Source organism: Pelodiscus sinensis, chromosome 8, assembly GCF_049634645.1.
Source record: "Pelodiscus sinensis isolate JC-2024 chromosome 8, ASM4963464v1, whole genome shotgun sequence".
Taxonomy (NCBI): domain Eukaryota; kingdom Metazoa; phylum Chordata; order Testudines; family Trionychidae; genus Pelodiscus; species Pelodiscus sinensis.
The window spans coordinates 50515898-50587986 of record NC_134718.1 but is presented as its reverse complement, the minus strand read 5'-3'; positions in this window follow the sequence as shown (position 1 = coordinate 50587986).

Below are 72089 nucleotides of genomic sequence, written 5' to 3'. Positions count from 1 at the left end.
CTAGGTTCCTATTCCAAACTACCGTTACTCCTCGTGAAACGAGGTGTACCGGTAGTTCGGAATAGGCACCCTAGTCCGAATTACCTAGTTCGAGCCCCATGTAGCCGCGCTGCACGGGGTTCGAAGCAGCGGGGATTTAAAAATGGCGGCTCCCCGCTTATGCTAATGAAGCCCGGGAAATTCAAATCCCGGGCTTCATTAGCAAGTGTGGTATGCATACATTACCCTCCTAGTTCGAACTAGGAGGGTAGTGTAGACATACCCTAAGAGAGGCCTCCTAGCAACAAGAGGGGAGGCACTCAGTGGCCATGATATGTCCATTTTGAATGGATCCACACTGACCTTTTTTATTATTCACCATAATTATCTGTAGTCACCATTGCCACCTCAAGTCAAGATTATTCTAGTGCACTTTACCTGGCTTGCCATCCAATGAGCCTCCAGAAGCTCTAGGTAACAGAGAACAAGCCATCCTACCCTCCAAGCATGTGAGCCCACATCTAGGGACCTGACAGAATATAGGGAAGAAATTGGTATTTTCTATAACTGGTCTCTTCTCTAACTTTGAAATCAGCCACTAGCTCCTGATCAGGCCCCTGACTGCCAGATTTTGGGACTGGATCACATGAGATGGATCCCTTGATAATATCACTGTTCTGTTCATTTCCCTTGAAACATCTGGCACTGATCACTGTTTAAAGACAGGATATTGGGCTGGATAGATCATTGGTCTGACCCAATATGCTCTTTGAATTCTTATGTTCTTTGAATTTTCACCTTGAAGAAAAAAGGTAGAGAGAAGATGGAATATGGCTATTGTGCACATGAGGGCTCACATGCTTGGAGGGTAGCTTGCTCTCTGTTACCTGGTGCTTCTGAAGGCTCACCAGATTGCAAGCCAGGTAAAGTGCACTAGAGTAATCTTGACTTGAGTTGGCAATGGTGACCACAGATAACTATGGTGACTAATAAAAATATCAGTGTAGATTAATTCAAAACTTATAAGAGGTATTAAGGGCAGGGTGGTAGAGAGAGGCAGCATATTAACATACACAAGAAAGTTGAATAAAGGGGAACTGGGATTTATGGGAAATATGGGTTCCTTGGTGCAATCCTTCCTGCACATAGAAAGAAAGCAGGCTTGTACCTTATTCTTATTACCATTCCTATAATTCTACCACCAGCAGCCACAGTGAGAGTAGGGTGTCTCACTATGCTAGGAACTGTACAAAAGCCCAGGAAGACTCAGTACCCGCCCTGAAGAGCTTAATGTTTAATAATGAAAGTAACAAAAAAAGCTGACTTAAGAAAAGATAGAGGAACTTTGTTGAGATAAATTGTTCTGCTGTTGAGGTGGTTACATTTTCAAACAAGCATCTTTATGTTTTTTCCTGCACTGCACCTCACTCTTGGGAGGAGGTCTCCATCAACAGCTTCAGTCTCCTCCTCCCTCAAATACCTTCTTAAGATTTCCCTTTTCTGTGTTTCCTACAAAAACTTGACAATCTTATTCTAAATCTAATTTTATACACTAAATTTATGAAGTTGAATGGAAACAAAGTTTCTGGAGTATAGTAGATTCATTTCAGCATAAGTCCAGTATTAAAAAACTCCAGGGTAATAGGGTTTATATGCTGGGGAATCTTTAACAAGATTACTGGTTCAATAATGGAGATTTTAAATTGGCTTCTTTGAGGGAGTGAAGACTCTTAGGTACTGAAGAGAAACAAATACAACCCCAGCCTGTAAAACAGGGAGTAGGAAAGAGAGCCAGGAAACAGTACACCAGTACGTCTGGACTTGGTGGTAGGCAACATTCTGAAAACATTAATAAAGGATGAGGTCACAAAACATCTGGAGAAATAAACTAGTCAGTATGATTTCATAAAGGGTAAATCCTGTTTGACAAATCGGGTGGAATTTTTTTTAGGGAGATAATGCAGAAAACAGACATGGGTAATGCGCTGGACTAAATTAATTCTATTTGGATTTTAGATACTTTTTTAATGAAGAAAGGGCAGTTCAGGTAACTGAGGAGAGGGTTAAATAGAAATGGTGTAAAGTTATGAAGTAGGAAAGAGAAAGGCAATGATAGAAGTGGCATAGAGACTCAGGATTAATACTGAGGGCCAAACTAAATTTTGCTCTACATGAATGATTTGGAGAAGGTTATCACAAGCCTGGCCTAGCTGATATAGGAACCTGTCTCGTTTTCAAAAGTGATTTAGACACCTAGAAGCCTGAATATCATTGTCAATGGGATTTTGGCTCAGGGCATTACAACCCTTTTGAAAATGCACTTTAGGCTCTTAAGTCTTAATATGTTGCAATTTTGGGAGCAGGAACTCCTAAATACCTTTCAAGATCTGGATCTAAAGAAAGAAAGACCTTCCAAACAAGACTGGAGAATGAATGGGACAAATGGGTCATGATTTTCTGCTGAAGCAAGTGGTAGATTTTAAAGTTTTCAACTCAAAATTGAATATATGTTAAACAGACACATTTTGCAACTAAGAACAGGTGAGAAATAGTACTGATAGTAAACAGAAGCAGAAACATTTTCTCACAATGCACCATTATGCACTTCCAAAATAGTATAGATATAAAACTGATGTTGAAAATAATAAGAAATTAATCCAGCATCTTGTAAAGTACTTATCAGACCACATTTAGACAACTTACCCAAGTCAGGACACCTTATCACTGAATTGACATCCAGGAGATTAAAAAGGTTCAGAGGACAGCGGAAATAATGATAAAAGTGCTTGTGAACTTTCTGTGTGCAAAAGGCTGGGAAACCTGAAATTGTATTCACGCGAGATAAACGGTCTGTTTAAAAGATGATATGATTTGAAGTTTTCAAGATGCTGAAATGGAATAGAGAGAGTAGATGTACTGTAGATAAACTCTTTACATTAACACTGACTCCCAGAATGTGTGAACATAAACTAAATATAAAGAAAACAGAAGAAGAAACAAGAAACGAGACACATTTTATTCAAGCAAAGAGGGAGGAATTGTTGAATTGCTGATGCAGAGAAAAGAGACAACTTGCATCACCATTCAATCACACTGAAAAGTATTTAGAGGTAAATTGAACAGTACATTGGACTTTTGTGAATTAATCTATATCACATACTACATGTTGAACCTCTCTAGTCCAGAACCCTCGGGACCTGCCTGGCTCCAAATGAGAGAATTTTCTGGACCATGGGAGGTCAATATTGTCTAGCAGCATTACCAATACTTCCACTGCTTACTGTGCTGTTAGAGGACATATTGGGGTAAATTAGAGCTAAATAACAACACAGAACACTCAGAGCTAGAACTGGTGGCTGTAAACAAACTTTATGGGACCACAGGAAAGTTGGCTACACCCATGAAAAGTGGACATCCAGCTAACTAAAATCATTCTGGACAATGGATGTTTCTGGATCAGAGAGTTCTGGATTAGAGAGGTTCAACCTGTATTAAATAGGAGGTATTAGGACACGTTTGTTGGCCAGGAAATGTTCTTACCTGCTGATTCTCTAGCCAGTGCTTGTAGGTGAAGTAGTTGGTAGTGTAATTTGAACGAAGTATATCAAGAGTTGAAGGAAAGGGCAAGAGTTCTATGTGAAGAAATTATCTTTGTTTAAAAGCCATATCCTTTGTTGCCTGATATATCCACACCATTCTTAGAGGCCATTTTTACTTTGTCTGCCAAGCTGGAAAAAGGACAACATCACATTTGTTGTATCAGCTGGAAAAAATGAGAAAAAAACCTCTTTAACATTTTACTTAATATTTATTTTCTTTAATTTCTATAATCACAATTTTCCTGCATTATATCACAAATAAATGCACCAGGAGTTTGGATTGCAATACATTAGCAGTGTATATGAATGAGCTCTTAAAAGACCAGATGCAAATAGACAAGGGAGGTGGAGGAGGAAATCCATTCTAAAATGTGATTCACTGAGCAAGGGGAATGTGTGTGTATTACTATCAATAATAATTGTCTTCCTGAGATCTTATTAATTTTAGGTTGATCCACTAAATGTTCTTGCTGTGTATATGACCCACAAATTAGTTTGTTTAGAAGACTGTTACTAGTGCAATAATTTATGCAAAAAAATTAGAAAAAGTAGAGAAAATACTTTTTTTCCCAACAAGAGCTGCATGCATGTTCTCTCACTCAGTGTGTACAGAAATGAATGCACAAAAATAGAAAAAAAAAACCTCACTGTTCCCTCATGCTCAGTAACATTGTTGATGTGATGTGAGCCAGAACAAGCAGGCAGAACATTTTCCTATCTGCATTAAAGATCACTGTTTCCATTCAATCCTATGAGCACCACATCAAATTCCCATCACATTTTTCTTAGCATGATTCACTCCCTCTTGTTTATCCAGCTTTTATTTGGATTTGTGCAAAAGATGGGCAAACTAGTGTGGTTAAAATAGGAATCTCCTTGAATCTTCAGGTTTTAGTTAGCACTGGTGATTCCAAAATATTGTAAGTATGTTCTTCTATCAGTAATTTGACCACAAGCTGGAAGAATTAAACATCTTGCTAGAAAATCTGTTCCCTGGAGATCTCTTGCCCAATTTGCAAACTCATGAAGTATGGATAGTTCAAGTGAGTTTCAAATATTCATCTTCATATTCAGGTTCATGTCTTACACTAATCTCTGAATGTATGGATGGCTCTCCTGTCATGTTTAACTTAAAAAATAAAAATAGGAATGTTGCTTACATATGGTTCTCAGAGCTCCAGGAGTGGCATGATTTCAAGAATTACTTCCATGTGGTTACCATATACCATTTGTGACTAATCCTTTCTGCAAACAGCTCACCATGTCTCATGTAGTGTTATAACCCTGCCTTACCTTGGAAGTGTCTAGCTTCCTATGCCATTTTAGAATGACTCTTTCCTATGATCATTACATTCACACAGCCTTACACAAAAATTCACAAATCTCAGGCATTTCATGACTTCAGTAGGTTCTCAGAGCACAATGCCACAATTCAGAAAATGGTGATACCATTTTCCTTGTTTAAACCAATTCTCCTGTATTTTTCTGCAACCCTTCTTTTCCCGTGCTGCAATCAGCCAATATTACCTCCACTAGCCCAACAGTTCATTTTCTTTCCATGGGTATGTAAGTATCTACAAACTGCAGCTTACCTCTTTGTCATAGGTTTGTGAGAAAATCTACAAATCCTGTGCCTAATCAGATAGGAAAAAATTATATGGCATTAATACACAATCAGTGTTCCCTATAAAGAACATTTACTTTGGTTAGCTCTTTCTGCAAAGATTATGGATGAAATCTTAGCCTCATGGAAGTCAATAGGATTTCACCCTATAGATTGGTACTGGACATCTTACTTACTTACTATACCTGCTTCCTCATTTTTCAGTTACGTGTGCATCTAACTGAGCCTCTATGCAAGTGACTCATCATGTCACATGGAGTATAATGCCCTGCAATTCTAGCTTATGCAATGTGATGGAAATTGTTATGCTCAGTGGGGCCAACAGCTTCACTGGGCCCCTGGGGAAGCCAGGAGGGCCTGGAAAGTATGGGCCTCAGTGGAAGGGGCAAGGTTACTCTAGCCTCCTCCAGGCAACCTTTGCACTACCAGGAGTGTACCGTGCTTGTCCCAAGCAGCCCTTAATGATGCTTGAAGTGTGCATCATGCTGCACTCCAGCAGAGATTTAAAGGACCCCAAAATCTGGCTGCTGATGCTGCCACTATAGCATTGGTGAAAGTTAAGAGCCCTGGGCCCTTTGAAGTGCCAGGCCCCTTTGCTCCCTCCCTCTCCCATCAGCAGGCCTGGTCATACTTCCTCTTGTTACAGATAAAAATATTTGCTGATTTGCCAAGACTCACTGTGAAATGTTCCCAACTGCCTGACCTATTCCCAAACACAACAACACTTGCTCTTTTTGTAAAAGTGCTTCCTATTAATCTGAGCAGACTTGTGCAGAAAAGCATTCTGAATTCAATATAAACAGGCACCATGTACTTACTATGAGCACTGTGCAATGCAAAAGGAAGTTTTTTTTGTGCATATGTGCAATGTGTGTAGCTTAAGACATGTCTCAGCACACTGAGCTTTGAGATGATCTTGCATTCAAATTAGTGAAGAGCAGTTGTTTAAGACTTTGAAGAGAAATGTGAATTAACTAGAGTTAAAAACTAGTTCAAATTAGCGTTTTGCTAATTCGAACTAGTGCGTCCACACTGATTGGACACTGGGGCACACTTAAGGGCAGCTGAAACCAGTTCCGGCAGGGCATCTGGTCAGTAGTTGCTTAGTGTGGCTGCTGTCTGAGGTTATCTGAGGCTCGTGCTTAAAGGGACCCCCCTGGATATCCGGTTCTCAGCTTTTCCGCTTGCTTGCCTACCACGCCGAGGGACAGCAAAGCGTTTTTCTCTGCGCCTGTCTGTGTCGGTGGTTCCCTTTGGGGACGCCGCCGCAGTTGGCAACATGGAGCCAGAGCTAACCCTGGGCTTTCTGGTGCAGTTTTTGGACTTGGTGCTGCAAGCCTGCCAGCAATGGCTGGAGGTTGCCTGGCACCACCTGGGGCACGTCAGCCCCCTACTTCTCCGCCTGGCCTCCCTGGGGGCCGTGGAGGATCCGCAGCAGCACCCGGACGCCAGTGTGCTACACCGCATCTGGCGTCTGGACACCAGCAGCGACTGGTGGGACCGCATCGTCCTGGAGCGCTGGGGAGACAGACTGTGGACCCAGAACTTCAGGATGAAGAGGGACACCTTCCTGGAGCTCTGCGAGTGGCTCGCCCCTGCTCTGCAGCGACGGGATGCTCGCATGATGCCTGCCATCCCCCTCCAGAAGCATGTGGCCATCGCCCTCTGGAAGCTCTCCACGCCAGACAGCTACTGATCCGTCGGGAACCAGTTCAGCATGGGGAGATCCACCGTTGGAGCAGTGCTCATGCAGGCATGGCACTTACCGGCCACTGGGCCGGGGGGGAGAGGGGACTGCAAGGAGGGGATGGGCCGCCCCAGGGAAAATGGGGGGGGAGGAGGCAAAAGTGCCCCGCACCAGAGGGTTCGGTCTGTCCCAGCCGAACTACACGCCGCCCAGGGGGGTTACTTCTGGGAGTGGGGCGCGGGGCAGTGCCAGGGCACGAACACTCCCAGCCACCCGGGCGCCCTAGTGATTCGCGGTTTGCTGTGTCTCTCTGCAGGTGGTCAAGGCCATCAATCGGGTGCTGCTCCACAGGGTGATCCGCCTCGCCGACCTGGACGCCGTCATCCCCCCGGATGTGTATGGGAGGGTGGGGGGAGAGGGAGCCCAGGGACCATGCGCCTGGGCCTTGCCCACCATGGAGCAGCAGCTGGGTGTCATGCAGGGTCCCTGGCCTTGCAGAGGGGGGCTGGGTTTCACCCACCTTGTCCCCAGGGAGAACTGACCACTGCTCTTGTTTCACCACAGCCGCAGCACCTGGGACTGCAGGGCACACCACCCCGCCTGCAATAGCCACCCGCACCCAGGCGAGCAGGCTCACCAGGAACCAGGAGGAGTACCAGCGGTGGCACCTGCGGTTCCTGGAGCACCTGGCTTCCCCAACTGCGGGGATGTGGACATGCCTGTGTGCCTGGTGGGGGATGTGGCCTACCCCCTACAGCGCTGGCTCATGAAGCCGTACACGGGGCCACTCGACCCCTTCCGCCAGGGAGGAGTAAGGGTGGGAGAGGGGAGGGGAAACCTGGGAGGAGGGAGCTGGAAAGGGGAGGAAGGGGAGAAAGGGAAGGGAAAGTTCAGAATTGGGGGTCCTGCTGGCTCTCCCGTCTCGCAGCACTGCGGGTGTGGGGGCGTCGGGAGGAAGCGGGTGTGGAGGGTGGGGCAGGAGGGACGGGGGGGTGCAGAGGAAGCAGGAGGGGGAGGAGGAGTGGGAGGAGGAGCGAGAGCTGGGACGGCCGCAGGGGTTGGTGCAGGAGGAGGCAGGAACCTGTCCACCAGGGTCTGGAGGTGGCCTCTGAGGGCACGGCCCTGCTCCTCCAGCACCTCCAAACTCCGCTGCTGCAGTCGCAGGTCCTCCCGGACCCAGTGGTCCTGGGTGCGGAGCTGGTGCTCCAGAAACCGCAGGTGCCACCGCTGGTACTCCTCCTGGTTTCTGGTGCGCCTGCTCGCCTGGGTGCGGGTGGCTGTTGCAGGCAAGGTGGTGTGCCCTGCAGTCCCAGGTGCTGCGGCTGTGGTGAAACAAGAGCAGCAGTCAGTTCTCCCTGGGGACAAGGTGGGTGAAACCCAGCCCCCCTCTGCAAGGCCAGGGACCCTGCATGACACCCAGCTGCTGCTCCATGGTGGACAAGGCCCAGGCGCATGGTCCCTGGGCTCCCTCTCCCCCCACCCTCCCATACACATAAGGGGAGCATGATGGTACTCACATGTGGAGGCCTCCCCAACCTCTGATGACTCAGCCGATGTGCTCTGTGGGGTGCCTCGGGGGTCCTGGGCAGGCTCCTTGCAGGCTCCTGGCTCTCAGCATCCTCCTCCTCCTCTTCAGTGTCAGGGACAGAGCCCTCTGCCCCGGGGTCGATCACCACCCGGGGGGCATGGATGGCGTGAGCCCCCAGGATGTGGTCCAGGGCCTCAAAGTGGGGGCATGCCACCAGGTCGGCCTGTGGCTGGCAGGCCCGGGAGTAGGCCTGCTGCAGGTCCTTAATTTTGCAGCGGACTTGCTCCCGGGTCCGCATGTGGCCTCTGGCGGCCGGGCTGTCAGCCATGCGGTTGTAGACGGCCGCGTTCCTGTGGCTAGTGTGGAGATCGTGAATATTGGAGGCTTCCCCCCAAACCTCGATGAGGTCCACAAGCTCCGCACCTGACCAGGCAGGCGCCCACCTCTTGCAGCCCCGGGCAGGCTCCTGGGAGCTGCCACCCTGGTCCCAGGAAGAGGGGGAGGGCTGGGCGGCAGCAGGTGGCTGGCTCATCCCGTGCCAGGTGCAGGGTCTGCTGGCTGGGTGTTGGCAGGCTTTCAACTGGCACAGGCACCGTAGCCAGACCATGGCCCTTTAAGCACTCTTCCTCAACTTCCCTTACTCCTCATAAAATGGGGGTTACAGAAGTTGGAGTAAGAAGTCCTCCGGCTTGACGTTATTTTAACATTAAGACGAAATAACTGCTTGCTTGTGTTCATGCAGACTATTTTTTTGTTCAATATCTTTATTAATTACCTGGATGAGGGGATGGATTGCACCCTCAGCAAGTTTGCAGATGACACTAAGCTAGAGGGAGAGGTAGATATGCTTGAGGGCAGAGATGATTTAGGCAAATTGGAGGATTGGCCACAAGAAATCTGATGAAGTTCAACTAGGACAAGTGCAGAGTCCTGCACTTGGGATGGAAGAATCCCAAGCATTGTTACAGGCTGGGGACCAACCAGCTAAGCAGTAGTTCTGCAGAAAAGGACCTGGGGGTTACAGTAGATGAGAAGCTGGATATGAGTCAACAGTGTGCCCCTGTAGCCAGGAAGGCTAATGGCATATTAAGTTGCTTTAAGAGGAGCATTGTCAGCAGATCTAAAGATGTGATTATTCCCCTTTAATTGGCTCTGGTGAGGCCACATCTGGAGTATTGTGTTCAGTTCTGGGCCCCCCACTACAAAAAGGATGTGGACGCATTGGAGAGGGTCTAGCGGACAGCAACGAAAATGATTAGGGGGATGGAGCATATGACCTACGAGGAGAGGCTGAGGGAGTTAGGTCTGTTTAGTATGCAGAAGTGAAGAGTGAGGGGGGATTTCATAGCAGCTTTCAACTTCCTGAAGGGAGGTTCCAAAGAGGATGGAGGGAGGCTGTTCTCAGTAGTGACAGATGGTAGAACAAGGAGCAATGGTCTCAAGTTGTGGTGGGAGAGGTCCAGGTTGGATATCAGGAAAAACTATTTCACTAGGAGAGTGGTGAAGCACTGGAATGGGTTACCTAGGGAAGTAGTAGAGTCTCTATCTCTAGAGATGTTTAAGTCTTGGCTTGACAAAACCCTGCCTGGGTAGATTTAGTTGGGATTTGTCCTGCCTAGAGCAGGGGGCTGGACTTGATGACCTTCTGAAGTCTCTTCCAGCTCTATGGTTCTATGATTCTATGATAACTTATTTTCCTGATAAGAGGTGCTGAGCACTTCTGAAAATTGGGTATCTGTAAAATGTCTGAAGTTGGCACCCAAAAATCAGTCCCCCAAAATCAGTAGTCATGGCCACTGGGATGTTTTTAGGAGACACCTGTGCTGATTTGAAAACAAGAGCTAAAGAAAACCTGGGGAAGTTACCGTTAAGGTTTTAAATAATTAATATTCTGAATGTCTTCAATATCTTCTATCGGGACAAGTACAGATGGTGTCTGAAACTTTTTCACAAACATTAATGGATTAAATTTGGCTAAGAGTGCTGTGAGACAAATATATTCCCATTACCCATAAGACAAACTGAATAAAGAGAGGTTAAGTGACGTGCTCAAGACAAACAAGGAAGTCCAGAACAGAATCAGGAAGAAATTCAGATCTCAGCCCACACCATCCTTTCCCCTGGTAAAGCACAACAGAAAGAAAGTCATGGTCAAAGTAAAAAATGTAGCTTAACTGAAGCTGAATTACAATAGTACCTCTAAAGAAGTACATGTGACATCCACATGAATACCAAATGAATTCATTATCATCACTACTATTTCCATGAATATCAAATGAACTTTATAATGAATGGACTCTTAAAGAGTTACTATTTTACTGAAAAAATAATGCCAGAAATAATGGAAAATTAGCCTCACTACATTCTGAATAGGTCATATATAGACAAAGTATCTGAAAAAAGATTGCAGTTATTTATGATGGTTTGTTTCCTCTGGCTTTTTGATACCATCTCATATTTTTCATAGTTTTGTAGAATTTGTTTAAAATAGAAAATGGTGATTAACATGGAAAGTGTTTTAATGCTCAATTGATGCATCTGGCTAAGGGTACGTCTAAACTACATCCCTCTTTCGAAAGAGAGATGTAAATTAGACGTATTGAAATTGTAAATGAAGCTGGGATTTGAATTTCCCACGCTTCATTCGCATAATCGCATCACAGTGTTTTCTTCAAAAAATGCTATTTCGAAAATGAAACTGTAGTCTAGATGCGGTTCTTTCAAAAAGAAAAGCCTTTTTTGAAAGATCCTTTTAAAAAATGCTTTTCTTGTCGAAAGAACTGTGTCTAGACCGCAGTTTCACTTTCAAAATAGCATTTTTTCGAAAAAATACTGTGACGTGATTATGCAAATGAAGAATGGGAAATTCAAATCACAGCTTCATTTGCAATTTCGATATGTCTAATTTATATCCCTCTTTCGAAAGGGGGATGTAGTCTAGACATAGCCTAAGTGTATATTTGACCTGAAAACAGGCAAGTGTCTTTAAATTTTGGTCAAGTTGCCATTCTGAGAGCATAAATTCACGATCACCTGTATTCAACCTTCACACCTTATATCTATGATACAAAATCACACAAGTGCAGAGGAACACTATTTTCAGATCATATATGGCTGCTTCCATCACAAACTGAACTTGCGAGGCATTTTAGCTAATCATGCACCGCAGCTACTTTCAGCTGCTTCCTAGAGATGGAGCCGAACCCTCGAGTTTGAACAACTACAAACATTGGGAGAGTTCAGTGTCAAATTTGGACTCTGAAGTTCAGCTCACTTTTTGCTTTTGCAGTGTAATGTCTGGATTGACATTATTGTTCATTCTAAGGAGATCTAATTTTACCTTTGGTGTTGAAACAGATCTGAAGTGTTGGCTACCGATAATGGGATCTTTATGAACGTGTGCGATTTGGAATCAGAAAGGATAAAATTCACCTTTGCTCATTGACCTTTAGTGTGAGAGGAAGAAAGATGAACTGCATCAAGGCTTTTCTTTCATTCTGGGGAAATACTAAAATACCAATTAAAAACCTGCAATGATGTTTTGGGATGGAGTCCCTAAAATGAAAACCTTCTAAGTTGAGGAGTGTGATAGCAAGAATAATAGTAATACTAAATACATATTCTTATTTAACTTTGTTTTTTATTGTGGACAGCCTGCAGCTGAACTTTTTTGTGTGTGATTTTTTTTTCTTTTGGCCATATAACACAGTCCCTGAGACTCATGAAGCTCTTAAGAGGCTTTTGACAAGATTCAGCTAGCCACAAAAGTCATTATCTCATTTTCATTTATTAACCTGATATTTCCAAAGGATTAACAAGGGTTTCCATTTTGTTGCTCATGCTATGGCACCAGTCCTGGAGGAACTCTTGTTTCTTTCCATCTCAAGTGACTTTTTACTCACATTAGATTACACTAATGTACATATCATAGTCATGACATTTATTATACTTCCTGAATTAAAATTCCCTATTTGAAATTAGTTTTAATTGCAGTCAATAATAGGATGAAGGGACATAAATGCTGATTTTAGTGAAAGGCTAAAATCAAAATAACTTCTGCTAGAACTGGGTATGTAAAACCTGATACCCTAGTCACATAGTATCTAGGTATATGAGATGTCTGCAATGTTTCTTCTTGATACTCCGGTCATATATATAGTAGCCCAGTGTCTGTGAGTCTGTAACGCCGAAATGCTGGCTGTTCCCTCTGGGGGGCGCTGTTGCTGAAATGCTGGCTGTTCCCTCTGGGCGGCAGTGTTACCTGAGATGCTGGCTGTTCCCTCTGGGCAGCCCATGTTGCATGGGGAGTGTGGGGCCCAAACGGCCGCTTGTTCCCCCGTGGCGGACTGGCTGAGTGGCGCAGAAGTCAGCCGGGCGCCATGGCAGGAAGGGAAGGAGGGCAGGGAGGGTGACGTGCGGTGTGACAGCGGCTCCAGGCCCTGCCCTCCTTCACCTTCCGCCATGGCACTTGGCTGACTTCTGCACCACTCATCCAGGCTGCCACGTGGGAGCAAGTGATGCAAGCGACCATTTGGGCTCCACGCTCTCCATGCAGCACGAGGAGCGCAGTGCCCAAAAGGCCACTTGGGCTCCGTGGTCCCCCGAGTGAGAGGCAGGAGGGGAGGAGAGCTGAGATAGAGAGAGGGGGGAAGCAGTAGGAGGAGGAGGAGAGAGAGACTGGAGGCTCAGGAGAGAAGACTGACGTGGAGGAGAGATCTGAAAATCCGAAGTCATCATATATATAGTAGCCCAGTGTCTGAGAGTCCGTAATGCCAAAATGCTGGTTGTTCCCTCTAGGTGGCGCTGTTGCCCAAAATACTGGCTGTTCCCTCTGGGCATCCCATGCTGCATGGGGAGTACGGGGCCCAAACAGCCACTTGCACCACTTGCTCCCCCTCAGCGGTGCGGCTGTGCGGCTCAGAAGTCAGCCGAGCGCCACGGCGGGAGGAGAAGAGGGGCGGGGAGGTGACATACATGGCCAGGGGGCAGGGTCTGGCCCTGTAGGTCACCGCCCCACCCTCCTTTGCCTCCCGCTGTGGCTCTCGGCTGACTTCTGTCCCACTCAGCCGGGCCACCACGGGGGAGCCCAAATGGATGCTTGCTCCCCCGTGGCGGCCCGGCTGAGCAGCGCAGAAGTCAGCCGAGCGCCATGGCGGGAGGTGAAGGTGAGAGGGGTGGTGACGTGCGGTGTGACAGTGGCTCCAGGCCCCGCCCCCTGGCCGTGAACGTCACCTCCCCTTCACCTCCCACGGTGGTGCTCGGATGACTTCTGTGCTGCTCAGCCAGGCCGCCGCGTGGGAGCAAGTGTCGCAAGCGACCATTTGGGCTCCGCGCCCCCATGTAGCATGCGGAGTGTGTGGGCTCCGCGGTCCCCCAAGTGAGAGGCAGGAGGGGGAGGAGAAGAGAAAGAGAGAGACAGAGATAGAGGCAGGAGGTGGAGGAGGGGTGAGAGAGAGAAAGAGAGAGGGGGAGGCAGGAGGAGGAGGAGGAGAGAGAGAGAGATGGAGCGAGAGACCGGAGGCTCAGGAGAGAAGACCGACGTGGAGGAGAGACCTGAAAATCCCGTCTTATGATGGGCTAATTGCCTAGTTGTAAGATAAAAATGCTGGGAAGTTGGTTTTCTATCAGTAAATGATTTTCAGGAAACTGCAACTCTTTTTCCCTGAAATACAGATTTCATTGTGTGGGGAAAAATATGTTACTCGCCCTCACTATTTTTAGGACATGGATATTGAAATATTTGTGCAAACTTTTGTAGTAAATAAGATGACAATAACTAGATTGTGACTATCAGCTAGCACTGAACAGCTTGGAAAAGAGATGACTAAGACATGATAGAGATATGACAGAAATCTACAAAATCATGAATGGAACAAAGTGACTAGAAAATAGTTATTCACCCTTTCCCACAATTCAAAAATGAGGCTCACTTGATTAAATTAATAGGCAGCAGACTTAATACAAACAAAAAGAGTACTTTTTCACACAACACACAATGCAGCCAAAAGTATAACTGCATTCAAAACACAACTGAATGAACACTACATTACACTCCACTGTATAGAAAACACACTACACTCCGGTCATCTGAAGAAGTGGGTTGTGCCCACGAAAGCCCATGATGCCATCTACATGTTTTGTTAGTGTTTAAGGTGCTACTAGACTATTTCTTGTTTTTTAAGTTTTACAAATGAATATGTTCATGGAAGCAAGGTCCATGCATGGTTATTAGCCAAGATAGTCTGGAATGCCACTCCATGCTAAGAATGACCCCAAATCTCTGATTATTGAAGGGAGGGAGCAGAAGACAGAGATAAATTACTCCAATAGCCCTTTTTGATACAGGCCCCTTGAGCCTTTGATACAGACTACTGTCAGGGAAAAGGTTTTGGGCTAGATGGACACAGTATAGTATGTCATGTTCTTATGTTCTTATCTCATTACAGAAGAGGGCTTTGTGTTTGTGGGGTGACAGATTGCAAACAATAAAACCATACGAACCCCAATCGAGTATTATTATTTTCTGAACCTCTTTCTCCAAGTCCTGATTGCTGCTCACCAGTAACATTCCCCCCTTATCCCAAACATTCCCAAATCCACGTTACAACAAACTTCTGCAATGAAACACCTTCAGACAGTATCTGCCATTACCTGACACAATGTTTAAATCCATGCTTCCTGTCTTGTTTTTAAATTTTCCTCATAAGGGCCTAAAAAGCTCAGCAAGAGCCAAAATTCAACTTTCACATCAGCTTTATAAAAGATAAATTGAGCAATTAAGATCAATGTAATCCATTTGCATGCTATCTTAATCAGTGCAATCCAGACATGATTTAGAAGCAGGGATGTTGGATGAACAAACAGCACCTACTCCCCCAGAGTTTTTTAAAAAGTTGATGACATAAAACAAAGATTTTTTTTATTTTGTATGTGTATGTTTGTGTAGAAGTATAGACTCTATGTACAGATTACTCTGTTGCTTATGAGCAACCCAGCAGCAATCCATGGGATATAAAGTCTGAGATAGAGTGATTTCAACTGCTATTTGCAGCAAAAAGGTACAATTATCTATTGACTAGATAAGAGTATAGCAGACTCCTGTAATTATGCATCACCAGTCTTTGTTGTCACTGGTCTCATAAGCTAAACAGAAATCTGGCCAGCATTTGGACAGAAAAACTCCTAGAAGGTTGAGTGTTCTGCAGGTGGCTCTCTTGAATCAATACTTAATGCCCCTGAATGCCGCAAGGGTGCTTTGTGCTATTAGAAGTGCTGCCTGGAAGACAAGATGAAAAACAAGGTTCTGAAAATCCCGTGCCCTTTTGTGTGATAGTGCACATGTTAACCCTGACATGCCAGCCAGATTCCATTCATAACCCCTTTCACATAAGAAATGTGCTTGTACATGTCTCAGTTCCTGTGAGACACACTCATTGGGATTGAATGGACTCCTTTCCTCATACACTGATCAGATCCAAAAGCTCTGTGATAGTGTAAGTGGGAGAGAGTTTGGTATGCTGGGCAGGAGTGGGCACTTAGGAAGATGCTTTGAGACCATTGCTCATTGAGCTAAGCCTATAGGCTGCATAGGCCACCATAATTTCTAAGGATGGCTGTGACGGACCGGGCCGGGTCTGGGCACTGCTGAGGGCTCAGAGTGAATTGCTCAAAACAAGGGCTCCTTACAGCCCAAGACTGGAGACCTTCCCAAACAGGTCACAAACCAGTCATACTGAGCATTCCAGCTGCCAATCCAGCCAGCAAGAGGCCTCACGAGCAAAACCTCTAAGACACCCCAGCTCTCTCTGTGTCACAGTCAGCCCCAGGCCTACCACACGGGGCAGGGGTTATAGAACCCAATCTCACCTACCCCAAAGAACCAGCCACAAATCCCTGGTCAATTTACACTATGGATCTTACCCACAAGATCACGCTGAGCCAATCCTTTAAAATCTAAAATCTAAAGGTTTATTAATAAAAGAAAGAAAAGCATGAGAGTAAGGTTGTTAAGTAGAATACATTACATGCATCGAATTACCAAGTTCTCGATTCAGGCTCTTAGCAGAAATGTTATAAACTGCTATCTTAAAAGTCTCTGGTATACACCCTACGTCAGGATGGGCCAACGATTCTTCCCGGCTTGCTGTTCCTCACAAGACTGAATCTGCAGAATTGAAGGCAAGATGGAGTCTGCCCCTTGGCATTTTATATCCATCCCTAGTATCTTCCAAGCTGGAGCAGGTCACATGGCCCAGAGACCTATCTCTGTGTCCCATGTCAGCAGTCATGATATTGGCTGTTTTGCAGGTCCCAGACACATTCCTCAAGTGTGTATTGGCCTCTCTGAGAGCCTTGTCCCTGGAGTCTTGCTAATTAGCATAGTCACTGATTGAACATTCCTGGCCCATTGCTTTGTCTCAGACAGAGAATCTTCCAGCATCAACACAGAGTACATACTTATAACTCCACATACAGATATCACACAAGTACATGAATAACATACATAAAATCAGCGGAACATAAGCTTTCATTTGACATCTCACATGGCCCCCTTTGTACAGACTTTGGGGCAAACACCTCCCAACCCCCGCCCCGAGGGTGCAGTAGTGATCTGGCTGCTCCCTTTAATATCCAGTAATGTGATAGTGGCCCTGGTGACCTGGCTGCAGGGCAGTGGAGTTCAAACTCCTGAGCAGAGAGGCTGGTTGGGAATTGTGGGCCCCTTTCCGAAGGCCTGAATCAGTAACAAAACACTTCAAGATGTTTACTCTGCACGTATCAGAGGGGTAGCCGTGTTAGTCTGAATCTGCAAAAGCAACGAGGAGTCCTGTGGCCCCTTATAGACTAACTGAAGTGTAGGAGCATAAGCTTTCGTGGGCAAAGACCCACTTCATCAGATGCATGCATCTGACGAAGTGGGTCTTTGCCCATGAAAGCTTATGCTCCTACACTTCAGTTAGTCTATAAGGGGCCACAGGACTCCTCGTCACTCTGCACGTGTATCAACAACAAAGGGAGTGGAAAAATCAAGAAGTCCCTCATGTAGCCAGAGCCGGATTAAGGCATGGGCTAGCCAGGTAGCTGCCCGAGGCACCAACCTATGGGGGGCACCTGATGGCAGCTGTTAGGGGCGCGCAGTTCCCCTAATAGCTGCCATCAGGCGCCGCACGCCTGGCTCCGGATTGTGGGCTGCAGCAGCTCCCAGTGGCCACCCTGCAGTGGCCACCCAGGGCGGGGGACACATTAACCCCCCACAGCGCTGACCAGCAGCGCCCTTCCCCCCGTGGCTGCAGGGCCCTGCCTGGCCAGGCTAGGCCTGCCCTGGGCGGCCCTGGGCTGCATGCCAGCGGCGGTAGCCGGGCCGGGCTGGGCCGGGCACGTGCGTCCTGCCGCTGCCAGCTCCATGCACCCTCCCCCACACGCTGGGTGGGGACAGGGCTGCGCATGCACCCTACCCCAACCTGGGGTGCAATTAAACTGTCTGTCTGGGGTGCTGGAATAGCTTGGTTCAGCCCTGCATGTAGCTAGAAGTTTTTGTCAACAATAATGGTCATTTTCCCAACAAAAGTTGTATTGCTGTGTGAGTACTCATGCAGGATTTTTTTTTTTAACCAAAGGTACTTTTCCTTGACAAAACTTGCCAGTGTAGACAAAGTGCAAGCTTCAGTTGCATGGATTACTCTTCCTCACCGCTTGTCCTATTTAATAAACCTGGCACACCCCAGCCCAAAGACAAGTCCATTCAAATATTCATATAGGAGTGATCAGCTGCCACATAGGGAATAGTGATTATCAACTATCATCTAAAAAACTCAAAAGACATGAAAGTCTTCTAATCTTAGAAGAAAAAGAATGACATCTTCCTCATCCTACTTTGCCTGTTTGAAAAAAATAGTAGTACAGTAAAACTCCAATTGTCCGTCATCCAGTTGTCCAGCACTCCTGATAGTCCGGCACCAACTGGAACCCAGAAGTGCTCCAGCTAGCCGGACAACTGGAGCGGCCCAGAGGTGGCAGCAGAGAGGGGACAAGAGGCAGGCAGCTGTTTAAGGCAGGGAAGCAGGCAGGCAGGTGGGCGGGGGGTGGTGTCAGCAGGGAACGACGCGGCGAGGGGCGAACTCTCCACCGTGTTGCGGGGAGGCGGTGGAATCCCTGCGCAGCTGGCTTGCAAGTGGGGAAACTTGTAAGTGGTGGCGGCAGAGAGGGGGTGAGAGGTAGGCAGCGTTCCCCGCTGACCCGCGCACACCTCTGCCCGCCCGCCTTAAACAATTGCCTGCCTCTTGCCCTCTATCCACCGCCCCCGCTTACAAGTTTCCCCGCTTACAAGTTTCCCCAGCTGTGTGGGGCTTCCACTGCCTCCCCGCAACACTGCGGAGGGTTCACCCCTCCCCGTGCCGTTCCCTGCCGACCCCCCATGCAGTGCATGTCCTGGCAGATCTGTCACAGCACCCCGCTGGAGTACCTCCTGATATTCCAGCATATCCGATAATCCGGCACCCCCTGGGTCCCAAGGGTGCCAGAATATCGGAAGACTACTGTAATACTTAGCCTAAAGAGCCCCATTCTATAATGTAAGCTTAATTATTATGGGCATATTTAACAGATTTTGTACAGATTGGCAAAACAAAGCAGCCTTGGATGTTACATTGTGGAATTTCTTATGACTTCTCTGTTCCTGAGTTCTTCTATGGGTTGTTTATGGTTTGGGTTTCAAGGGTTTGGGAATGGGGATTATGCCAATATGTTGTCCTGGAAAATAGGGTTGCCCTAGTCAGTCTTGAATAGATGACAGTAATAGCAAAAGTAGAAAAGTTGGTCAAATAGTTGAATATACTCTCTCAGGTAATTTGGTGCCTTCAGTAATTTATCTTCAGTAATTTCTAAAAAAAACCCAAACCCATTTACAGATGAGCCTTTAAACGGGGAAAACATAAAATACTCTGTGCAATATTTAAAGATCAATTGTACCATGAAATGTGCACTCTGCTTTTCATTTTACCTGTTTTTTTAATACAAATGTAATGTTTAAGATTGAAAATTATGAACTTCATTACAGTGATCTGCAGTATCATTTCTGACTAGTCTGGAGAAAGAAATATCCTGAAAATAAAAGTAGTAGGGGAATGGGTGAAGAAACAGGATCAGCCAAAGAAAAACAAGCAGCACTGCTACATTAATACAATGCTATTGGATTCCAGTTCCCAGCACTAAAAAGGAAGTATCCAATAAAATTGAAAACTGAAATTTTTGCCTACTTTCAAGTAAAAATCATGCAAAACTGACTAGTTTTATTTTCGGAGTAGGGAAATTTAAATAAATTAAAGATCACGAGGCACTCAACTGCTACCATAAGTACAGAAGATATAAGTACAGGATTTTAGACTTATAGAAGAGAATTTCTTAAATATTATCCATCAGACATCAAAAGTCTCAGTTATTTTTTAGAGTGCCTGGACTGAGACTTGAGTCTGTAATAAAACCCCAATATTAGTTTTGACTTGGAACAAGCAAATGTTTGGAAAAGGCCCTGAAACTGAAACAGAAGGTTAACCAAGGGTGTGTCTAGACTACATGCCTCCTTCGACGGAGGCATGTAGATTAGCCAGATCGGAAGAGGGAAATGAAGCCGCAATTAAAATAATCGCGGCTTCATTTAAATTTAAATGGCTGCCCCGATCTGCCGATCAGCTGTTTGTCGGCAGATCGGGGGAGTCTGGACGCGATGCCCCGACAAAGAAGCCTTTCTTCATCGACACAGGTAAGCCTGGTTTCACGAGGCTTACCTGTGTCGATGAAGAAAGGCTTCTTTGTCGGGGCATCGCGTCCAGACTCCCCCGATCTGCCGACAAACAGCTGATCGGCAGATCGGGGCAGCCATTTAAATTTAAATGAAGCCGCGATTATTTTAATCGCGGCTTCATTTCCCTCTTCCGATCTGGCTAATCTACATGCCTCCGTCGAAGGAGGCATGTAGTCTAGACACACCCCAATTTCCTTTTTTCTGGGAACAATCCCGGTTAGCTAAGGAGACAGCTAAATATCCTCAGTTCTGTCTTGGCTGGCTTTCATATTTATATTTAAATATTTAAGCAAGGAGCTTGGAAAAAGGTATGTCTAGGGACAAGGTTGTATTAAGATATGCAACTTCAGCTATGTTAATTGTGTAGCTGAAGTAGAAGTACCTTAACTCAACTTTTGGTGCTGTCCACACTGCAGGAAATCAAAGGGAGAACACTCTCCTTCAACTTCCTTTGCTTCTTGTGGAAGGAGGACTTCCAACATCAACCAGAGTGCACCTGTCAGTTTGAATTGGCATATCTTCACTAGACCTGCTAATTTGAACTCTGGAACATCGACAGCAGCAGCTTCCATCTTCTCTGTAGTGTAGACATACCCAAGAAGACCTGCATTCAGTGGAGTGGAAGAGTTGGGTGAATAGAGCCTAATCTTACTTGGTTTTATTAAATCAATTTGAACAATTAGAATAAAACCTGAGTTTTGGAGACATTCCAATACTTTGTTGTCCATTGCATGAGATGAAATGCTTGTTGACACTTAATACCTGGATTCACCCCCTTTAAGTTTTTTCTTTGAAACAGTTCCCTTTTTTCTTTAAGGAATATTTATGTTGCATGCAGGAGTTTCTGCATATCAGGCTTCCATCTCCATACTGTAATTATTAATAGAAGGAAGAGAGGTCACCTATTTTTTTGGCAACACTTGCATTCCCATGTATAAATCATGATAAAGTACTATTACTCTGTAGGGTATACTGTTTTTAATTTGCCTTATGCAGAATTTTTTTCTTCTACTCTCTACTTAAACCAAAATGGATCTTTTGTACCAAAAACATGGATAAACTCATAGGATTTTACAACCAATAAAATATTAATAAAAAGGGGCATTGTCACAAAGTAGATCCTAACTATGCAGCCTAATGTTTCAGTAAGTCTGTGTTGTACATCCTTTTATAGCCAATTAAGAGGATGTTTTATTTCCCCCATTAAAAGTGCAGCTCCCAGTCACCATGTTGAATCAATAAGTATGAGCTTGCACATCCTGTGCACAACCTTTCCTTGAGGCATAGTAGCATTTGTCATCCTTATAATAAAGCTTTTCAATTTTTCTGATTAATATTTAAAAGAAATAACATGACCTACTCTCTATAGTATATATATAGACAGACATGACCTACTCTCTATAGAATATATATATATATATATATATATATATATAGACAGACCCAGACCAGCTGGCTGCTGTACACTAATGGAAGGAAGACATGCTGGGGCATGGGTGAACAGCTTTCTCTTCCCTGAGTAAAAAAGGCCAACCTAATTACAACATAATCAGGTAGTTGCCTGGGGTCTATTAGAGCTTGCTAGAAGCTACAACTAATTAGACACCTGCAGCCAATTAAGGCCTGTGGGGCAGCTTTAAAAGGTCTTCCCACAAGTCAAGGAAGGGAGAAGGAAAATTATGATGGACTGGAAGGAGAAAGTGCAGTACAGAAGAGCTGCATGGGTATGAGCTGAGGACTAACTAGCAGGTACCAGATGAAAGGTGCGAGGGGCAAAGCTGCCAGATTGAGAGTGGCAGTAACCCTGCCTATTGCTGCTGCCTTAAGGTCACTGGGCCAGAACCAGGAGTAGTGAGTGGGCCCGGGTTTCCCCAAAACCTCCCCATGACATCTCAAAATCTGCTCCTGAGAAGGGAAATCAGGACTCCAGAGGGAATTTTACCCCAAATTTATGCACTAGCCTGTGGTGAGTATGTCTCAGTAGACTGTGTCTCCTGCATCTAGTAAAGAGAAAGAGGCCGTGTGGAGGGCCACAGCAAGCCTCTGAGGCTAACACTATCTGCCAGTAGCATGAGAACCACAGAGAACAGCCAGAATATCTATCCATATAGACCAACCAGAGCTTTATCTAGCTAGCTAGCTATAAAATTATCTTTGTTCAAAGGGATTTTGTACTAAGCAACTCTTTGTAATTTAAGGCTAAATGTACCATTGTATACCTGTAATCTATATCCAGCTAAGAACACATTTTCTTGTGCAAAAGCAGACATCAGAGTGATAGCTCTGGCTCACTTCTTATGTTGGCTGCTACCATCATGTTTCCTTTTTTCCCTCATATTCTGTTCTCCTGACTGGGTGGAATTAGATGCTACAGCAGTGCCCTTAAAGTTGTCATGGTAGCAACTACCAGGTCCTCTGTGATCCATGAAAAGAAGTTTCTGAATCAATTTTGTGACAGAATGAAGTACCAGGTCTTTAGCTATATCTAACCATAACTGTTAGAATCTACGTATTTTTCCCATCTATAAAGTCTGGGATGTTCAATTTGGGGGGTTTGGTTCAGATGCATCTTCTCCAGTTTGGAAAATAATGTGACAGAATTATCTCTGTAATTGTCTTCTCTAGAAACTTATAAAGGTTTGACATTTTGGTTTTGCCTGAATAAACAACTAGACCTTTAAAACTATTCACACTGCTGGAGCCTACAACATTGGTTGAGTTACTAATAAGACTTCTGCTTGCTGTTAGAATGAAAATATGGGGGAAAACAATCTTCTTAATGGAATTCAAGGGTAGGTTAAAGCACCTTTTGTAAAGTCTGAGGCCCATGGTCAAAGGACCTTTTGTCACAAAAGTGACTCCAAGGGTCTGTCTATATCAGGGAAATATGCACTAGAAATTTATCACAATGATGTAGACATGCTATTGTAGCCTCCTGATGGGGCTTGGGGCTGTGCAACTTACACCAGTAATTTTGAGGTTTCTACTAGTGCAACTATACCAATAAGCATCTCCTTAATGTAGACAAGCTTCCAGGCAAGAACAGTATAGTACACACTTGAATACTGCCTGCTGAGATGGACTTTGGCAGCACCCTGAAGAGAAAATCAAGAGCTCATTAAGCTCATGATGGACTGGGTCCATATAGCTGGGTGAGGAGTTGACAAGGCCTTGTGAAATCTGTAGTTCTGGTGGCTGTAGATTCTGGATTAGACAGACTCTATTTACCCCCAGCAGAATATTAGTTTAAAAAAAAACTAAATAAAATTAATAGCTCCTCAAACACTCTTGGCAAAGGGTTAAGTCTGTTGCTTTGTTTGAATTGGTTCAAGTGTAGACTACAAATTGTGTGCCCATGTAACTTTTTAAAATATGTTGAGGTAAACTAACAGTTGTTTTAGGGGTGGTTTTAATATAAATATCTAAATAAAGTGTTTATCTTATTGAAAGAGATACTTCAAATAGTATCTGTCTCTGCATATATCAGATATCTACACAGTATAGAGTGTGGATTCAAACCAGAACCTCGTATACAACCTGTCTACCTAGCCCTTACAAGATAGTGGTAAGATGTGAGCTTGCATCTATGGCTTTGTTACTGGGAAATCCAAGTCGGCAGAAATCTTATGAGTTTCTGATTCTGCACAATTTCCAACAATGTGAACCACAATTCTCATGAGAACAGCTTGTAAGATTTTAGTATCATTCGGTATGTCTACACTACAAAGTTAATTTGAACTAAGGGTATGTCTACACTACCACCCTAGTTCGAACTAGGGTGGTAATGTAGGCAACCGGAGTTGCAAATGAAGCCCGGGATTTGAATTTCCCGGGCTTCATTTGCATAAAGCCAGGTGCCGCCATTTTTAAATGTCCGCTAGTGCGGACCCCGTGCCGCGCGGCTACACGTGGCACGGACTAGGTAGTTCGGACTAAACTTCCTAGTCTGAACTACCGTTACTCCTCATTTCACGTGAAACGAGGAGTAATGGTAGTTCAGACTAGGAAGCCTAGTCTGAACTACCTAGTCCGTGCCGCGTGTAGCTGCACGGCACGGAGTCCGCACAAGTGGACATTTAAAAATGGCGGCGCCCGGCTTTATGCAAATGTAGCCCGGGAAATTCAAATCCCGGGCTTCATTTGCAACTCCAGTTGCCTACATTACCACCCTACTTCGAACTAGGGTGGTAGTGTAGACATACCCTAACAGACGTTAGTTCGAATTAATTTTGATAGGCGCTACACAGGCAAACCGCTAGTTCGAACTTAATTCTAACTAGCGGAGCACTTAATTCGAACTAGGTAAACCTCATTCTACAAGGACTAATGCCTAGTTCGAATTAAGTAGTTCGAACTAAGGGGTGTGCTGCCACTTAATTCGAACTAGTGGGAGGCTAGCCCTCCCCAGCTTTCCCAGGTGGCCACTCTGGGCACCACCAGGGAAACTCGTCTGCCCCCCTCCTGGCCCTGGACCCCTTAAAGGGGCACGGTCTGGCTACGGTGCCCGTGCAAGACTGCCAGCACCCAGCCAGCAGACCCTGCACCTGGCACGGCACGAACCAGCCACCCGCTGCCACCCAGCCCTCCGCCTCTTCCCGGGACCAGACTGGTGGCTCCTGGGAGCCTGCCCAGGTCCGCAAGAGGCGGGTGCCCACCTGGTCTAGTACGGAGATCATGGACCTCATCCATGACCTCTGCACTAGGCACAGGAAAGTGGACGGCTAGGGCAGGATAGCTGCCAGCCTGGCCACCCAGGAGCAGGTGTGCATGAAAATCAGGGTGGTCCAGTGAGACCCCCGACCCTGAGCCCTGAGCTTACAATGGCCGTACTGGGTCAGACCAAAGGTCCATCTAGCCCAGTAGCCTGTCTTCCGACAGCGGCCAACACTAGGAACCCTGGAGGGGATGGACCGAAGACAATGACCAAGCCATTTGTCTCGTGCCATCCATCTCCAGCCTTCCACAAACAGGCCAGGGACACCATTTCAACCCCCTGGCTAATACCACTCCATGGACCCAACCTCCATGAATTTATCTAACTTCTCTTTAAACTATGTTATAGTTCTAGCCTTCACAGCCTCCTGAAGCAAGGAGTTCCACAGGTGGACTATTTGCTTTGTGAAGAAGAACTTTCTTTTATTAGTTTGAAGCCTGCTACCCATTCATTTCCTTTGGTGTCCTCTAGTCCTTCTATTATGGGAACTAATGAACAACTTTTCTTTATGCACCCTCTCCACACCACTCATGCTTTTATAGACCTCTATCATATCCCCCCTCAGTCTCCTCTTTTCTAAGCTGAAAACTCCCAGTCTCTTTAGCCTCTCTTCATATGGGACCTGTTCCAAACCCCTGATCATTTTAGTTGCCCTCCCCTCTCTCACCCTCTCTCTTCTCCTCTCCCACCTCCTTTTCCCAGTCTCCCCCAGTTTTGTTCAATAAAGAGAGTTTCTATTTTTGAACACACGTGTCCTTTATTTTGTACATCAGGAAGGGAGGCTAGGGAGGGGTAAGTGGAAGGAGGTAAGGGAGAAATGGGGTACGAGCCTCCGATGGGGAGGACTGGGGTGGCTCTGCGGGCTCCTCGGGGTGGAAGGTCTCCTGCAGCCCCCCGATTGATATCCCCCCCCCCCCCCCGGATGGCAGCCAGCGGCAAGTGTAGCCAGGCTGATGGCCGAGTACTGTGATATGCCAAGTGTGGGCATTCAGGGCACTCCAAGCCAGGACTGCTTTGCAAGCGGGGACCCCTTGAGAAGTGTCTGTCCGGGGTGGGGGTCGGGTCCCTTTAAGCACAGCCCTCGGCTAGCCTGAGGCAGCAGCTCCACGCTCTAAGTCCTAACATGATGCCCTGCTGGCACTGCTTCCGGCCAGCCTTAACCTCGGTTCAGGGTCCACTCAATGTGGACATGCTAGTTCGAATTAGCAAAATACTAATTAGAACTAGTTTTTAGGTTTAGATGCACTAGTTCGAATTAGCTTAGTTCGAATTAACTAATTCAAATTAAGTTAGTTCGAATTAGTGCTGTAGAGTAGACATACCCATTCTGTCCTTATTCTCACCTGAGTTTGTTCAATTCTAAATCAGTCCACCACATCTTTGGCCCATTCTTAATATGTGCAATATTTTGTGGGGGGAGGAGAAGTGGATAAGAAAGAGAAACATTCATACTGTATATAAAACATACAGTAGATATCAATTAGCATTAGGATTTGTGGAATACTTCATTCTTTGGCAGAATTAAATCTTTTCTGAGAAATTTTATTATTATTAGTTGTATGGAGCCAGGGGTGTTCAGAGCAGGTGATAAAAAGCTGAGGTCTGTGCCCAAGGAGTTTTGATAACCTAAATTAGACATAAAAGCAAAGGAAAATAATAAACAATGGTTAGCAGAAGGTATACAGGATAGTGAAGATAAGTAACATATCTTACTTTATGCAAACTTTATGTTCCTTTCCCTCTCTGCTGCTCTGTCTTCCCCTTCTCTCCCTTTTCTTGGATTAGTTTATATATTAATATTTGGATGCAGACCCAGAAAATTGAATAGGGACTTAGGTTAGCAATGGTGTTGTATACTAGCACGCATCACCAAAGCTCTTTGGATGCCTGGAAACAATCATTCCTACAATAGCAAAATGTAAGCTTTTAAACTTTAAGGCTCAATTATTCAAGGCTTTCTGTAAATTACAGACAGAGCTAACAAATTTCATACATTAGTCATGGCAAAAAATATTCAATTTCATGGCTTGTCACAGATTAATAGGAAAAAAAGATTAAACCAGCAAGTTGTATAAGTAATGTAAACAAACGGTTGTCAGAGATTCTGCATGTTTGGCAAAGAATAAAATAAGTGATTATCAGCAGCTGAAATGTTCACAGAGAAGCCAAACTGGTGTGGAAATGTTCAGGTATTCTGGAACATCAAGACCACATTTTAGTCAATCCTATAATATTAGCTCAAAAATAGTTGTTATGCAGAGAACAATAATAATGGTAATTTACCATGCAGTACTCAATGCATCCTAAGCAATCCACTACCCAATATTGAGTGATAAAGGGAAATTTTCATTTGAACTGACACTTGGATGGTATGGACAAGAATGAATTGAATGGCAATGTTTCAATTGTTTCTCGTAGATGAGGAGAAATGTTTTGCGTCATTGGATTACCTCATTAAGGCCTGGTCCACACTAGACCAGGACGTTCAGCTTAAGTTATGCTGTCCAAGTACGCAAAACACATAGCTGGGATTCAATTTACCTTAAGCCAAGCTGTCACAGTGTCTACACTGCAGGAGGCTGACGGGAGCACATGAACCGATCAGTTTCCCTTACTCCTCACAAAATGAGGAGTACGGGATGCCAAGAGAGTTGGAGGGGGACCTGCCCTCAGTGTTTGATTTGGGAGTCTATACTAGCCCCGCTAAATTGAATGGTAGAAGATCGACTTCCTGTGGGTTGATCTTCTCCGTAGTGTGGACATGCCCCTAAAAATTATTCCACTCAGTGTTCTGGTTGATAGGCTAAAAAGTTTGTACAATGTTTCCTACAATGAGCTATACACACATAGAACCCTACTGATTTTAAATAGGTTGTGTGTGGGTGAAGGGGACTTGTCCACAAAGAATTCATTGGAGGATGGGGTAGAAAGAATCTGCATACCCAGTATGATGTGATCTATCTGCTGTACACATGACGCTTTCTTTCATTAGAGTGCATTGGGAGACTGCAGTTTCTGATAATGTCTGCTAACTTTGTGAGGCAGTTGTGCTGCATACTGCTAGAAATACCATCAGATAGAACTGATTCTTGTTTCTACCTATACACCAGGTGCTAAGAGCATCAATCTAGATAGCTTTTTTATTTTTTGTATTTCACACTGGAACCATCAGCTCAATTAAAATAAAAGAAAAATTAAAGCTGATGAGATTTACTGCTATGTACATGCCCAAAATAACCCTTTTAAATTTGTATCTGAATCCAGCTTTGCTGCTCAGATCAATCTCTATTTAATGATAAATTAAATCTAAGTAGGTGTCTTTCACTGCTGTTTGGGGTGGACACAGGGCTACAGGTATCTATAGATACCCAATCTCAGCATCAGCAGAATTATGGGAAAGCTTTCCTTGGAATGAATGCAGGCGGCAAATGCTTACTCAGGGTTGTTTGTTCCAGCAACAGTTTTTAGTGTTTTCAGTAAATCTCCATTTCACTCAATGCAATTTTCATAAAATTCATAGTGAGTGAAATGATAGTCACAGGAAGGAAAAACATCTAATCTTCATGGTTTACCTCTTTTAATGTATAGATTCATAGTTTTCATCCTAACTTTTATGGGACCTTATCTTGGTGATTTTTATCCTAAGTAAACATATACACAATGTGCCACAAGTACTTTTCATGTGGTTTGTGCTCATTAGAGGGAGCATTTCCTCTAAAGGGCAGATAGGAGGCAGTCTGGAGGCTGTAGCTGCCAGAGTTAATTAAATCAGCATTTTTTTTATTCTGTTCTCACAGTATTTCCAGCTCAAACTGAGCCAGGAAATACAAGAAATCTCACATGGGAATCTGTTCTCGTGAAATTCCCAGCACAGTTTCTCAATCAAAGAAGTCAGAATGTGTTCTGATAAGCTTTGGAGAGACTCTACTTATGATACTCATCCAAAAACTGGAGTCATGAGGTTTGCTCAACACTATAATGCTCGTTCATTTCATCAGCTAATCCAGTAGCAACATGTATGTTAAAACTGGTAACTATCAGGTTCCAGAGAAAACCTGTGGGTGCAATTACAATTGAGGCTAGGATACAGTGTTCCAGTTGAAAGCTAGGATTCAAGTTTGATGTTACCAAACTGGCAAACAGATATGGTCCTTAAGGGGCACAATATTAGATGATTTTGCTAGTTTTCCACTAATGTGAGTCTCATCTGAACCAGCAGAAAAATATACATCTGCCCAATTTTGCATAAAACTTAACGTGAAATGATAGACAGGTTCAGAAGGTTTGAATTTCAATCCTCTTTTCTTGCCATTCTGATGTTAGTCTAGGTGTAGAAAACATTGTAGAAATGGTCTAAGAGCACCAATAAAAGGATATTTTCACTTATTTCATTACTGAAAATCATGGAATAATGGGACTCCCTCAGAGAGGCAACCTTATCCAGGACACACTAGCTTCATATGATACTGCAAATATGGCTTTTCTAAGTTTGCAGATGATACCAAGCTGGGAGGGGTTCCGACTGCTCTGGAGGATAGGGTCATAATTCAAAATGATCTGGACAAATTGGAGAAATGGTCTGAGGTAAACAGGATGAAGTTTAATAAAGACAAATATAAAGTGCTCCACTTAGGAAGGAACAATCAGTTTCACACATACAGAATGGGAAGCGACTGTCTAGGAAGGAGTACGGCAGAAAGGGATCTAGGGGTCAGAGTGGACCACAAGCTGAATATGAGTCAGCAGTGTTATGCTATGGCAAAAAAATCAAACATGATTCTGGGATGTATTAACAGGTATAGTGTGAGCAAAACACAAGAAGTCATTCTTCTGCTCTACTCTGCACTGGTTAGGCCTCAGTTGGAGTATTGTATCCAGTTCTGGGCACCACATTTCAAGAAAGATGTGGAGAAATTGGAGAGGGTGCAGAGAAGAGCAACAAGAATGATTAAAGGTCTAGAGAACATGACTTAAGAAGGAAGGCTGAAAGAATTGGGTTTGTTTAGTTTAGAAAGGAGAAGACAGAGGAGGGACATGATAGCCGTTTTCAGGTATCTAAAAGGGTATCATAAAGAGGAGGGAGAAAACTTGTTCATCTTGGCCTCTGAGGATAGAACAAGAAGCAATGGGCTTAAACTGCAGCAAGGGAGGTTTAGGTTGGACAGTAGGAAAAAGTTCCTAATTATCAGGGTAGTCAAACACTGGAATAAATTGCCCAGGGAGGTTGTGGAATCCCCATCTCTGGAGATATTTAAGAGTAGGTTAGATAAATGTCTATCAGGGATGGTCTAGACAGTATTTGGACCTGCCATGGGGGCAGGGGACTGGACTTGATGACCTCTCGAGGTCCCTTCCAGTCCTAGTATTCTATGATTCTTCAGGGACTGACACTCCCAGCTGCTCCTTATGTTCCAGGCCTCTATCTTCCTACCCAGCAGTAGTCAATTCTTCTCCTCTTCTGGCTCCATGCAACTGGCACTGCTCCTGTGGAGGGAACAGTTCACAGAAATTACACCAGGCAAGATTTCACAGCCACTTCTGCTGTTCAGTGGCTCATAAGGAGCTCCTGCAGAGCTGGGTTCTGTGGTGTTCAGAGAGCTTGCAGCCCCTAAACAGAAGTCCTCAAATCCCACCCCATCTATTACACAGCAGTACTACATTAATTCTAAATCAGAGTTCTGCACACAGAGAGAAGCATAGTTTACATTTAAGAGTGATGTGAACTGTCTCTGTTCATTTCAATGGATTATCAGTTCTGAACCTCTCTTTCTGGCTTAGTTTCACCCCACAAAACTGTTATACACTAAACCCTTCTGGGTGGCTTCAAGCATCCTCCTTGTACCCACCTTGCATGTTAAGCCTTGGCAGGAAGAAGATGAATTCCTTTGGCTATTCACCTATTGGACTATTTTGTCAAGTCTGATTGTGAATGCTTTGCTCTTTGTGAAAATCAAAATCAAATGAGAATAGTTACACAGAAAAGGGTTAAAATGAGTTCCACATATTTTGAAGCCTTTTTATGACTTAAATTATACTTTCCCTTGTTCTAGTCTTAAAAGCTAGAACAGAAAATTTAATTTTAACACTGAAAAATGAAGGCTCTTCAATTATTTATAACATTAAAATGTACAAATGTTTGATCAATGAACTTGAAAAAAACATGTAACTACAAAAACATTTCACAGTATTCTAAAGTTCATGTGGCAGAAATAGAGAACTGAAATGACTATTAACAGACAAAGAGCAGCATTTTAATAACATTCTGACTGTAATAATGAATCTGACAAAACAAAGAAATTCAAGGCTAAGTGTGAGTTTATGTTTCTTCCTTTACACATTGAGTGTGCCTCGTTTAGCAGAATGTTGTTTAAAAGAAAAAAAAAACACAACACGGTTGTCTCATAGTCCAAGCATCGTGGGGTGAGAGCTGGCTGATATATTAGCCTTAAGTTTAAAGAGTTTGTTTTACAACTAGTTTTTGAGTAAACTCAAAGTTTTTGCCTTCATTTTCTTTCAATGGTGAGGTTGGGTTTTGGGTCTTTTTTTTTCCTCTTAAAATGTAAAAAGAAGTTTCTTGTGCAATTGTATCAAAAGTCACTTCAGGCTGTCAAATCACCATTTGTAAAACAAATTAAAAATTATGATAGATTATGACACAGCTCCTCATATGGTAATGCAGAATATTACAAAGAAGCACCCCTGAGACACAAAAATATTACATGTCTAGTGAAAGCTGTTCAGCACATTTTTTTGTGATTATGCCCCATGTTCTGATGGAAAGGTCTCACCCAGAGCAACTGATAGCATGTGCTCTTAACATAAATAAAGGACGTACTTCTACCACCTATAGGCACTCTATGGAACTCCTTTCTCCAAGGTGTCATCAAGTCAAATTTTGTGGCCACATACTTTTAAGACCAGTAAAAGCATTTGTAATTATAATGCATTTCAGTTCCATAGTGCCCTTCCTTTAAAGGCACAGTGTTACTTTACAAACATGAATGAAGCCTCACAAATCCTTTATGAGGTATACAGGTACCACTCTTTCCATTGCATACCTGGGGAAATCGAGGCATGGAGGGGTTGAAATCCACTCTGAAGTGAGACAAAATAGGAATCCAGGATCTAATTCAGAGTGAAAGCTACCCTAACTTCCCCTTGACTGACCAGGCCTCCAGTGGGCTATAAAGCATGGATGTTACATGGAGTTCACAGCCACTGCAGCTATATCCACACCTAGCTACACAACTTGTCACACCTTGGAATGTCCAGAGGCTCTTATGGGGTGTATGTGCCTGGCAAGCTAGGCCTCCTGCCCCCAAGATGGAAAAGGTTGCACAATTGATTGGGAAACCCAACCTCTTCCTATTTTGCATGCAAACCCAAACAAACCCCTGCACATTTTGAGTCACTGTGTATATGCATGTAGAAACTCTGCTTTTCATATCATCACTCTTTCTAAAGCCAAAACCAATTTGATCCAACAGCTGCACTACAGCAATCCCCAAAAATCCTGTTGGTTCAGCATTCTTCCAAGACTTGTGTTAATTTTCATTTAAGGGCTATGGATATTAAGATGCTCTTATGCAACAGTGAACTGAAAACTGTCTGCTTTTATTGCACAGCACAGAAGCTCTGAAGTTTATAAATAGAATGAATACCAAGATGGCGTAATATGTATATATAGATGTTACCATGGGTGGTGGGTGAACCCTCCCCCAGCCCTGTCTGTGCTGCCCATGACTCCTTGGAAGGCCACCCCTCCCCAGCCTTCTCCAACTCCAGCGGGAACACAAAGGAGGGGGAAGGCTGAAGTCCTGACAGTACCGGAAGACTGGGGAAGATGCTGTGAAGGGAGGTGCAGGCTGTTTGGAAAGGCATTGTTTTCCCCTGCCTCTTACATCCACCACGCATGGATGTTACACATAAAGGCTCTTGCACATAACTGTACAAATACTTTGAACATGAATGTGACATAGCAAGTGTAAAGGAATAAGAGAATCCCCTTTCTCTGTTGTCAAGGATCAGCCAAAAGACACTGGGGCATGATTCTCAGCTTCATCTGTGTGGAGTTGGAAGCTGGTTGCTGCTCTCTGATCCCTTGGTTTTGGTATAAGTTAGATGTGCAAAGGAGCAGCTGTAATTTACACTACTTGGGTAAGGTGCCCCAACTTGGACCAACGGAGGACTGGATTTGGCCCTGCCCTGGGAAAGCCCCCTCATCCACTTTAAACTGAGAGTGGCTGTCTTAGGAGCTGGCTACATGAGGGGAGAGGTCCCCTCAAGACAGGGATGCTTTAAGGACCATAGAATAGTGACAAAGTAGCCAAAAACGACCATTAGAAGGTTAATTCTAAGGCAGCCCAGATAAAGCTCCATGGAGATGGTACTGTAAGTATCCACACAGTATAACCAAGGAGGCAGACACAATTCTAGAAGCTGCCTTTTGAAAAATAGGATCCAGCCTCCATATCTGGGTCCTGCAGCTTCTAATTATGCCTTATATAAGGCCTCAGATGTTAAGTCTGCTGTAGAAGCAGGATGATGACGACGATGAAAGGGAACAACATCAAAAGTGTCAGCAAGAGGAGAAAGCAATACTATATCAGTGCTGAAACTACATGCATATTCCAATTTGCTATGTGACTGTGTTACTAATTTGGAAGGGGAAAAATTCAGATTATACATAGAATAGCATCCCATAAAGCATGTTAGGAAAGTGCATTGGAAGAGGAGTTTCTTAGTAACTGGATGACCTGCCACTTGAAGGGACTTGTAACACACAAACACTAGATAATTAGGATACAGTACAAGGAAACTAGGGCTGCTAGATCCCAAATCAGTCTGCAGACACCATAGTAGGAATAAGCTGAGGAGAAATAAGGATGAAAAATACCAGCGAGAGGGAAGAAGGCTGCGTCAATATCACTTCTTCACACCCCACTTCAGGTTTTAGGGCATGTATTACTTTATTTTCCAACTAGGACCACAATGTTTTTTTTTTAATTTATGTAATTAATCTGATGGTAAAAAATATTAGGGGAAAAGTTACAAAAATTCTATTAATAAAATTTACTAGATTAATAAGACTTAGTATTGCATATAAAAATTTTGCATTAAATATTTAAAAATTCTATTAATAAAATACTAGATGAATAAAACCTAATATTAAATATAAAAAATTAATTGGGTACAGTTCACTAGTTTTGTAATGTGAAACTGCAGCAAGTGACCAAGTGTGTAAACTCATGTCACTGGCCATATGATGGCAAAGGCTAATAGAGAAATAAAAAGTCTGGGGTTGAATTCCGTTACTGGAAAATGAAAAGTGAAAAAAATGGACAGTTAAGGGTCTAAATCTGTATAATTTATTTCGACCATCCTTATTTACAGTGGGCACTACTTAACTCATCCAAGAGTCCTGTTGACTTCAATGAGACTGCTAGTGAAGTCAGTTGATACTCAGTGTGAGTAAGGTTAAAATGTGGTCCTGTGGGAGCAGGGAGCATTTTCAATTAGCAGTAACTTGTGGTCCAGCCCTGCAAGGAGCTGAGAACTCCTGACATCCTTGCAGAAAGGGTATATCGGTAGCATAAAAGTTCATGATTTTTTCCCCTCATTGATGCATGATCAAAGCCTTACATCATGGGTGCCTTGCCATCTGCTGGTCATTTAAGCACCTAGATTATGGCATCAGTGTAAGTTCAAGGCACAGCACGTTGCAGCTCACTTAAAATTAGAATAACAATTGAACATGAGCTTTAGATTTTAAAAACATTGTTCAGATGTAAAACTTACTGTAAGTACATTACAGCCAAACAGAAGGGCTGTGTCTACACTGGGTAACTTATTCCAGAAAAGCAGCCACTTTTCTGGAATAAGCTGTGAGCTGTCTACACTGGCCGCTTGCTATTCCGGAAAAGCAATGACGATCTAATGTAAAATTGTCAGTGTTTTTCCAGAAAAATTATGCTGCTCCCATTCGGGCAAAAGTCCTTTTCCGGAAAAACTGTTCCGGAAAAGGGCCAGTGTAGACAGCACAGTAGTCTTTTCCGTAAAAAAGCCCCGATCGCGAAAATGACGATCGGGGCTTTTTTCCGGAAAAGCATCCTGCCAATGTAGACGCGCTTTTTCCAGAAATACTTATAATGGAAAACTGTTCCGTTTTAAGCATTTCCGGAAAAGGGTGCCAGTGTAGACGTAACCTACAGGTATAAGTAACATGTAAGGTATATTCCTGTCCAGTATATAACATATATATCTTGTGACTGTACAGTACATTGTTCTGTCAAGACTGCTTAACTCATGTCACTGATGATACTTCCAAACTTAAGAACTACAAACAAATATAAGTAATTTTGCCTAGGATCTAAGCAAACAGGTTCTCACTTTTAATTCTGCCCAGTTAACATTTATTGCAAGTGTTAAAATGTGTTTAAATTAGGGAAAAAAAGCTAAACATTAATATTTATTTATTTCATATTTCATTATCATTAGAAATTAGTTTGTTCTTTGGTAAACAGCTTTTAGCATGATATAAATATCTATATCTGCTGACCTATTAACTGGCCCAATATATTATGAAGTTATTGACAGTTATGGTAAGATTTACTAACATCAATTAAACCTTTTAACATATTTGATATGCCTATATTTCTATACTGCAGAGAAATGAGCTCTTAAAAAAAAAAGATAATCTGCTACTGATATTAAATTCCTCCAAGATTTTAATATACAGTCTAAGTTTATGGGTGATAAAATAAACCTAGAGCTTTCAAAAAATTTACACAAGGATATTATTTAAGAAAAAGGACATGTAAATTTTAGTACAGTAAGAATGATAAAATAAGCCACTGAAATATATAAAGTACACAGCAAATATTATGTTAAAATAACATTTGTCTTATTTAAACCCACAATGCAAAGCAAGTAAAAGTTTAGGCATCTTATAGTGTCTGGAGTTCTTATGAATATTCCTAGGGAATGGCATAATTACCTTATGATACTTAGAAATATATAATTTTATTATACCTAAGCATAATAGCATGAGATACTGAAAGAGTAAGAAACCCTAATTCTGAATTTACTGACTATTTGGTCTTGCACAAACTGTTAGAGCATCGCTCTCCACTTTTGTTATTTCAGTCTTACCCACTTGAAATCAAAGGACCAGATTCTAAACTGGCCCACTGTAAAGCTGGGAGAATACAGTGATTGATTAGGGATCATATTTTTATTATAGCTTTTCTCTATTTCCATTTTTATCTTTTAGATTTAAAAGCTGGGTGGTGAGACACTGCCCTTGAAATAAGAGTAATGTCTTGTTTCTCAATACAATTTCAATGGAGCTGTCACTGTTCTGTCATTAGCAGACATTATGCACTTGATGGAAAAGTGTCAGAGTGCTTGAGATGCTTTGAGACTAGCTGAATTACACTGGCACATTTCAAGCCATCCTTCAAGCACAGCAATATGGATTGCAAAGTGACAAAGGTCTGAGTTCCAAGGTTGCCATATCTGTGCATGCGTTGATAATCCATGGAGGTAGCAAATGGGGGAGATTCTGCCCTAATTTATGACATCACTAAACTTAGTGGGATTGTGTGAGTATATGTCAGTGCAGAGTATTCACCTGTATGCTTTCACCCATCACATTTTGTACTATACGTGCACAAATGAGGTAGTTTTGGGGTTCTGGATCATCTCTCTTTTTAAAACCTTAATATAGTACATACTTAGGTTTTATCTACAGAGATGAACTCCAGGATCTCAACAGAGCCCCTCTGAATTAATTGGGAATCCACCTGGGAATAAAAAGTTAATCTTCACAGAGTCCTACTGATAGAGGATCAGGGTTAAAATCCCTTCTGAAAAAGGAGCTCTTATTTAAATAGGTGACATTTTTTCTACCTTAATACCCAAAGCAATGCATTAATATTATGAGTAGAGGCCTGAAAAACGGTATATGCTATGCTGAAGCTCATTTAAATTCCAGATGAGACACAACAGTACTGGAAACCCCAAATCTTCTACTTTCCCTCCTTTCAGGCCCTAATTCATCCAAGTATTTAAGCATGTGCCTCCCTCAAGGATTTTTTCCTGTTTTCTTTTGGAAGATGATTCATGTGCTTGAAGTTAAGCATCTGCTTAAGTGCATTTGCTTAAGTGCAGGGAAAAATGCCAAATGAAGTGATAGATAGATAGATAGATAGATAGATAGATAGATAGATAGATAGATAGATAGATAGATAGATAGATAGATGTTGTTACTAAGCTGGAACCTTATAACATTAGTTGACAACCCCCCCAAAATTGGTGTTTCCCTAAGGAATGCCAGTGGAGCTTTTACTAGAAGGGCAGTAGCCAGCAAGATAGCAACATACTGTAGTTTATACAAAATGAAAGGAGCTTTGGTTTTCTATTGTGCAAGCATGCAATGTAACTGGCATGACTTTGTGATTTTGTTTCTTAGCTTTGAAATATAGTAAACTCACAAAAGCTACTGTCGAGTTCAGAACAAACACAGGGGGTATGTTTAGTTATTTGTTTTTGTAGTAAAATAAAATATTTATTATACACAGACACCTACTGTGAACAGAGGATAAGGCCACTGTGTTTTATCTCTAGGGTGTCATGTTTGACTTCCATTAGGGATGTATTACAGACCTGTGGGTTTTCATGAATTCAGAAAGTCCACTTTGAACACTGATTTCAAAGCCTACAGGGGGTGTGAGGAATGTAAGAACACTGCTTCGTAGGAAGGAACCTGTTGCATCTAACAAACACCTTACATCTGATAAGTCAGAACTGAGATATGCTATAGAGAAAGATGCTTTTTCCCCTACACGATTTTAAAAACAGCTTTCCTATTGTTTTCTTCAAAACTCTATCCTATCTGAAAGCTCAAGGTGAAGACAATGAATGTGTTCCTGAAAACTATGTCATTACATCAGCATACTTTTTACATTTTACTCTAATTCCCTCCTGATGAATCATATGGGATGAAGAGATGATCTAAATGATCAGGTGGAATATCAATATGTCATCATAAGTGCCTGTCAGATAAATGTTACTGTACAAAATTACCTGTAACATTTAAGAAAGCACATCAAGGCAGTTCTCATAACAAAGAACCACAACCACAGTCTGGTAAATGAAAGATTAAGATCCATATTGTGCCTGTCCTTGAGGCGCTTCATGAAGAAGAGAAAAGAGGGGTGTGAGAAACCTTCCTTCCACCTTCCAGCCCCCTCTATTACAGTAGAGCCTAAGGACTAGTCCCCCCTTCCTTGTAGGCACTGTACAAACACAGAGTAGCTTCATCTAAAAGTGCTCTCAGTCTATATAGAGAAGACAGGCTCAGGAGGGGAGAAGAGGGTAAAGAAAATGCAAGCTGAAGGTATAACATCCATATCAGGTGGACATACATATGGTAACTCTCTAATCAAACTAGTGCACAAAAAGTAGAAGTGTAGCCATGGCAGCCTGACCAGCCGGAAGAGCTAATGCCTGAGTCAGTAACTAGCATCTTGGGGTATGTCTACCTTAGCCCCCTAGTTTGAATTAGGGAGGCTAATGAGGACGACCGAAATTGCAAATGAAGCACGGGATTTAAATATCCCATGCTTCATTAGCATGTTCCTGGGCGGTTGCCGTTTTGGAAATTGACTAGCCTGGAATAACTGCCCGCGTCTACATGAGGCAGTGAAATGGGAGTTCGAAGTAAAGGCCTTAATTCGAATTAGCTGTTAAACCTCATTCCAGGAGGAATAACAGCTAATTTGAGTTAGGGCTTTACTTTGAACTCCCGCTTCACTGCCACATGTAGACGGCAGTTATTCCTGGCTAGTCGATTTCCAAAATGGTGACCACCCAGAAACATGCTAATGAAGCATGTTCAAATATTTAAATATTTAAATCCAGTGCTTTATTTGCAATTTTGGTCACCCTCATTAGCCTCCCTAGTTCAAACTAGGGGGCTAGTGTAGACATACCCTCTGATAGGCTTGTAGTTGGGATACCTAGCCTTTCCCACCACCTGTACCACAAAAGCTATATTTTCATTTTAGCATGCTGGTGCTATCAAAGCTAGTGTGCGTACAAATATGTGAGCTGGAAATTATACCCTCAGTTCTAAGCATAGATAACCCCTAAGAGGAACAGGTTTGTAGCAACTCTATGCAAGGACTGGAACAATGCTCCCTTTACTTTTTTTCATCTGCAGAATAATTTTTTGTGCACAGAGGCGTGTACAGATGTGCACTACCAGAAGAAACTCATGCTGCTGGCTCTGGGTGCTCTACTAAGCAGCATTTTAATCAATCCTGGGTTATCCCCCAAGCACGCAGCTTACAGAGAACACTGTACTGGACACAACTGAATTCAGGGAATGCAAAGACTGTCACCACTCAGTACATACAGAGGAGTTGCTTCTTCAAAGCAAGAGGTTATACTTGGCCAGGGCCAGAACCACGGCCATCCTCTCCCCTGCCCACTTTGCTCTCCCTTTTCCTCACTGGAGAGCCCATAAAGTATTCTCCTTCCATGATGGCAAAGGTGCTTTGCTCCAAGAAACACTACATCTTGCAGAGGCATAAGAGTTCCAGGAGCATATGCTGCCTTCTCTGTGCCAGCCAATGCAGCCAGCAATTTCACTATGAAGCATGTTTACTGTGGTTACCTTTTGTTACCTGCATAAGTTGCTAATTATAGGAAGTCCTGCAGAATTCCTGATTTTCATCAAGAAATTGCTCAGAATCTCCTTCTACATCACTGATTGTCTTGAAAATAATCACAGAGTAGCCAAAAGAAACAGTCTGTCTCTTTAGATACATAGAACACATCAGGCTGCATACGTTCAAGGTGCCAGTATAGGAAATATCAGGCTAGAAAAGAACTCCAAGCGGAGAACTGTGAACCCTGCTCTGAAAACTGGTGTTACTTAGAGCTTGTGTCTCTGTGTGAATCAGTTTGTAAGATCTTATTTGCGAAGAAAGTTGACACAACCATATTTCTCAATCTCAGTGCAAAAAGATGGTCTTCTTTAAGGCTTGAGCTAAAACTTTCTCCAGTGGACAGTGCAAAAATAAATCACGTATTGAGAAGTAACCAGTCACGCAGATAGATCTCTTCTGTTGTAATGATATTTTAAAGGAATAGCCATCTTCCTTTTCGCTTAAATTTTGACAAGGGATACAATTTTTAAGAGCATTTGGTGACTTAGGAGACTAAGGATGTATCTGCACAACACCAGTGAAGCGTATTGGAAGGGTATGATTTGTAATGTGCTTTAACATCTTGCACTCTAAGGGTATGTCTAGACTACATGGCTCTGTCAATGGAGCCATGTAGATAAGCTTTCTAGACACAGGGAAATGAAGTAGCGATTTAAATAATTGCCGCTTCTTTTACATCAAAATGGCCACCGTGCTGTGCCGATCAGCTTTTTGGCGGCATAGGGCAGTAGTCTGGATACTCCACGGTTGACAACAGAAGCCTTTGTCGACCGCCCTGGTAAACCTCATTCCACGAGGCATAACGAGGCGGTCAACAAAGGCTTCCATTGTCGACCCCGGAGTGTCCAGATTACCGTGCTGTGCCGCCAGACAGCTGATAGGCACTAAGCGGTGGCCATTTTTATGTAAATGAAGTGGCAATTATTTAAATTGCCGCTTCATTTTCCTATGTCTAGAAAGCTCATTTACATGGTTCTGTCGATGGAGCCATGTAATCTAGACATATCCTAAGGCTACGTCTACACTGGCCCCAAATTCTGGAAAAGGCATGCAAAGCAGGTAAGTCAGAATAGGGAAATCCGCGGGGGATTTAAATATCCCCTGCGGATTTAAATAAACATGTCCGCTGAAAGTAGGAATAAGAGATCCTCCGGAAAAGGGCTTTATTCCGGAGGATCGCGCCAGTCTAGAAACTTTTTTCCGGCTTTTCCCCAAGCCGGAAAAAAAGCGGCACACATGTTTATTTAAATCCGCGGGGGATATTTAAATCCCCCACGGATTTCCCTATTCTGACTTACCTGCTTTGCATGCCTTTTCCAGAATTTGGGGCCAGTGTAGACGTAGCCTAAGGGTACGTCTACACTGCATCCGTAGCTTGAAATAAGCTTCGCGATTTGAACCATGCAAGTTGCATCGTTTATTTTGATTCAATTTTGAAATAGCTTATTTTGTAATTTGGCACTGTCTACACAGCACTGAATTTTGAAATAACTCGCTATTCTGAAACATTCCTCACTCCTCGTGAAATGAGGTTTACAGGGACATGGGAATCGTGAGCCCATTATATTTTGAAATAACAAGCACGCTGTTAAGATAGCTATTTTGGGATACCTCTTCATTTCCCATAAAAGCTCTGCAGACAGCCTAACTTTCCAACATAGACCTTGATGGTGTTCTTTAAAAGGTACCTAGCTTTTGTGAATGTTGTCCTAGGTATCTTTTAGAGCACACCAGCAGGATCTGCTTGGGCAGTTAGAGTACAAGATCCTAGAGTACTTTACAAATCACATCATTCTGGTGTACTTGCCACATCATGTAGGCAAACCCTAAATTTTAATTTTCAGAAGTGCCATAGACACTCAGTGCCACATTTCAAAATAATTTATCATATAAATATGCAGACAAGTACTTGAAAATTTTTCCAAATAATCTAAAAAATAATCCTCAGTGAAAAATAGCTACACAAAACCAGTTTAGGTTCAGAAGAGAAATATTATATTAATGGGGGGTTTAATTGTAAAGATTGTAATTATCCCAGCTAAAATTTGATCAGGATTGATACATATAGGACAAAATCCTAGATGTACTGAAGTCTTTAGCAAAACTCCACTACAGCCAGGATTTCACCCCTATTCTTTCAAATACAGTACTGTGAATGATCAAGACCTTAGCTGTACATCTCCTATTGGGAGACAAGTCCACATCTTATTCCTTGGTCACTACCTCTGGCCTATTAAATAGTGTGAGGATTCTTTCTAGGTTCAAGAAACTCTAATGACCTATGAAAGGTTTTGGCTACAACAGTCATAGACAGTAAGTTCCTGACTTTATTATGTGCCTCCTTGTTTCACTTGAATTCAACCATTAAATCTGAACTTCCAGTTCAAATTAAATATGTCATGACCAATGTCAGGTATATGGACAACTTCAGAGTGGAATATTACCCAAGGCAATCTGCTCTGACCGTATCATGCCTTAAGTCTAAGACAAAATCTATGGGGAATTTAATAAAATAACTCAGTCAAGCATTAATCTTTCCCTTATTTTTTTCCAAAGGCTTTCACACAAGTCCCTCGCAAAGCAATCCTGTATCACAGAGGAATAGCAGAGCTTTCCTATTTCTTTTCTGTTGCAACTCATTCTCATACGCTTCATCTGGTATCATTTTTCTACCATTCTTGTATCATTTCACTTCTAGTGCTCAGTGCTAATACAGAGGCTTTTTGTTATGTTATTTACATACAATCTGTAAAGTACTATGAGAAGGTATGTATGAATGAAGCATTCGAAGGACATTTTATTATATTGCATTAAACATTATAATGTTTGGACCCGCTGCTTGGAAATCCTACAGTATCTTTTAAAAGGGCCTAGCCACAATATATTTGTCTAAGTGTGATGGTAAAATGCTGCTTCCCACTGTTCAAAGCTGCTGAGTAGTCCCAATGTTCATTGAACCAAATTCATATGTAATGGGAAATGGGGTGTAAATTTCATGTTGGTCAGTGGGGCTAAAGGACAAGAAAAATACCCAAACATGACAGATGGCAATCATGCCTTTTAACACTATTCTAAAAGGTACTGAGATACTATTTTGTGGAGGGCAATAGAAGCTGGAACTTCATCAATTTTTCCTTTAAAAAGCAATATTTACATAGGCAGGAGTTCACACAGTTCTTAGTACAGGGAGTACAGAAGAGAATCCAGCAACAAGAGCTCAAGGAGAAACTTTCCTGTTATTAAACAGAAAATACAAGTTTGTCATGGTGGTGGTTGTTGATTAGATAATCACCAACCAAATGAAAGCTAGCTGAGGTAGAGCAGTGAAAATGTGAGCTTCTGGGCTAATCACAGAACAGACATGATATTGTTTCTGGAGGCATAAGAAGAGACCCAGCATGGGCAATTTTCCAGTAGATTGGCAGCATGCACATTGATAGCTAATATCTTTTGTCTTTCTCAGGGGTCCTTGCACATGGAGAATGAGTCAAGCAGCTATCTCTTCTATTGAATGTCCTCTACAAGAATTGCTTGAAGTATAGTTCTACTCTGATAAGTGACTCTGTATAAATGGCAGCGTGGATCCCCATGGTTTTTGTGCCCCTTATAATTCCCATGTGAGACGTGCTCAGCTAACAGATAAAAAGATTATTTTTCTCTGCCAGCACTGCAAATCCAGCCTGGGCTCTAAGAGTCAAGCTGAGTATTTTCTCTCTCATTCATCATCAACAACAAAGGTTCTTCTAAGTAAATTAAAGGTTCCAGTTACATTTGTGTAACAATCAGATAATGCCCTTACCATTTTACCTTGTAATGTCCCATTGTCTTAGTCTCTGCACAGGCAAGATTGATTGGCCAAAATGCAAAGCAGTAGACAACTTGGTCACTAATGTAGAATAAGAGGAAACCTGCACTCACCCATAGCTGTGTTGGTCCTTCAGTTTTAAAGGGAGGAAAAAAGAGTAAAAACTAAATTAGACACTAAAATTGATATGACACAATATCCTTAATTCTACAGTAGAAGCAGGAGTTACAAATAGCCTATAAACACCATCAGTTGTAATAAATTTCACATTTCTATCACAGAAAAGTTGCAGTCACAGAAGACATTTTTGGTGGCTAAATATAATAGGCAACTGAGTTAAATTTCATGGTGTTGAAGATCAACAAGTCACATTCAGGGCCGTATCCATTAACTCCATTGTTCACACACTCTCCAAAGCAAAGTCAAAGTGTATGCCAGCTCACGATTCTTTGACTTATCATCATCATGACCTCAATAGCTGTACTGAGTGTGCTGTATAACAGCTGCTGTGTTGCCAACATTTACTGCACAAGCCAGTAGCTAATTTATTGCTTTATAAAAAGCTGTTGATATCTAATGTATAAAACGTGTCATTTACAATTCTATATTCACTGCAAAAATTATTTTAGGGCAAAACTGAGATTTAAATACACAAAATTAAGGAAATTTGGTCTGTTGACCTATGGGGCATATTTTATTAAGAAGAGAAGGAAGACCATTGTTATGGGAGTTATTGAAAACAGACCTAGTAATGATTTGCCAAATTTGGTATGAGAAGATAAAGTTGTCTTGAGTTCATTTCAGAAAAGGTGTTACCATCAGATGTTTACTCTGTTTCATACACACCCCAACATTAAAGGGACTGAAAATCAGCCAAACCAAATTCCTTGAGATTTGGCAAAATGTTCCCTCCCACACTGAGAACAGGCCAAGTTTGAGCCTGAAGGGAAATATTTTTGCCAAAGTTATAAATGCTGAAGTGAAAGTGATGATACTATATCTGGCATTTATACAGTGCTTTCATCCCAAAGGATTCAAAAGCACATTTCAAATAACAAGCCAAATTCTTAAGTCCTTATATGCAAAACCTTCATTAAAATATATGGAATCCTGCAGTCCGAGGTCAGGAAAATCTCATTTGGAGCCTGCTCTTAACTTTCACTGACATTAATGGCAAAAGTACCATTGATTTCAATACCACAGGATGAGGGCTTTGGCTTCATTATGAGTTTACTCAGCAGGGATGACAAGACTGGGCCTTACTATTCTAGATACTGAAGTCATTACACTCATCTCTGAAATGCTTTTGGAGCAGAACCTGACAACTGTGCAACTGCACACATATCTGCTCTGCCATTAGAACATTGGCAAAGTATAAATTATAAGAAAGGTTCAAAGTCCTTTCTATCACTGTGTCAATCCTGGCTAATACCTCACTAAAATCTGCAAATATATACCAAGTAAGTATCCCAGAATCATCATTCTCAAAACTGTTACATTTATTTTTTTTTAAATCTTATAATACAGCATGTTCCCTTAGTTTGTTATAATAAATGTTTCTGTCTCTTATCTTCATCATTTTTATCCAGTTTTTAAAGCTTCCATTATTACATTAGTTTTCCTAGAATTTTCCTGGCAAAATGTCCAGTTTTCCAAATGTGTCCTTCCTATGTTTTGCCTTAGTTCTTTTATGTTTTTCCAGAGTTTTTCCTTCTTTATAAGATTTTTTTTTGCCTTTCTCTGTGTCTGATTAATGGCTTTTCACTTCTTTCTGTGTTTTGTTTTTCTCTGAAATCATGCTTGGGATTTTTTCATTTTCCCCTAAATTGACTACCTTCATCAAGCTTTCTAGCTTGAAAAACTTCCTCAAAGACTTCATTTTAAAAGAATAACTAAACAAAAGGAGCTACAGTCCATACAATGGACTGTAAGGTGATAATGGTAACTTCTATGTTCCCTTTTACATATTCTAGACACCTGTGGATTTTGTAGTGAACATCTGCCACAAAATCCATGGCCTCCAATCTCTTCCCATCAAAAATGGACTAGTTCAAAGAAAATTCCATGAGGGGAAAACACAACATTCTCCTCCCTCTTTCTAAGGTCCAACCCCATCAGTTTTCCATGAGAGAAGGTGATCTGACTCCCTATGTCCAATTTAAACAGAAAATTCCAACTTAAATAGTGAGAGTTGATTACACAATTGAATTTTTATACTGAAACCCAATCTTGCATTCAACTGGCACAAACCAATGCCAAATGGCACTAGTGTAAACTCTTCAATGTAAACAACCTCAGTGATGGTTGACTGGGGCCTATAAGAACATATTTTGGAAAAATCACCATGCTCCAGTGGGTTAATCAGCTTTTGTCCATTCTTTTAGTTCTACCCTCATACATTGAATTACCCTCTTTCATATATACTTTATTTTCCTAACGATAGCAGCTGATCTACTGGTTTAGCATAAGCATTTCAACAAAACTCTAGTTGGAAGATGCATCATTTTGCTACGGGGCAAATAATTAGAGAAATATGCCATTTTACTAGTATATCTACAGCAATTTATGTATAAAGGAGGCACATTAATGGCACTACTGATAAAGTACATGTGCGCACGCACACGCACACATATGTGCACACGCACACATATGTGCGCGCGCGCACACACACACACACACACACACACACGCGCACACACGCGCACACAGCAATTCGCATTCTGCCTTCATGGCATTCCAAAGAAAACTATCACTATGAAACAGAACAATTCTCTAGCATGATCTCTTAGAAAGCATTAACAATCCCTATTTATTGAAGCTGGTTTACAGAATAAGATAGTCATTGTTTTCTGCAAGAAATTACTGTGTTAAAAATGCTTTTTTTCCTGCCTTAATCTTTCTTCTCAGTCATGAGTGCTGCTTAACTTCTGATTACATTGCCAACAATGGAAGCAGGCTTTTTTGATAGTCTTTATTTAAAAGAATTCTAAAGTCCTCAGCAAGCTCAGCAAAATGTGGCAACTCTACACTGAAAGCCATTGGCCTGTCCTTGTTAAACAGGCAAATAATCCATACTTCTCACATTTATAAGAACTACTTGATCATGGCAGGATTGTAGGTTTGGCTCTATATTCATGTTGAATGCTAATATACATGGATTCAGTGCTGTTTATTTGTACAGAATTGTTTTGCTTTACTCTTTTATTTTATTTATTTTTTTTAACACCATATAACGGCAGGTCTGTACATAATTAGCAATAAAGTACTGGTAAAGGGTTAAGGCTTGCTAGCAGTTTGGTCATATTACAACAATTAAAGTGATTCATTGTCTATGTCTAATGGCATAATCTGATTGTAAAGACAGCAGAGTGGGCGTTGGAAAATATACAGCAGCCCACTATAGTCAGTGTCAGGCATAACAGGAAATGACTGTGGGTGTTAACCATGTCACAAATGGTTGGATTAAATGCTGACTCCACTTCTGAAAAGCCAACTAAAGCTTTGGGAAAGTGATCATATATGTTTCAATAACAATTAGGAGATTATCTAATTTTGCGCTCAGCCACAGAAAAGAATGTGTACAGAGAACCTAACACAGGTGATTCTACTTAAAATCATATTAGCTATCTTTTCATTATAATGGCCAATAAGTAAAGCTGCTCAGAGTAATTTGCTGTGATTTGTTCAGAAAGCAAGATATTTTATATGCAAATAAATAGGAAATATAACTCCTTATTATGATATTGTCATTAAGGTACTTATTTTCAATTAAGAATTTTTATTAGCTCTCATCAAGTACAGCAATGAAAGTGCTGTAAAATATAGTTCCTCTCCCATCCAACCTACTCTTCCTGCCCTTTTGAAATGGCCTCTTTTTATGAAAAAAGAAAAAAATGATAATTTACCAGTATCATAAAAACAATGCTCCAGTTTGTTTTATTTTATTCTCCTCTCTTTATCCAGTTGGAGTCGAGATGTTGGTATGCCATATTTCATCATTTAACTGGACATTTTTTACAAACTGCCCATTTCCCAATCTTTGTACATGTTCTTAATCTAATTATGTATTGTCCTTCCATTGTGTGCACTGTGGGTTTCAAGGTTTGTTACTTTGTAGGTCTCTAAAATACTTTGAATGGAGACCCCTTTGCAGCTCCTAACCAGACTGCAGATCCACAAAGGTCTACAGACTACAAGTCTAGCAGACTATACTGTTGATCTGGTACCATATGTCCCAAGATTATATTTGGTCCCTGGAGATCTTCTGAGTGGTCATGTAATTTGGAGATTTTTCTGATAATCTTGGTTTAGAATTTTGCCTTTTAGTTTCTCTTTTCCCAGAGGAAAAGAACTAAACCAGTCCATATTTTCTTATGTACTGTAATAATTTTATTTTATTAAAGTATTGAAGTCAAAATACGAATGCCTCACATTTTTTTCCCAGTTGTCCACCTGAGAGTCTGCTTGCTGATTGATGGATATACCCTTTCAAACATTCTCCTCTGGAACCTTTCCTAGTGCCTACACAGAGAAGAGAATCTGAATCTAGAAAGACCTTCCATCTGCAATGTAATTAACACAGACAGATTTATTAAGAATTTTTACATTCTTGGGCTCTTTGATGAGCTAACACAAAAACAACCACAGTGTCTTTTTTTTTTAAGGCAAAGGCTTTCATATCAGATTAAACCCACTTTGATTGTAAATCTATTTTTGACTACACATTACCGAAGAATATTACAAGAAAAGTCTGTTTCATGAAGTTATGATTATTTAAATTGCTCTCTTTCTCGCTTTTTTCACTTCTGTTCTCTGGAGGATCTGAAAATAAGCCTCCAGCTACAAGAGTCAGTGCTCCAGGTTTATCCAAGAGACTAAGGAGTTTTTCCACAAAATATCTTTATTATTTTCTGAGGCTCTTTTGAATTGCATGAAACTTCAAGGTTTTTTGAGATCAGGAATGTAAAAGGAAATGGATGCATTTGAAACAAAGAAGAAGAAATGGCATTTCCCAAAAATTGTGCTTGCTTGAGGAGTTAAAAGATGCAGTTTACACACCAATTTGTCTTCTGTCATTTCTATGTATATTTTCAGTGACCCTGTCCATATGGATAGATCTACACAGTAGGGCTAAAGTCAAATTTAGCTACACAACTTCAGCTACATCAATTGCATAGTTTGAGTAGAAATAGCTTAACTTAGCTATTGGTGCTGTCGATACAGCAAGAACTATCTTCCTTCAGCTTCTCTTACTCCTTGTGAAATGAGGGTTACCATGAGTCGGAGTAAGAAGTCCTCCAGCTCAACATTATTTCAAAATAAAGGCTGAGTATAGACACACACTATGTTATTTTGGAATAACATCCTCCCACAACTATACACCGAGAACCACAAATCTGATCAATTGCAGGTCTTTATTTCTTTTAAATAAACCAAATACTCATTAGACTATAAATTAACAATACCGCTGGCCAACATAAGTACCATGCAGTTTCTAGCAATCTATCCATGAAGATGTGAGTGCAACAAAGAGCATGGTTGAGTGTGCTGCATGTTACTATAAATGTGAATCAATCTGGAATTAAGTGTGGCCACCAAGTTTGTGGTAAATAACCAATGTGGTTTCCTGAGCCACAAAGTATGAATCTCTCTGTTGTTGAAAATGCATTTTAATTTTGTGAAATCATCAAGACAGCTCAAAGATAATTTTTCTTAAACAAGTCTTTGGTTGTATGGTACATGTGTGATTCTACTGGTATTAACCATAGTATTAATTTGCTTCTGTATACAGCACTCAGAAAACTAACACACTAATAAAAACAGTGAAGAACTAACAAGCTTTACTGCAGGAAGAATAAAACAGAGTTTCACAGTCACTTATCTCTGCAGTAACCACTTCCCACTTTCCTGAGCTCTTTCAGGGGATTAATAGCTACCTCAGGTGCTCTCCTCAGCATAATTCCTTTTTTGTTTATAGCCCCTTAGGAATCAGTTTCCTCTGAAGCCTAGTACTTCCAGTTGCAGGGCCAGTTTTTACTAATGGAAGACTCTGAAGTATGGCCCAGTGGCTAGACCATGGGGGACTTAGGAATGAGATTGCCTGTGTTTAGCCCTTTACCCAAGGAAGACTTGAATGTTTATGGTGATACAAAGATTAAACCCAGGAGCCCTCAATTTGGGCCAACCAGTTCTAGCCATGAAACAATACTCCCTCTACTTCCAATCAGGGAATAGCGTGTGTGTTTCTCTGTCACTCTGGGTGTGAGAGTCAGCATGCATTTGGGAGCTATACTGTGAGATCTTTTCAAGCTCCTTTAACCCTGGCTATGCTATATGTGATACAGAACAAATAGAAAGCTGATTCCCTTTCATTGTCTTTTTGTCCCATTTATTTATATATTTCACCATAAAAAGTGTAAACTGAAGAAATTAAACAAACAAAACCATTTCCATTTAATATGTCCATAACAGATTTTGATGCAAGATGCACTAGAGACCAGAATTTGGGAAGTGCCTGTGCGAGTTGCCCCTGGGTCTGTTTATACCACTGCAGCACTAGCTATTCTGGGGGTGTCATTTATATAGTTTAGGAACACTGTACAAATATAACTCAGGAACTAGAGGGATAGAAGGTATATGTACACTATAGTAAATTCCTTACACCTTAGAGTTCCTAATGTAGGTCCTGTCTATACAGTGTTTGAATACTCAGCAAGTCAGCGTGTGAGTCTATAGCATGCCAATTTGCTGTTCAATGTCTGCATGGACTGTTCTCCTGTGCATTAAAAAAATTACATAGTGTGTTTTCATGTGCTGTTGTTTGAAATGGGCGTACGTGTTTGAAATGGGGGTGCATTAAAGAGCACTATGAAACTACTTGTACATGGGTAGCAGATTCCATGCAGCAAGTGTATGTGTGACAAGATAGAGTATTGTGGATTTACACTCAGGCTTGCCATACACTAAATTGCCATGTGAATAAGCTTTTACGTTACTGTAATCATTTACACAATAGTCTAAACACAGTCATGACCATCTTTTATATGAGACAAAGCAGACAAATATATGACCTTTCACCTAGTATTTTTCTAGCTCGATGATTACATAATTTTGTTGCTAGCACTAAGAACACAAGAACGGACAGACCAAAGAACTGGGTCAGACCAAAGGTCCATCTAGCCCAGTGTCCTGACTTCCGACAGTGGCCAATGCCAGATGCCCCGGGGAAGTGAACACTGGAGTCATACAAGTTTTATATTCTATCTTCTGTAGGTTTGGTAACAGTCTTCAGGTGTCTACCACAAGTAGAAAATATACAGAAATTGATTCAAGAATTCTTAATGGCCCTTTAGTGTTAAAAATAACGTCAGCTGCCCACATTTCTGCCCTGTTTGTTTTGCCTACATGGTTATGAAGATATCACCATGATATTTTTTAATGGGAGTCTTAAATGCCAGTTTTAAAATATTTGAAATTCTGTAAAGTGTGCCTCCTTAAGTGTTACTGGTACACTGGAATGTCTCTCTTTTTTGTAAATGAGCATGCATATCCCTTATGTGATTTACTGTACAGCTAATGTAAATTGTCTTGCCAGAGATTTTATGATGCCTTGTTGGATAGTGAATGTTAAGTCAAACCTTCCTATATCTGAGGAAAGTAGAAGCCAGATCTAGTAAAAACTGACAAGAGTTTTTCTTAATGTGGATGGTTGCCTGTAGTAAAAGAACAGTAACTCTACCCTAATAAAAATTAAATAAACTACCTGTCTTTTGTAGTGTTGTTTATTTATTTATTTTAAAATCCTGTTAACCATCATGAACAGCTCTTCTCAGCCTTCACAATGATAAAAGTGACTAAAAATATTTTGGGCAGGTTCCATGTGGGTTTTTGATGACTTTCTGAAGAAAATTCACATAATGTGCTTTTTTTTCCATGGGAAGCATGTTTTTTCCATGATTCATAAACCCCCTTTTATCCAGTCTATGAAAGGACCTCTCTACATTATGTAGAACTGAGCTGACACATTTATGTTCAAAATTGTTGGAGCATTTACACCACTATTCATCAAGGCAGTGTCTGTGCCCCAGAAAGATGGCAATCACCTGGCACAATCAGTTTTCATACACATACATAAACTGTAGGAAGATTATGTAATTGCAGCACATAACAAAATATAACAACCTTTGTAACATAAGACCAAGCTAAGAAATGTTAGAAAGAAGACAAATGCAATTATAAATTAGTGAAAGGTCATTTTCCGTTTGGTTTGGGATAGAATAATATTAAACATGTGTAAAATCTAGAGTACTAGTTGACTCAGAGGATTAGTAACAAGATACAGGTCTTTTCAGGTGATGAGCAGAAATCCACACTTTTTAATGCCTGAAATTCATGGTCATCTCTTTGCTTTGCCTATATGAAGTGAGTTTCTGATCTCAGTCTAGTTTCTATCCACATTACAAAAACCAGTATCAAGAGAGTCACTTTTTGGCTTCCTCAGCAAAGAAGCCAAAGATTGATGTAGGGAGACTTAATGCTCCTTACGTAAGCCTTGTCTACATTACAGAATTAAACTGCAGTTATCAGCCATCTAGTTAGCGGAACTAAACCAAGTATTGTTATGCTTCTACTTCAGACAAGCTTATGCTGTGTTTAAACCTAGTTAGATGAACACACAATTTGTCCTTTTCTATACTGATGAATAACACTGTGATGAAACAGTGAAGAGATGCTTGAATGGATTCTGTGTGTACATCACCTTTCTGTTGATGAAGAGCAGAGCCCCCAATTCACTATGTGTTTTAGATCAAATGACATTTCTCCTGGGTAGCTCCAAACCCCATTGCCATGATCATGATGAAGAAGCATCACTACCTGATTTTTAATTCAAAGATTAATTTCAATCTTTGTTGGTATTAGTCTCTTCCTAGGATCTCTGAAAATGGGACAAGCACTGTTCTATAAAGATCAGGGAGATGTCCCTCCCCCCCCATGTTATATAGAAAGAGATCATAGGCTATTCCAGAAACAGTTAAAAAATAACATCTCTTTCCTCCCATGGAATGCAAATACATGCTATGTCTGGATGCACTGGGGGAGCATAGTTCCCAAAACAGACAAATACAACCTCAAATGAACACATGGCTTGCTCAGACCCTGAGTTTGCAAAGAAAGTAATGCTGCACACGTTTGTGCTTGAAAAGCACCACATGGTTTCAATTACAGGGATTCTCCTTGCAAGATCGAAGTCTATGTTTTACTTTGAGCTGGGTATGTAAGTCCCAGCTCAAGGATTTATCCCCATGAGCTCTGATTGAGCTCATGAGCTAAAAATCAAGTTAGCTGAGGTGGCAGGAGCAGTGAGCTGCTCCTAGTATATCTGAGATGTTAGGCTGTACTTTCTGGTAGCTCAGCCCACCTGTTGCTTGTGCCACTGCAGCTATGCTCTATTTTAGCATGTTTGGGAATAAGAGACAGTGCAGGTATGTTGCCTCCAGTTAGGATGGGTATTTATTTCCACCCTTCTTTTGGGACTGTAGAGTTTTGCTCTGCATCCTGATCTAAATAGTTCCTCTGCCCCATCTCCAAACAGAGCAAAATGTTTAGGTGCATGTTCACTGTTCATTTATGGGTTAATCTGATGAGATGCTTTGACAATGGATATTGGGACGTTTAAGCCCCTCCTAAGATCAAGCCTTTCCAGAGTGTCACTGCTGTAGTCAGAACAAATAGTATTCACTCTCATAACCCTGGGTAATTGAATGTAAACCATCTAATTAAATATCAAGTTCCATAATATTTATACATAGCAAAGTAAAACATTAACATCCACAGCCATATTTTAAATATGGGAGGGGCATATACTTTCTTGAGAATTTTCACCAAGTGTACCAATACAGATTTTTTTAATTTGTCTAAATAAGTATATACATGATATTGCAGCCCATAATAGTTTCAAAGGAGCTTTTATGATCTGTCAGGTCACTAATATGCTTTTTTTACCATCCCTGAATACATACTTTCATGAGCTATATTTCAAAAGCTCTGTAAATATGTGTTTGCACAATAGTCCATAACAATCTCTTTGAAGCCATCACGGTCTATATATAGTATTAATTCTCATATATTCTAACAGCATTTTATTTTCCAGAAAAGCTTTAATTCATAAGGTATTCAGATGCTATGGTGATGAGGGTGATAGAGAAACATGAGGAAAACAAGGGAGGAGTGTTACGTAATTTAAAAACTTATTTAATAATTAAGATCAAGGGGATAGGAGATATTTATTTCCACCCTCCCTTTTGGACTGTAGTTTTCCCAGATGTGCAGCTCTTTTCACACTCTCTTCTATTTGTTCTTTATTGTTGATGGACTTTATCTTTCTGAATAATTATTTCTGACATGCAGTTGGCAGTCTTTTCCATAAGAATCTTTCTGTTCTGTTCAGGTCAGCCTCACACCAGGGAAAAAACGAGGCATAATGTCTTTGAATCAGGGATCTAAAAAAATGTAGCAGTACAATATCCTTATCCCTCAGTGTACATTTTTATACAAGGGTCTTCTTTCATCAAGGTCATAATGCTGTTCCCTTAATGCCCTGAGATGAGAGGTTCAAAGTACTCCTTTATAAGTCACATTTTATTCTTCAGCAAGCAAATAAGAGAGCTGATTTGGCTGAGTCCAGCATCATCACCTCTCATCTTTTGCATGGCCTTCTCAAAAAGACACAGGAGCAGAATGATACACAGAGTTTGGTTAAATTGAGACATCGCAGAGCAAATACAGAGTGCCCTCCATCACTCAAATTGAACTTTCTATCCATTAATGTCTTGGCATTAGGGATGAAACCAACTGTGATTACTATAGGCAGAGTTCTACTTTTTGTGGTTGGGTGCCACCCATGTTAATAATAAGACAGGTTGCTATGTGTCTGTTGCCCCATCAGTATGGCAGAAGATATAGAAACAGGTGAACAGGAACAGAGTGTGGATGTCACACACAAAAAATTGGTCAATATGTTTGGTTTTAGTTAAAAAAATAAGTAATTAAAAGTGGTAGGAAACCCCTTGAAATGGACGTCATTTGCATGAGATTTCCAGATGGTACAAATTATCACAGCTACAGTGATTTAGTAAAGCTATGCTGACGTACATTAACTGGGAATCTGGCCCATCTATTCACAGGGTGGATACAATATTAGTAGAGATAGTGTAAGTTTGCCCACACCAGTCTATGCCTCAGCCCTGATGAGGAAGGAAAGCTTTTAAGAGTGAAATGGAAATTTTGAACCCACACAAATTTCCATATTGCTTAACAAATACAGCCGTGTTCTGACTTCTCTCTGTTTTGGAATATATAATGCATGTAGCATCCAATACATGTAGAACTATGAAGTCTTTAAAAAAATCCATGCACGAGGCATATAAGCTGGGAATTCAAAGAAGGAAAAAAACCCACAGAATGTTATATTCAGTAATACCTATCTTGGGCCATTATCACATCTGATTTTATGAGCTAAACAAAGTTGGTGCTGGTCAGTATTCTAGTATGAGCCAGCTAAGGAAATGCAAAGTTAGTGGTTCAACAAGTGATATACTTTCTTTCTGGGTCAGCAACATACTTGTGCCACAGGACACGTGTAAAGAACATTGTAAGAGATGACATATTTTGGAACAGATATAAAAGGAAGCTTTCAGGTAGTTGAGAGAAGAGGACCGTTTGCTATGGTGGGCAACTGTCGGGGATGAAAAGAGGGAGGACTGAGGTGGAAAGTTCAGATTTGTAATCAATTCAGAATCCAAACCTCTTCTAAGTATTGAGTATTAGGATATTTGGATTCAGTGTTATGCAGTTTGGGCTATTGTTCCTAAAGGCCCAAATTACAAATTCAAATCCAGATCAACAGAGTTTTATGTAATCCAGAATTAGTGTTTCAGGGTCAGGCCCAAACATAGTGGTTACGTCTAGACTGGCATGATTTTCCGGAAATGCTTTTAACGGAAAAGATTTCCGTTAAAAGCATTTTTGGAACAGAGCGAATATATTGGCACGGACTTTTTGCGGAAAAGCATCCGTGCCAATCTACACGCACTTTTCTGCAAAAAAGCCCCGATCGCCATTTTCGCGATCGGGGCTTTTTTGCGGAAAACAAATCTGAGCTGTCTACACTGGCCCTTTTGCGCAAAAGTTTTGTGCAAAAGGACTTTTGCCTGAACGGGAGCAGCATAGTATTTCCGCAAGAAGCACTGATTTCTTACAGTAGGAAGTCAATGCTTTTGCGGAAATTCAAGAGGCCAGTGTAGACAGCTGGCAAGTTTTTCCGGAAAAGCGGCTGATTTTCCGGAAAAACTGGCCAGTCTAGACACAGCCACTAATTATAATCTGCCTCCATCAGCTCTTGCTAGCACTTTCAGTGAGTATGGAATACTCTTGTTTACAACCTAAACTTCTTTGTAGTATTGTTGCACAAAATTATGAGATCTGCACAACCACAAACACTGAGCAGACAATATGATGACATACTGTGGAGGATTACATGGTTTGTTGGAGCTAGCATCAGTCATCCACATTGGAAGAGGCCTGAAGATTGATTTATAGCTATGGAATTTTGTGATGTGCTGATTTTCTTTGTGTAACAGAAGACAGATAAAAATAAATCCCCAGAGATGACTGCATTCCTATATATAAATACATTGTAAAGTAATTTTGCTTTTTTCTGGATGAAGGATACTCTACAAATGTAAGTCACATTGCTTATTCTAATAAAATGTATTGTGGGTGCATATCAAATTCTTAACAATGATAGAAACTAGTCAGTTTTGCAATATTTTAAGTATATAATGTGAAATCCTGGCTACACTGACTTCAACAAGGCCAGGATTTCATCCATAATACCTACAATGCACTATAGGTGTACACACACATTTATGTGCAAACCCATACATATGAATATTTTTACATCTGAAAACATGCTTTTGGGTTGTTAGTAGCAAATTTGAGACATTCTCTTTCTTTGACTCCCTGTTGCATGCGGTTATGTGATCCATTACGGTCAAGTCATTTTGGACAGCAAGTGTTTGATGTAAAAATATATGGCACGATCAAATGACTTTAGTCCTCTTATCATCAAATGGATATTTTATTTCCCTACTTGTATTACATTTTGCATATTTTGTATGGATTTAATCCACATAAGAGCAAATTGCCTTACAAGTGAGGGTGTTCTCAGCTTTGTATCTTAAAAAACAAATAATTCCAACATAATATAAATTTTATCATGCACAATTTCTTCAAGAGTTGTATGAGAACAAAGTTCTGTATCTGTGTTTCAGCCAAGGCTACTTTAATACCCTCAAAGACATGAAAGGTCTGATTCCAATTTCACCTCTGCCTGTGTAAATCAGTATCTTTCGCCCACCTTCCAAAGTAATGGAGTTATACCAGTATGAAACTGGAGCAAATGACATCAGAATCAGGCCCTAAGAGAAGAGTGGAAAAAATGTCTCTGAAGAATAACCCTCATGTTCACTAGTTCTGTCCCTCAAGCCAATCTCTGTTCCCCTGTTATTTTTTTTCATCCCTATGGCTTATGCTACAGGTAGTGGAAGGAGCCTACACATATTGTTTCTGTTTGTGAAGGAAGTACACTCTGCACTTTCCCCAAGCATAAATTCAGTCAAAGTGGTATGACATTAATCAGATCCAGAATCTGTAGAAATCACATAGGGACTTAGCTTCTTGTACTAAATGCAGCAATGTATGGCTGCTTAGTCTGTTACTGAATTTTTGTTTCTAACAGCACTCCCCCTTATAAAGCATTAAAAGCACAAAAAAATAATCTCAGCTCAGATTTTTTTGCTTAAGCAATTGGGACCATGAACATTTAAACTGCATATGTTATTGCCATACTCTGTATTAGCATAATTCTACCAGATCATGGAGAACAGCAAAAACTAGTACAAGGTATTTCTAGATTTAGAGGGCTTCATAGTATAAATCTGAACCAAAGATTAAACTCAAGCTTCATAAAGCTCTCCTAGCTCTTTGTATGAGGCTATGAAACAATACCCTGGCTTCTAAGTACTTCATTTGGATAATGTGCTCATGTTTTGTCACAAAATTGCAGAGGAAAACCTCACCTGATCTTCATGCTTAGCCTATATGTACTTTAGAGAGGGGCTAGGGGAAGCATCATAACAAAACAAGATCCTTGTCTTTCAAACACTGATATTTGGCTAGTTGCATAATGCAAATTGAAACACCTTTCCAAATGCAAGAGCTGCAGTGCACAGAGTTTCTTGCTCCATTAAAATGATAATTTTACCCATGTAATAATGGAAAACATCAAATTCAAGTAGGAAAGTAGGTGCCTTTAAGTAATTCATTTTTTACAGAAGTGTTTTGAATGAAATACTGCCTGACAGCTAAATTACATTGGCTTTGCCTATGCAACCCACTGATGTAGTGCTACCAGCAGTGCAGATGGTTGGAGACAACTTTGTAGGAGCTTAAACATCTTAGTACATGAATGCAACTTTTGCACTAATGCAAAACATTTCTAGAGTTACCCTTGGCATGTATGGTTTTCCTTTGAGAAATGATTTGGCCTCACACTGAAAAGAGAAATATACAAATTGCGTCAGATAAGCTGTAACCTTTAAAAAAAGAGAGAAAAAATGCAATTATTTTGACCATCTGCAAGCATAGTTTAATGAAAACTGAAGAATGAAATGACCCTTTTAAGTTTCAGAACTTAAAACAGGTTCTATCTTATTAACAAAACAGTTGTACCAGCAATTTGTTTTTGTAATTATGGTCCTTGTGGTCTATATTGTTTTCAAACACTGATGCAAAAAGGACAGCTGGAAATACTACTATCTGCTTACTAATCCCCAGTGAGAATAAAAATAGATAACAGTAAATGAGACTATATAGTCACAGGTAGAAGGTTAAATTAACATTCAAAGCTGAGAATATTTTTTTAAAGAAGTATACTCTATTGTATCCTGTAAAAGCTGGGGCATGATATATCAAATATAATTGATAACCCCAATATCTGAATGAAAAAATGTGTCTCATGTCATGAATCAATATATTATGCTGTTTTGTAATAACAAATAAATCAAATTTGATCTGTACAACAAAAGTGCTTACAAATGAAATGTATTAAGACAAAATAGCAGCTTAATGAATGACACTAATTCTAATTGTTATGCCCAAAAGAAAGCACCCCAATCAGATAGTAAATCCAAGTGTAATTCAAAGAGACTTAAATGAAGGTCAAGGGGACTATCACTTTTCCAGCAACATTTTACTTGCTGGAACTGATGTATGTCCCCATTTAGCAATATGACATGTAAGAAAAGACAGAGCTCCTTTGATGTCCCTGAAGTACATTTCCTCTGGATTGGCAGGGAAGGTGAGATGGTGAAAAGTGTGGAAATTTCTAACTGTAACAAAATAAAACGAGCTTTAGAATATTCAGACTTGTACAGGTAAGTAATCTGACCGGTTCCTTCCTGGTCTCTAATCCTTCCTCACTAATTTCTCTCCTTTATATTATCCAGTGCATCTTTTATTGTCTATTTAGAATCGTAGAAGATTAGGGTTGGAAGAAACCTCAGGATGTCATCTAGTCCAATGCCCTACTCTAAGCAGGACCAAACCCCAAATCATTCCAGCTAGGGCTTGTCAAGCCTGGCCTTAAAAACCTCTAAAGATGGAGATTCCACTACCACAGTAGGCAATCCATTGCAGTGTTTCACCACCCTTGTAGTGAAATAGTTTCTCCTCATAGCCAATCTAGATCTATCCTACTTCAACTTGAGACCATTGCTTCTTGTTCTATCTGAGAACAGCCTGGCTCCATCGTCTTTGGAACCCCTAATCCAGGTAGTTGAAGGCTGCTATCAAATTCCCCCTCAGTCTTCTCTCGTGCAGACTAAATAAGCCCAAATCCTTCAGCTTCTTCTCATAAGTCATGTGCCCCAGTCCCCTAATAATTTTTGTTGTCCTCTACAACAAAATTTAGATTCTAGGATGTTTTATTGGCAACCACCACTCTGGTATCTATGTTTTCCTTCTAGATGAATTTATTGGGGCAGAAGTAGTCTTTATGGGTGTCTCTGCTATTACGGATTTATTAATTGTAATAGGCACAGTTGTGGCATTAGACCATAGTTACCAGGAGGTGGCAATGCAGAGCACAGTAAACCTATGAAAGCTCTTACTAAACGCGATTACATCCCCTGCAGATACATCACAAGCATGGACCTTGCACCAACTCTAAGGCTGATGTTGAAGCCATGCTCTTGCTTTATCTGCCTGAGATGTAACACCTAGAATTCATACTCCCTTCACACCCCTATATTACAAGCAATTTCACTCACAACCATAATACCTCTAGTACAGTGGTCTTCAATCGTTTTACATCCAAGATCACTTTTTAAATGTCAGAACAAGCCAAGATCTATTGATCTATTTTTCCCCCAAGACTGCACCACTTCCTTGAAGCCCCACCCTCTCTATTCTCCTCCTCTCCATCACTGGCTATCCCTAGCCCTTATACACTCCACACTGCCACTTTTTTTTTCCTTGATTCTTCCGTAGGAAGTTTTTCCAACATTTGGCCTGTCTAGACTGGACCAAATGTCAGAAAAAAACCTTCTTTTGGAAACCCCCTTATTCCTCATAAAACGAGGAATACAGAGGTTATCGAAAGAGCATGTTTGCTGTTCCCTTAAAAAAAAAGCAGAACAACAAACGCATCCCTGGATGCTGAAGAGTTATTTCTGGGATATCTCTGGAATCCTGGAAAAACTCCTGGGCAGTGTCTAGACTGGCCAGTTTTTCTGGAAAATCAGCCGCTTTTTCGGAAAAACTTGCCAGCTGTCTACACTGGCCGCTTGAATTTCCACAAAACCACTGACTTCCTACTGTAAGAAATCAGTGCTTTTTGCGGAAATACTATGCTGCTCCCATTCGGGCAAAAGTCCCTTTTGCACAAAACTTTTGCACAAAAGGGCCAGTATAGATAGCTGAGATTTATTTTCCGCAAAAAAGCCCCGATCGCAAAAATGGCAAAAGTGCTTTTGCGGAAAAGTGTCCGTGCCAATCTAGACGCTCTGTTCCGAAAATGCTTTTAACGGAAAACTTTTCTGTTAAAAGCATTTCCGGAAAATCATGCCAGTCTAGACGTAGCCCTGCAGTCTAGCTATACCCTCACTTGGTTGAGACAGGACGTGTGGGTTCTGGGGTGGGAATGAAGGATTTGGATACAGGAAGGGGTGAGAGGTGCAAGCTCTGGGAGGAAATCTGGATGCAGGAGGAGGTGGAGAAGGGGATGCTGGCTCGGGAAAGGGGCTCCAGGCTGGGGAGTGTTGAGATCAGGTAGAAGGTTGTGGTACTAAGCATGCCACAGGCTTGTGGATGTGAGAGTGAAGAAATTTGGGTTGGGGTATGTGAGAGGCTCAGGGCAGGGGGGTCCAATGTATGATAGGCTCAGATCTAGAGTCTTGGGTTGGGGGTGGTGCAGGAGTGTTATGATGCTGTGGCCAAATGGGAGGTTGTCCCCAATTGGTTGTTTTTTTTTTGGCCAGGCTTCATTTTTAAATAAAATACTATGTCAAACACAACAAGTTTCTGCATTGTCTTTATTTCTGAGAAGAGGAGGGAACCTGTTTTGAGTCAGGGGTCACTGACCCTCAGAAAAGTCAGTTGGGGCCACACAAGTGAGATGCAAAAAAATAACTCCTCCAAACACCCCTCCCCCCCACACACACACCAAGCCTCACTGTGCTGGTGGGAGCAGGGGACATGGTATTGGAGAAGGGTGCTAGTGGGTGCTGTGGTGGGGGCAGGGTGCCAGTGGAGGACAGGGGAGAGGGAACAGGGTGCTGGGGGCAGGGTTCTGCAGCAGGGGACAGGGTGCCAATGAGGGCAGGGGACAGGGTGTTGCTGGGGGCAGAGGACTGGGAGTTCCCTGCATCCGCCTCCTCCTGGGACTCCTCCCTCTCCCCTCCCCGCAGAGCAGGGAATCCCCAGCACGTGCCTCCTCTGGGGCCAACTCCCCCCCTCCACCCAAGTTCCTGGCAAGCCACAGACCTGGGGGAGAGGAGCAGCCAGCGCACTTCTGGAAACCCCAGAAGTGGCACGCAGCTGCAGGGCTTCAATCCACCCCACAGGAAGCCGGCACTACCTCTATTGTCATTGAAGTGGGGCTTCTTTGTGGTGAGGGGAAATGGGGGGAGGGACCAACTGCCTCGCGATCGACTGGATGAGCCCTATCAATTGACCAGTCGATTGTAATTGACGGGTTGGTGACCATTGTTCTAGTATCTGAGCATAGCATTGCAAGGCTCTTTGTCTTTATTTTGCCCTACTTATTTGACTTTGTGATAGTCTGTATCTCACTACAATTTCTGTGGCTCCCACCCTCAAGTGTTGTCACGTTTTTCTAGCTCTTCTTCCTGCTAGAGCAACAAAAGTCCAAAAAGAGAGTCCTGGAAGAAGATCCAAGTCCCTCTGGAACTACATTGAAATTCCCTGCTCTTCACCTCAACACCTATAGACTATGGTGTTCCATCTTTATCTGAGCACTGCCAGGGTTGGGTTCCCCTCCTCCCTCTCAAGTTTCTTTTTCCTAACAGGTTTTCTGACTCCTTTCCTGAGGAATTCCAGTAGCTTCTTCTAGGAATTTCCTTTCTGTTTACAGACACTGTTTCAGAGCCTAATCTACTCCTAATAGTTTTCTTCATCCTAGACCCTTCTCAGGGGGAAAGAAACTCCCTTTTATGTGCCTCCCCAGATCTCCCTGGTTGAAGTCTCTTCTCCTGCCTAAATAGTCATCCTTAACACTTTCATAGCTGGGATGTCTAATTGTAACTGAGTAACCAGAGCTGGATTATCTGGGGGATAGATACTAGATTCCAAGGCCAGCACCCCAGGATCCCCTACTTCCAGCAGTTACAGGGAATTATGTTTCCACTGTGCCAAGGTCCTTGCTCAGGCCCCTGGCCTTAGGACCTCTTCTTCACTCACAAATCAACCAGAGACCTGTTCTGGTGCAGTCACCTGTGCCTTTTATTATCAGTACCAATTTCCCACCACCTTCTATTTACAGAGTTTTTGTTTTCAGCCAGCCAGACGCTCCTTCTGGCTTGGGTATACACTCAGCCACACACTCTGGCTCCACCCCTTTCACTTGCTCTCTGGTTGTCTTATATAGCTCTCTGGCTAATGCGGCCCACAGCTGCTTCCATTAGCCCTTCTGGCCTGGGCTTGCTCAGCTGGCTACAATTGACCTTTTCAGCCAGGCTGTAGTGGCAAAGCTCAATCTGTTGCACTGCCCTCTCCTGATCCCTACAACTCCCTGTAAGGAAGGCAGCACTGGCAACAGGACTAGCCAAGGCTAATCATGAACTAAGAGGGATATAAGCAATGCCTGTTTCTGGTACCAGATTGGGTGCATAGGGTGTTATACCCTTTACATTTTTCTTTCTCTGTTTTGCTGCCCATTTCAGCAGTTATCATAGGCTTCACCACCATTTGAATGACTAAATACAGGGCCATATCCTCAGTTGTCATAAATTGATATAGCTCTGTTGAAATCAGTGGAGTAAGACCAATTTACATAATTTGAGGGTCTGGCTCAGAATATTTCCTTTTGTAAGAACACACTAATCTTATTGAGCAGTGCTGGTAAAATGTAGACAAGTAGACATTCTATGGGATACTACATAGGAATTAAACCTGCATCCAACACACTGTGAATACTTCCTACCATAATGTAGGAAGTATACATGGAGCAGCAGACTAACTGGAGCAGCAGACTAACTTGTCATGAAAGAGGTAAACAAACTCTCAAGACTTGTGATCTCCATTTCTTGTCATTCACTTTCCTCTGCATTGTCTTCAACATGTCAAGCTTAATGTGGGGCAAAGAGCGAAGCTATTAAAAAAATCTGAATGTACAAAACAAGCCCAGCAGGTGATTCTGATTTGACCAAACCCAACAGCTAGTTGAGCTACTGCAGTGCAAGTTAATGTTCACAGTGAGATCTCTGTCTTGATCTCATCGTGGGGGTGGAGAGTGCCTATGGGCAGACTGTGTGAAGCCAACTTAGGAGGGTCAGACTGTTTACTGCCTCATGGGGACCTCTACACTGCAGCTAGAATTAAATATCCAAGCCTAAGTAGACAGACTCAAGCTTGCAATAGAAACAGAGTGAACTTTGTGACACAGGCAGTGCCTTCGATTAGCCTCCAAAGTTCAAGCCTGCTTGAAAACTTAGGGTCTGAGCTCAGGTACCTGGCTTTTGCTAACATCCATGTCACAATGTCAAGACTGCTACTTTTGGCACACTAGCTGAAGTGGCACAAGTTGCTCTATCTGAGCTAGGAGGCATGCTCCCAGCTGCAGAGTTCACACACCCATACATTAAAGGGTGTGATCTAGAGACCATTGAAATCAATGGAAAGACTCTGACTGATAATAGTGGACTCTGAATCAGGTTTTAAGAGAGGAAGAAAGAAAAGTGGGCAAAAGTGGATTAAACCTCTAAGTACTTTTAATTTTTTTTCTGAAAGTATTTCAGAGAGTAGCATGAGCATAGAACTGGGAGTCCAAATCAATATTTTAAAGTTCTTTTCAAATAGCAGACCATGCACTTCCTTTGCTAGAATTCTTACCTGTTAGCTGTCACATTTATCCCCCACTATCTTACACAGTTTCAGTGCATCTGTTTCTCTTTATCTTCATATCTAATGGACGTTTACTTTAAAAAAAATATTTCCCCAAACTTTCCCAAGAGACACAGGAGTGTTTGCCCTAGCATTTAAAGTTTATATGTTTTGTTTTTTAAAAAAGTATTGGAGGCACTGATATGCCATTTTTTGAGAATTTGATTTGTTATATCTGAGATAGTTATGAACAGGAGAGAGCCACTTGATTTGGTGCCTGGAGCAAAGTGAAGTGGTTCAAGACAAGGCTAAACATAAAGCAAATGAAAAATCACAAGACACAAAAGAGATGCTGTGATTTAGCAACGGACAAGCCCTGAAGGATTCAGAGACTTGGTTCAGTTCCTACAAATACCCAGATGTTTGGATTGTTATCTGAGCCACTTGCATCTCTACTTGGGGCTAACTCCTGCTTTCTGTAGCATGGATGCCCTGGGGAGGGAAGGAGTCTCTTCTCTCCCCCTACCTGCACATCTACCGATCAAGGCATGACTGCTACCTAGAAGTCAGGAAACCAGGGGCGGGAATGACTAGTTAATATGCCTATTAGCATTCCGTTGCTTCAAGTCACCAGCACATGCTGGCTAGGGAGGTTGTCCTGGTCTTTTTTAAAGGAATAGTAACGTGTGCCACACCAATTATTATCCAGCCCCATGCCTGCCTGTCCTAAACCATCATGCCTTTCACTGTCAGGATAGTTCTGATTAACCAAATGAGCTTCTCTGCCTCCCATTTGGCTCCAGGATGTAAGGGCAGGATTGGAGCTTTGATTACAACCTATTAGAAGAGACTTTCCAACAAATATTTTGTCAGTTCTTTTCCTGTCCTAGATAGAACCACACCAGGAACAGCAAAGGCACTCAGAAAGGAAAACTAACTATTAAAAAATGTACTAAAGAAAAAATACTTTGGTTCTGAGCTCACTTCTTGTTCCCTTCTTTGTAACATAAATCTAAATGAGATGAGCATGAAATGACTGCCTTACTATAGGGATATCCTATAGTATTGAATTGGAAAAAAATATAGTAATGGTCTTTCAAGCTCTACCTACCTGAGACACCAATAAGAAACACCACTCACCAGAGATCTTTATGCTGTGATAACCCCCTCTTCTTGCAGTGAAATAGCTAACAATGCTGTCATTTTAAATGATCGTTAGGCTTCAGGATTAATAGTCTATTAAGATGGATGAGGCTCTTGTTACAAGCAATCAGCAGACTTAGATAGACAGCATCAGTTTATGTTTATTTCACCTTTTAAAGATTATCTTTGCATCCATATGGGCAAGAGGATTAATTTATTTTACATGAAATCTTAGACCCTGGAGGTTAGGCTTTGATAAGGATCTGCCTCCAGATAAAAAGGACCAGCTCAGTAAGTCACCCCTAGCTGTTCCAGTTCAACTCTTGCATGTTGTTATATGCAGTGGTGCTTGGGAACTACTCAGCAGGATGCTTACTGAAGAAAAGCACACAGTCAGTATAAGAAACAAAACCAAACACCACACCCTAGTGTTGGCAGCACTCCTAAATACATGTATGTATGAATGACCCTTTTTTCACGTTGATTCAGCAAACATATCTAAGGCTGTGGGTTGTGTTTGGCACACCTACACTCTTAAAAGAGGGAGCAATACTTAGGATTTCACTGTGTCATGCTGAATTAGTGAAGTTTTTGCATAAAACTAATGTGTATCCTTTTTTTTCCAATGGAAAAGAAGACTAATTGCAGAACATATTACACATGGTAGTGCTCTTAGTATGGGCAGTCCCCATAATGAATCTCAAGGAGATGTTCAAGACTATGGCCCCATTTCTCACTTCCTTCATTCTTACACTCAGGGGGTACGTCTACACTACAGCGCTAGTTCGAACTAACTTAGTTCGAATTAGTTAATTCGAACTAAGCTAGTTCGAACTAACGCATCTAGAACTAAAAACTAGTTCGAACTAGCGTTTTGCTAGTTCGAACTAGTAAGTCCACATTGAGTGGACTCTGAACAGGGCTTAAGGATGGCCGGAAGCAGTGCCGGCAGGGCATAAAAGGAGGACTTAGAGCATGGAGATGCTGTCTCAGGCTAGCCGAGGGCTGCGCTTAAAGGGTCCCGACCCCCACCCCGGACACACAGTTCTAAGGGGTGCCCCGCTTGCAAAGAAGTTCTGGCTTGGAGTGCCCTGAGTGCCCACACTGGGCACATCACACCACTCGGCCATCAGCCCGGCTGCACTTGCCGCAGGCTGCCATCTGGGGAGAGGGAGTAATTGGGGGGCTGCAGGAGAGCTTCCACCCCCAGAAGCCCGCAGAGCCAGCCCAGTCCTCCCCATCGGGGGCTCGTACCCCATTCCTCCCTCACCTCCTTCCACTTACCCTTCCCTAGCCCCCCTTCTTATTCATGTACAAAATAAAGATAACGTTTCTTCCAACATTGACTCTGTCTTTATTGAACAAAACTGGGGGAGACTGGGAAAAGGAGGTGGGAGAGGGGAAGAGAAAGGCTGGGAGAGGGGAGGGCAACTAACATGATCAGGGGTTGGGAACAGGTCCCATATGAAGAGAGGCTAAAGAGACTGGGACTTTTCAGCTTAGAAAAGAGGAGACGGAGGGGGGACAGGATAGAGGTCTCTAAAAGCAGGGGTTGGGTGGAGAGGGTGCATTCAGAAAAGTTCTTCATTAGTTCCCATAAAGAAGGACTAGAGAACACCAAAGGAAAGGAATGGGTAGCAGGCTTGAAACTAGTAAGAGACAGTTGTTGTTGACAAAGCAAATAGTTAACCTGTGGAACTCCTTGCTGCAGGAGGCTGTGAAGGCTACAACTAGAACAGAGTTGAAAGGGAAGTGAGATCAAGTCATGGAGGTTGGGTCCATGGAGTCCTATTAGCCAGAGGGTAGGAGTGGTGTCCCTGCCCAAAGTTTGTGGAAGGCTGGAGAGGGATGGCACGAGACAAATGGCTTGGTCACTGTCTTCGGTCCATCCCCTCCAGGGTCCCTAGGGTTGGCCGCTGTTGGCAGACAGGCTACTGGGCTAGATGGACCTTTGGTCTGACCCAGGACAGCCATTGTAAGCTCAGGGCTCAGTGTCGGGGGTCTCAGTGGACCCCCTTGATTTTCATGTACACCTGGTCCTGGGTGGCCAGGCTGGCAGCTCTCCTGCCCTAGACGGCCACTTTCCTGTGCCTAGTGCGGAGATCGTGGACGAGGTCCACGATGTCCGCACTAGCCCAGGAAGGTGCCCGCCTCTTGCGGTCCAGGGCAAGCTCCCGGGAGCCGCCAGCCTGGTCCCGGCAAGAGGGGGTGGGCTGGGGGGCATCGGGTGGGTGGCTCTGTGCCGTGCCAGGTGCAGGGTCTGCTAGCTGGGTGCTGGCAGGCTTGCACCTGGCACGGGCACCGTAGCCAGCCCGTGCCCCTTTAAGGGGTCCGGGGCCGGGAGGGGGGCATAGAGTTTCCCTGGTGTTGGCCAGAGTGGCCACCAGGGAAACCTGGGGAGGGCTAGCCTCCCACTAGTTCGAACTAAAGGGCTACACAGCCCTTAGTTCGAACTAGCTAGTTCGAACTAGGCGTTAGTCCTCGTAAAATGAGGTTTACCTAGTTCGAACTAAGCGCTCCGCTAGTTCGATTCAAATTCGAACTAGCGGAGCGCTAGTGTAGCACCTATTAAAGTTAGTTCGAACTAACGTCCGTTAGTTCGAACTAACTTTGTAGTGTAGACATACCCAGGGAGACCAAAGAGAATGGTGGCTTTCTGCTACCTTTGCTCCTCTAGGACTTAGGGTCTAGCCAGATATTGGAGTGCTGTCCTTAGAAGAATCCTTGGGGCTTCTCTAATTTAATCATTTCTACAGTGACTTGTGACAGCAGAGCAGCATCCATGAAGCACAATCCAACTTAATTGTAGTTGTTCACCATCCTGACATGTCTTTTCCATTTTATTCCCCACTGGAGAGAGCTGCCAGTGATTTAGCCCCTTTATACAAGCTCCACCATAGAATTTTCCCCCTGGGAGGTCCAGAGTTTGTGAGCTTATGTGGTCAGATTCTGAGAACTGGCAGGAGATGATGGAATGTCGGATGCTTGGTCAAGTGACATAAATATGATGTAAATAACATATTGGAAAGTTGAGGTTGCTTACACCTTCCTCCTGATTGCTTTACCTACTACAACTCAGCCTTGCTCCCCTCTCAGGCTGTGTCCAGACTCAGGGGTTTTTTCGAAAAAAGTAGCCTTTTTTCGAAAAAACTTCACCTGCGTCTAGACTGCAGCCGCGTTCTTTCAAAATTAAATCGAAAGAATGCGGCTTTTCTTTCGACAGCGGTAAACCTCATTCCACGAAGAAGAACGCCTTTTTCGACGGAGATCCGTCGAAAATAAGTGTGTGTGGACGGGGGGAGGCCATTTTTTCGAAAATATTGGCCTCCAGGAAGAAGCCCTGGTGGACAATCTGGGGCATGGGTTGCATGTCTGTGGTTCCTGTCTGCAGCCATTTCTTAAAGGGACAGGCACCCTCACAGCCACTTGTTGCAGCAAAGGAGCCAGAGCACACGGCTACTTTGGTGCAGCATGTCCCAGCCCCAAGACCCTCCTGGCCCTTCCAGAGAGCCTTCTGGGGACCCAGCCAGGGGCTCCAAACGCCGGGCACCATCCTGGTCTGGGCCAGAGCTCAAGACCCTTCTGGAGCTCTGGGAAGAGGAGGAGGCCTTACAAGCCCTCAAAAGCCAGCGGCGAAATGCCGACATTTATGGCCGCATGGCAGAGGCCCTGGCCCAGAAGGGACACTACCCCCGCACCCAGGACCAGGTGCGCTCCAAAGTGAAAGAGCTGCGGCAAGGGTATGTCAAGGCCAGGGAGGAGAGCTCCCGTTCTGGTGCAGCCCCCTACTACTGCCCTTATTACAGCGAGCTGGACCAGATCCTGGGTGGCAGTGGTGAAGCACGCACACCATAGCATTTTGTCCAGTCAGGATTGGCAGACCCTGTGGTGGACGCTCCAGATCAGGACCCAGAGCAGTCTGGAGACGGGGACATGGTGCCAGAGGAGGAGGACAGTGAGGAGACGGCGACCCTCACCCTGGAGCCAGTCACCCAGACCCCAGAGGCCTCCCAGGTGTCATCTGGCGCAGGAGAGGAAGCAGCAGGTGAGTGCAGTGAGGTTGTGTAACACCCGGGGGAGGGGGAGGTAGGTGGGTGCACAGTGGGTGATGCACAAGGGAAACCTGTCATGCTCAGGCTGATGCCCAGGTCACACACAGTGTTACCTTCAGAATGTCTGATTCCCCTGTCTCAAGGAGAGGGCATGCCCTTTTGGACAGCTGTTGCACACATGACTGATTGTGATAGAAATGTAGCCGTGTTACTCTGATCTGAGGAAGTGGGTCTGGCCCACGAAAGCTCATCCCCTAATATACCATCCTGTTAGTATTTTAAGTGCTACAGAGTCCAGTTTTTTAGGACTGATTGTGTCTTCTTCTTTTCCTCCACAGCCGGACCAGCCGTGCAAGAGGGCCGCAGCACCCCAGCCCCACCTCCATCTCCATCTCGGGGACATGGGAGCCGCAGACACAGGCGTGTCTATGCGGACATCCTGAGGCAGCACGTGGAGGCCGTGCAGGAGCTCAACTCCATCCTGAGAGAGAGGGTGGAGGCAGAGGATCGGTGGCGTGACCGGCTGATGGAGGAGCTGGTCCAGCAGCGCACGTCCCTGACTGCCACTCTCAGGGAGGTCTGCAGCTTGCCTGCTCCTGTGCCTGGTCCTGCTCCTCCAGCACCCCATGACTCCGCCCCACCAAACCCCCCTTCCACAACAGCATCCCTTTCCCCCCTTGGACCTCCCTCTCCCCCAGCCCCCCCAGTTCCCCAGCCCCTCTCTCTCCCTGGCCCTCCTCTCCCCCAGGCCTCCACATCCCAAGAGCACCCCAGCCAGCCAACCGACAGGTGCACCACCCAATCCCGTGGCCATGGTGCACCCCGAACACGAGGCCCAGGCAGGAGAGGGAAATCAGGCAAGCACCGTGCAACCTGATCCCCTTCCCCCCCTCCAGGTTTCAAGTCCCCTTCCCCCCCTCCAGGTTTCAAGTCCCCTTCCCCCCCTCCAGGTTTCAAGCACCCCCATCACCCAGTTAAATCACAAAGAAAGGGTTCAACAAGATGTTTATTGTACATAGTTTTGTCAACATCAAAAATGAACAAAAGCTTTTTTATGTTTGCAACAGTTATACTATTTTTTGAGAGATATTTAAAAAAATTAAACAGAACATATTATTTTGAGACAAACTCTGGTGTTAATGATTTGTCCAAACAGGGTCAGGAGATGGGTTGTGGAGGGAAGCTTCTATTGGGCCAGGGCCCAGTCCCCAGGCAGAAGCCCCTCAGTAGAGTCAGTGGCCTCCACTTGAGAATTGCTCCCGTAGGGCCTCCCGTATGCCAACAGCAGACCGGTGAGCCTGGCGGATGGCAGCTGTCCGGGGCTGGGCAAAGTGCCTCTCCTGGCCATCAGCACCTCTACCCCACCCTGGTAGGAAGGCCTCCCCTTTCCTCTCCACCAGGTTATGGAGAACGCAACACACAGCCACCACCTCAGGGATGTTGCTCTCCCCCATGTCTAGGCGTGTGAGCAAGCACCGGAATCTGCCTTTTAAATGTCCAAACGCACATTCCACCTGGTTGCGAGCCCGGTTAAGGTGAGCATTAAACTGCTCCTTGCTCGCATCCAGGTGGCCGGTGTAGGGCTTCATCAGCCACGGCATCAGGGGGTAGGCGGCATCAGCCACTATGCACACCGGCATGTGCACATCCCCAACCGCAAACTCGTGATGCGGGAAAAATGTTCCTGCCTGAAGCCTCCGGTAGAGGTACGAGTTCCTGAAGATGCGGGCATCATGTGCCCGCCCTGACCACCCAACACAAATGTCAGAAAACTGGCCACGATGGTCGACCAGGGCCTGGAGGACCATAGAAAAGTAGCCCTTTCTGTTAATGAATTGGGCTGCTCGATGGGGCGGTGCACAGATTGGAATGTGTGTCCCATCGAGCGCTCCTCCACAATTCGGGAAGCCAAGGGCAGCAAAGCCGGCCATGATGCTGTCCAGATCTTGTAGACAGATGAGCCTGTTGAGCAGCTCCGAATTGATGGCCCTCACCACCTGCAGAACGAGACAGACAACAAAATGTTAGAAGGGGTGCCTTATCTCTTAGGAGTAGAACCCACCACCCACCTTCCCTCTCAAACACCCCGGGAATCCCCTCCTCAGAACCCCCCCCCAACAATTCAGGGTGAGTGGAGGAGCTCCCTCCCACTCCCACTCCACTTGGCCCTTCATGACAGTCTCCCTTCCCCCAACCCCAAACTGTGACTGTCCCCAGACAATGACTTACCTCCATCAGGATGGATCCAACAGTAGACCTGCCCACTCCAAATTGGTGTCCCACGGAGCGGTAGCTGTCGGGGGTTGCCAGCTTCCAGAGGGCAATGGCGACCCTCTTTTCCAGGGGGATGGCGGGCCGCAGGTGGGTGTCTTACCGTTGCAGAGCAGGGGCGAGCCAGGTACACAGCTCCTAGAAAGTGGTCTTTCACATCCGGAAGTTGCGTAGCCACTCTTGGTCATCCCAGATCTCCATCACGAGCCGGTCCCACCAATCAGAGCTGGTGTCAAGCCTCCAAACACGCCTGTCCACAAAGAAGTTTGGAGGCAAGGGCAGTGTGGCTGCTTGACGGACGATCCCTTCGTACCTCTGGTCTGGGTCCAGATGGGGAAGTAGCCTCATGACTGTGTCATGCAGATGCAGCAACAGTTGCAGTATGATGGTGTGGGGCCATCGCCTGCCCAGGGGCAGCTCTGGCTCCATGCCAAAAAAATGGGTCTCAAACAGAAAAACCTCCACAGAAAAAA